Genomic DNA, 56,299 nt, shown 5'->3' on the forward strand with positions numbered 1-56,299 from the left:
TAGCTGATTTAGTTTAATCATCCACTGAGAAATTATAAATCTTTCTTATTCTCTTGTTTTCTGCATGTGATTGATTCATTGGCTGGATTTTTAGTCTTTATTAAATTTGGGACAATTCTTACTGCCCTGAAACTAAAATTCCTTTTTTTTTTTTTCATTTTGGGCAACTCTTAATGTTAAATATTTTCCACTTAATTTCTTGTTCAATAGGTGGCACATTCATTTAGTTTGTCATTTTACTTTCTTTTAGTAGAGGTAAATTTGTTTATTTTTCCAGACATAAACAATTCTGCATTTCATTTGACTACTCTTAAAGTCCTCAAGCACATTTTGTTATTGTACAAATTAACTTTACCAGAATTTAATATTATCATTATTATAAATGTTATCAGTTTAAATTTTAATGTCTCACACACTAGGAGGAGATGACATTTCTAAGATTTTTAAAACTGGATTTAAGACCCAATTAACTTATCTGATGACACATATTTAAAACCACTTAGGATGTTAAACTCATGAAACATATCATTAACATTTCAAACCTTACGCTCCTGTATTCAAAACATCACTGATATTTCTCATCATCATTATCAGATTCTCAGCAGAAGAATACAATGACACCATGACATTTCAAAAACTTGTACATTTAATTCAAGACTTAAAACATCTTATCTAAAACCACTTAAGTCCCTTCATTCACAAACACTTTTTTTTTCCAGGACAGATTTAGTTTCTGTTCTGGTTTTTTTTTTTTTGTTGTTGTTGTTGTTGTTGTTTTGTTTCTTTTTTACAGTCTTTTCTTCTTCACGTAAAGATATTTGGAATGCATTTCTGGTACAACAAATTAACATTATTTATATGTTTTATAATTTCTCATTGTTATTATGACGTGATTTTCGTTTTATCCACAGATAAAAAAAACACATCAACAAAAACTGCAACAAGAATTTTAAAACTGAATTTAAGACCTAGGTTTCATTGAACTGTAGGTACTAAAAACCACTTAAGTCTGTAAAGTTAAAAAAAACATGATTTGAGCATTTTGGGGGATTTTAAGACAGACATTTTAACATGTTACTTATTTTCTGCTTTCTCTTTAAAGCTTTTTAAATCATCTTACTTCAAGCTGCATTTCTGGTACAACAAATTAATTATAATTTATTTATTATAATTTATTTATTACTATCATTATTATTTCTTATTATTGGCAGTACTACAGAACACTAAGAAACTAAATTTAGGACCTAAAACGCTATAGTTGACGGTACTTTTAGACACTTTCAGAGATCATTATTTTAGACATTTTCAGATATTTCCAGGACGTCTACTCTCAGAGCTCCAATGTGAATACTTTTTTTTTTGGTTAACTGAGATGACTGCAGCTCTGCTTCACAGTAGCTCGTCAACTCATCACAACTCAACTGATCCATCAAGTTTAAGCTCTAAAACATAAAGAATCCACTCCAGAACTAACAGACCCAATACAAATAAATAATTCTCATTATGTTAACAAGAAGAAAGTGGTTGTTCTTACCTGTGGGATTGACGGTGAGTTTGATCGGATTTCCAAATGTTAGAGCATCACAGTGTTACAGCCTCATACAAAAACCTCTGAGCTTCCAATCATCCTCAGAACAGCTCAGAAATGTTAAAAATCCACTTCCATCAACACACACTGAGCTGTAAAACACAGAGCAACAAAAACACTGAGTCTGAGCTGTTTTTATCTGTTAAATGTGAGAATATTGAACATTTCAGCAGCACATGCAGCAGCAGAGCAGAGACATGAAGCTCAGTAAAATGAAGAAATGGGACTGTTTTCATGAAGAAAAGAAGCAGCTGAGGACTCACCTGTTACACACACTCTCATTCATTGTGTTTGTGTTGATTCTGGATGTTTCCAGACTTTAAACAGACAGTTTAGAGGAGCCTGGAGGTTTTTGTTCTGCTCTGTGTGGAGTTTCAGTCATCGTGCGACCACCCCACCACGGTGAAAAAACCTCGTACAAAAACCACTCACATTTACAGGAGGAAACAACAGCACTCTGCTGCCACCAGAACTAAAACTACAGCGTTCTGCTCAAGACAAAAATGCTGTTATATCAAGATACTTTGACATTAAGATTTTTTTCTTGTTATGACCACATACCTAATATTCCGTATTTATGCAGTAACTTTTCCCTCGACTTTTCATGTTATGAAGGAACTCGTTATAATCACATACCAACCTATCTCAACCTCATTAGGCTACATACAAGTACTGTTAAAACAAATAAAGTATGTCTTAATAATAATATGAAAATATATTTCATCAAAACAACAAACCCTTCTTGTTGCAACAACATCTTATTTTTTCAGTGACTGTTTATTTCTACGTTCCTGACAGACAAGTCTCAATGACTACGGCCTCTAGAGGGCGCTGTCACCTGGCACTGAACTTATTGTTGATTTGTTTTTCTTGAGAGAAGAGAAGAAGAAGTCTCACATTATATTGAGGTAATTTCATTTGTTAGTATGACACATCAACGGTTTCAAGCTATAACATCATATGGTTTTACCCTGTTAGAAAAAGCAGTCATTAGTTCTGCAGGTACTTATCATAAACCAAAGTATTTTACAAACTGAAACTTAAAGTTCCTACAGATGACAGAGACCAAAAATATATCTCACACATAGTTTTAATAGAAAAAGGAAGATCATAAGTATAAATGAAAACAAAACGAGCACTAATACTATTCTGCACAGTCTTCTGACTTCGGAACATTCAGACTGATTTATGTCCTTGTTTGTTTCAAGCAAAAGAAAGCTTATATCTAAAATGTTGAGGCCACAAATGAGACCACTGTAGATTCCTGTCAATTTTATCACACTTTAACTATTTAAACTATTTTAGATCAATAATGAATAACTACATTTATAAGATACAATATCATGCACAGTATCAGTGCTCAATGGTTCAGGCCCCACACAATCAATCAATCAATCAATGAGTCTGATTGAACCCTGATTTCACTGGTTGACATGTGAGCTGTTTGGTGGTGGATGAGCAGTGTGGAGGAGGTGAAGCTGTGTTGAGCCTGACTGTTAGAAGAACATGGTTCTGATGGTGAGGATGGTGTTGAAGGCCATAGACTTGGTGAACATCACTCTGACTGCATTCATCACCACCAGGTAGAAGTTCAGCTTGGATTTCTCTGCAAGAAAGAGACGACAGCTGTTCACTGACCAATCACTCACTCAGGAACAGTTTGTTAGTGTTGAGCAGGGTGGTCAGGTGTGACTCACCTGGATGAAGATCGGCACACAGATCAACTGTTTGGTGAAAACAGAAAACACATCAGTCAGAAACAAACAGAGAAAAGAGTTTGAGTTGTGCAAAAATGTGCAAAAAAATCTATCTTTAATGTATCAAAAATCTCTCCTTCAGTCTTGGTTTAGTTCAGTAATATGGCTTCTGAGTCCAGAGTTCTGTCTTTTTAGTGGGAGATTTGTGAGTTTACTTCGTGTCACATTTCAAACTGAAACAGACACGTGTGATTTTCATGTGAAATGTGACAGAACGTGTGAGAACAACATTTTCACATGTAATCCTACACGTGCCACATCAAATATGATTGATCCACATGTCACCACATTGCTAACCACGTGAAACAGCGTCTCACATGTGATGATGTCACATTATCGTCACTCTCTTTTGCCTCTAGTGGCTGATCAGTGAACTACAGACTCCAAAACATCCTGTTTTCATAGTTAGCTGACTATAAATATGTTTTCCCTCAAAGAACATATTTAACAGAATAAGTTGAATTGAATGAGTTAAATTGATTGATTATTGCTCTAATGATCTGTTTAATGAGAGACGTGGGTTTCATACTGTTTTCGTTGTTGGCCACTGCACCCTGCAGCTCACAGGAGTAGATGGTGTGGTTACCGAATCCAACGAGGAAGTAGCTGCTCTCATTTACAGACATAACAGCAGTGCTCATGTTCACAGTTACTGTATTGAGTATTGTTGTTTTGGTGTCCACAGTCACTGAATCATTCTTCATTGTTCCATCGGTGTTGAGTGGTGCTGAACTATTACTACTATTATGAGTGACTGAATATTTATCCACATTCAGAACCATTTCGCCTTCCTTTGGATAGAAACCAGCAGCCAGACAGACATCTGGACCGAGCGTGTCTGCTGCCTTCCCCACCCAGCCCTCAGGCTGCTGAGGACTCAGGACAAACAGCTCCGGCTTCTTGGGGGAGGGGTCTGCACAGGAACAAAGAAGATGATACAGCACATCCACAGGTCATTAGAGGAGTGAACCATTAATACAAACTGAGAGTCAGACCTCCTCTCTGACACAGAACATTTGATTTTCTGATTCAGCTTTTCAAACAGAAACATGATGAACTTCTAAAACACGACAGCAGCAGCAGCAACATGTAAAGTACATTTACACAAGCACTTTGAGGTACTTACTTTACTCAAGTATTTTATTTCCATGACATTTTACACTTTTGCTCCTCTATGTTTCAGAGGGAAATATTGGACTTTTGATTACACTACATTTATCTGACATCTGTGGTTACTTTACAAACAAAACACATGAAACACTCATAAAATATCTTCTGTTATTAAACTACCCAACAGTTTTTACAGTACAGCTGAAACTATCAGTCAATTATGAGGAAAGAAACTATTTAGACTTTTTATAAGGAAAAAGTCATTTTTATATGAATGTCAAGAGTTTTATGGTTTCTTTTAATTAATCAAATAATTTAGATTTATTTTCATTTTTACAACTCTTAATAAAATGTTTGAACTGTTGGTCGGACAACACAAACTTTATGAGGGTGGCACTTTGGGCTCTCGATGATTGTGACAGGTGAATTGATTCATTGAGAAAATAATCAGCAGACTAATCCATAATTGGAAGAAAAAAGGTATCAATTGCAAGTATAGCAGCAAAATCCTGATTTTACTTTGATATATGAATAATGATTATTTAATCTGACAGGATCAAGTTTGTCATCCTGATTTTACGTTTCCATAACTTTTCAATGCAGGACTTTTACTTGTAACAGAATATTTCTACAGTGTCGTACTAGTACTGTTACTTCATTTTACTCTCTATGAATACTTCTACTTCTACTATCCATACTTTTCTGTATGAAACAAACATTCGTCTGCGTCTATTGTACAACAGTTTATTATAAGTTTATCATAAGTGGCAGTAAATTCACTGCTGGTTTATTTCTTAGCAGAGAAATGAGAAACCACCTTTTTAAGACCAAATACATGAATAAATCATAAAATCGCTCATCAGAATCAGGTAAATACAGCAAATCATAGAACAATTTCATCTGTTTCCTTTGTTGTCAGTTATTTAATTACTTATTGTTACACTGTTGTGGTATTTATTAAAAGCCTTTAAAACAGTAATTTATTTTGCTTTTAGGTCTCTCCTGTGTGCAAAACTTGTCTTTATGGAGATGATACCATTTTATATTTCTGAAAATAGTTAAATCAGACATCTCCTTTACTCTCATCATTTTTGTTATTTTATTAATTTCTCCACTAGTCATTTATAAAAGTGGTTTTAAATCTTTTTTCTTTTCCAGTAGGTATTAGATGTGTAACATTTATTAGTGATTGTAGTAATAGATCTGTTAGTGAATCGATTTCTCCACAACAAATACTGTGACAATAGTTTAAGACATTTTATTTGACTCTACTAAAAGGCACTTAAGTACTTCAGCATATCAAACAGCATTTCTAGTACAACTTTATCATTAATAACTTCAACATTGATAAATAAAGGATGAATAAATAAAGAAACAATAAATATCAGTCAGTTCTAATTTCCCACCTGAATAACAATGTATCAAGAAGATATTTTTCAGAGAATTTTAGAACTTTACTGTGGGTATTTAAAATCACTTAAATCCTCCAAATCACCATTAGATTAATTAAGAACTTTTCAGGACATTTTTATTTCTCTCATGTTAAGAAAGCACAACATTTGCACAACATCTCATTTATGAGACTTTTAAGAACTGAAACTGATCACTGAGTTCAACTACATTTAAAACTTAAACTACTTCAATCCTTTCATTCGGAAAATACATTTTAGGATTTCCAGACTAATTTCAGGACAGATTCAGTTTATTTTTATGGCTTCAGTAAATTTCTCTACATTTGAAACATTTCACTGTTTTTAGGTTTTCTGTCTTCTCTTTAAGGTCTGTTCACTCTCTGCCTGTCATTTAAAATACTCCAGAGGACAGATTAACTTTCCTTCTGGCTTCACTTTTTATAATTTAAAATATTTCACAGATTCAGGTTTTCAGTTTTCTTTTTAACACTTTTTAAATTTGCTCCTGTGATCAGTATCAGTTTATTTTTGATACAAGGAGTAACGAGCTGCATTTCTGGTATTAGTTACAATCATTATTTTTCATTATGAGCTGCCATACAGCACTAACAAACTAAATGTAAGACCCAGAACGTTACAGTTTCAGGCTGAAAACCTCCTTCAAGTTATTTTCAGACTTTTCCAGGACATTCTGTTGCAGACCTCCTGAGTAAAAATCTGTTTGTTTTCTGAAATCTACATTTTGCCTCTCTGAATGCAGAGGTACAGGATGACTGCAGCTTCACAGTAGCTCGTCACAACTCAACTGATCCATCAAGTTTAAGCTCTAAAACATAAGGAATCTGCTCCAAAACTAAACAGACACAATAAAAATAAATAATTCTCATTATGTTAACAAGAAGAAAGTGGTTGTTCTTACCTTTGCGATTGACGGTGAGTTTGATCGGATCTCCAAATATTAAAACATCACAGTGTTACAGCCTCATACAAAAACCTCTGAGCTGTCAATCATCCTCAGAACAGCTCAGAAATGTTAAAAATCCACTTCCATCAACACACACTGAGCTGTAAAACACAGAGCAACAAACACACTGAGTCTGAGTTGTGTTTTTATCTGTTAAATGTGAGAATATTGAACATTTCAGCAGCACATGCAGCAGCAGAGCAGAGATATGAAGCTCAGTAAAATGAAGAAATGGGACTGTTTTCATGAAGAAAAGAAGCAGCTGAGGACTCACCTGTTACACACACTCTCATTCATTGTGTTTGTGTTGATTCTGGATGTTTCCAGACTTTAAACAGACAGTTTAGAGGAGCCTGGAGGTTTTTGTTCTGCTCTGTGTGGAGTTTCAATCAGTGTGCGTCCACCCAGACACAGTGAAAAAACCTCGTACAAAAACCACTCACATCTGCAGCAGGAAACAACAGCACTCTGCTGCCACCAGAACTAAAACTACAGCGTTCTGCTCAGTTCCTCCTCAAAGTCTGAAGACTTTACAGTTAAAATCTGATCATGTTAAATCACATTACTTTAATGTTAGACATTAACATTTCCATCATCAACAACATGTCACTTTATGTTGTTATGGTCACAGTGTACCATCACTGAAACAGGAAAGTTTCTCACATTTGGTTTTCATGACGTAGCATTAACAAACATGATGCCATACACAGCACTGTGTGAACTCACTTTTTACAGAGCTGGAGGAGAAAACAGTTCATCGCCCCACACACTGCTGTTTACAGTCTATCATGTCTGCAGTGGATGAGTCCATCAAGTTATTCTTTGACCAGATTTAGTGAGGAAATACTTTCAGCCCAGAGTCTCCAGACTACACATGACACCACTGTAACATACAGCTGAGGATGATGGGAACATCACTAACTTTGCAGGTACACCGCAAAGTATTAGACAAATGAAAACTTTGACCGGACAGTAACAATGTTAATGACAGATACTAAAGATTAATCTGACACGCTCACACAATGACACAATGGATTACGCAACTGCACAACCACAACTGAGCAAAGAGACTTTTCTGCAAAGATGGACTGCAGTGATTCTGGACCTGACACTGTGAAAACCTGAATAAAAAGACCTGCAAGTATATGTTAACTCTGCTGCACAGCTGTCTTTAAAAAAAAAAAAAAGTTTAAGTAAAAACTATGTTGACTTTATATACTGTCTCAGCAAAACCTGATATGAAACATCACATTAAAACAGAACCATCTGTGAAGACTGTTCCATCCTGGTTGGACGGTCAGACAACCAGAGAAGTGATGACCAACTGTCAGACGACTGATCTAACCATGTTCACATCAGGGACTGAGCTCTGGAAATAGACAGCCTGTACTTCACTGTGCCACAAACTCACCACAGAAACAGACTCTGCTCAACCCACACTCCATAAAAACTACAGTGTCAAAAAATATGACACCAACAACCTGCGCTCTAAAACACATTAAACTCCATGAAGCACCTCAACTTACCACTCCACTGTGACACCAACACACCAGAGACCAGTTCCACTGATTACACGCTTCTTCCACAAATGTACAACTCCGCCAACAAAGGCTGTGAAGAAAACTCTGGACAGATGCATTACTACTCCAAAATAACCAATGGACGAGTCCTCGTTTGTTACAGCTCAGACTGCAACAGGAGACACATGGTTACACCAAGTAACTAAGTAATTTATTTCCAACAAAACTATCAAAAATAAACACAAGAGAAGGGAAAAGTACAGACTGGAAAACTGACAAAATGCTGAATTTGTGTAACAGTTGTGGGACATTCCTTTACCTGAAAATGATGGGGATATACAACTAAACCCCAAAAGTAAATAGGTTTTTTAGGAAACTTATTTACATTTTTTATTAACATAAAAAGGAAACAATCTTTTAAAACCTAAAAAAATTAGGAAGCTGGTAACCTGAAGAACTTTCAAGAAAAATGTAAATGTGTGCACGTTCAGTTCCAGTTTCCGCACCTAAATCTGAACCGTTTGGATCATTTCCTTCAAATCAGTTCTGAACCTGAAAAGTCGGCTTGTCATCAGTGGCCATGTCCTGTTCTTCAGGTTGGACAGAGACGATGGAGATGATGGAGAAGGGAAACAAAGAGCTGCAGTGATCAATGATCCACGGCTGATACATCACTGATCACACTGGTTCTGATCAGAACTGGAGGAACTGGTTCTCTAGATAGAACCAAGGTTCAAAGAATCCTAAATGGAACCAGTTCAAGAAAAGAGGGATCAGAGGAGAATCTGGACCTGGAAAAAATCTTGTGAAAGAGGAGGATTTGGAAAAGGTCTTGTGAAAACTTTATATTTGGGAGCTACTGTGAACTCCAGGATTTGGGGGCACCCTCCCTTGAGGTCAGGAGCTCAAAAACTGGACTCAGCTGTTCTCTACGAGGAGTTCTCAGACCTGGAAAATGTCTGGGGGGTTTTTGTAAAGGTGTCAGGCTGACTTCAGTCACTGTGGTACCCCACGTATATACACTACGAAAAACACTCATACAAAAACTGTTGAACTGTTTCTCTATGGCAAACACTGAGCAGCAGCTGAACGCGGCTTGAGGTTTTCTCCCATCAACCCCCTGTGGTTTGTTTGAAGGGAGGTGTCGTCATCAGTCTAAAGAAAGAGCGTAGAGTCTGATGAGGGTCACATGACCCAGTGAAGAGGAAACAGGTCTGTAAATAAAGAGCTGACATCAGAGGTTTCACTGCCATGATGTGACGAACAGTCAGGTAAACATCAACCGTTACCTTTGTTGGTGGTGGTGAGCTTCAAGTCAAGTCAAGTCAAATTTTATTTATATAACGCCAATTCACAACAGAAGTTATCTCGAGTGGCTCTATATGTACATATACTGTACATATAGAGCAGGTCTAGACCGTACTCTTTATCTTATAAAATTTACAGAGAGAAACCCAACAGATCCACCATGAGCAGCACTAGGCGACTGTGGCAAGGAAAAGCTTCCTTTTAAGAGGCAGAAACCTCGAGCAGAACCGGACTCAAGGTGGGCGGCCATCTGCCTCGACCAGTTGGGTTTAGCTTCAAACATGAAAATAAACAGCTCCACTGAACATCTCACAGAGTGGAATGTCTTCGCCACATCTGAGTCCATTTAGCTCTTACTCCAAAAAAAACCCAAAGGCAACCAGAAGCAGCCCAGTTCAGATCCACGTGGTGAGCTTCAGACATGAAAACAAACAGGTTTTTTTCTCCTCTCTCCTTGATGCTTCTGGCCAGTGTGGAGACAATGGAGGGAAACAAAGAGCTGCAGTGATCAATGATCCACGGCTGACACATCACTGATCACACTGGTTCTGATCAGAACTGGTTCTCTCCAAGGTTCAAAGAATCCTGAATGGAACCAGTTCAAGAAAAAGGGGGATCAGAGGAGAATTTGGACCTGGAAAAGGTCTTGTGAAAACTTTCAAAGGGAAAACTAATATATGTGGGAGCGACTGTGAACTCCAGGATTTGGGGGCATCCTCCTCTGAGGTCAGGAGCTCAAAAACTGGACTCAGCTGTTCTCTACAAGGAGTTCTCAGACCTGGAAAATGTCTGTGAGGTTTTTGTAAAGGTGTCAGGCTGACTTCAGTCACTGTGGTACGTCGTAAACACGGTGAAAAAGACTCGTACAAAAACTGTTGAACTGTTTCTCTATGGCAAACACTGAGCAGCAGCTGAACGCGGCTTGAGGTTTTCTCCCATCAACCCCCTGTGGTTTGTTTGAAGGGAGGAGTCGTCTTATCTGATGGGATTCAGCATCAGTCTAAAGAAAGAGCGTAGAGTCTGATGAGGGTCACATGACCCGGTGAAGAGGAAACAGGTCTGTAAATAAAGAGCTGACATCAGAGGTTTCACTGCCGTGATGTGACGAACAGTCAGGTAAACATCAACCGTTACCTTTGTTGGTGGTGGTGAGCTTCAAACATGAAAACAAACAGCTCCACTGAACATCTCACATAGTAGAATGTCTTCGCCACATCTGAGTCCATTTAGCTCTTACTCCAAAAAAACCCAAAGGCAACCAGAAGCAGCCCAGCTCAGATCCACGTGGTGAGCTTCAGACATGAAAACAAACAGGTTTTTTTCTCCTCTCTCCTTGATGCTTCTGGGAAACAAAGAGCTGCAGTGATCAATGATCCACGGCTGACACATCACTGATCACACTGGTTCTGATCAGAACTGGAGGAACTGGTTCTCTCCAAGGTTCAAAGAATCCTGAATGGAACCAGTTCAAGAAAAAGGGGGATCAGAGGAGAATTTGGACCTGGAAAAGGTCTTGTGAAAACTTTCAAAGGGAAAACTAATATATGTGGGAGCGACTGTGAACTCCAGGATTTGGGGGCACCCTCCTCTGAGGTCAGGAGCTCAAAAACTGGACTCAGCTGTTCTCTACGAGGAGTTCTCAGACCTGGAAAATGTGTGGTAGGTTTTTGTAAAGGTGTCAGGCTGACTGCAGTCACTGTGGTCCCCCGTATATACGTATATACACTACGAAAAACACTCGTACAAAAACTGTTGAACTGTTTCTCTATGGCAAACACTGAGCAGCAGCTGAACGCGGCTTGAGGTTTTCTCCCATCAACCTTCTGTGGTTTGTTTGAAGGGAGGAGTCGTCTTATCTGATGGGATTCAGCATCAGTCTAAAGAAAGAGCGTAGAGTCTGATGAGGGTCACATGACCCAGTGAAGAGGAAACAGGTCTGTAAATAAAGAGCTGACGTCAGGTTTCACTGCCGTGATGTGACGAACAGTCAGGTAAACATCAACCATATTAATCACAGCCAGATTCTTATTTAATACAAGAGCTGACCTTAGTGTTTAAAATGAGGATTTGAGTTTCTTAAAGGACAGAATCTGAAATTTACTGAAGTTAACAACATCAAGAAACCTGAATAAGTGGTATTACTTTTATTATTTCTGTCGTTATCTGATGTTAATGTTACATCAGGTAAACTGGCAGAATAACAGCAGATCTGGTTTAAAGTTTTGAGAAGGAACGTTTTGAAGACTAAAGTCACTCTTTCAAAGCTTTACTGAGATATCATGTTCACGATGACGAACAGACGGCCTGAAGACATGATGTCGTCAGCGTAGAGGCTCAACCAAAGACTGGGATCCCACTGAGTTTTGCTGCTGTTGGCTCTAAAATATGGTCTAACATCAGTTTTTCACATTGATTGGCTTCATTTTTCTTGGGCTTTCTTTGGCCTTTGACCACCAAAGTCTAATCCATTCACACAAGATAAACAGGACAATTTCCACCAATGCCTCGAGTCACAGCTGTCACCAGTGCAGAGGAAAAAAACATCTTTCCCATCAGTCCACACACAATAACCCAGGATGACAGTGTACATTAATGGATAGAAAGTGAAGGTGTCTGAAGCAGTCAGTGATGTGTGTATTATCAGAGATGTTGTATCTGTTTGTTGTGTGTGGTCTCAGCCTGGACGACGTCTTGTTACCTTTGTTGAAGGATCTGAACACACTCCAGCACAGATCGCACACTGCACTGAGAACAGAGTAAATAAGAGTGGACACGGTGTCAAGGGAGAACATAGTTTAACGTTTATTTAAAGGCTGATTCCACCAGTTCTCAAAGTCTACAGAGACAGAAACACAAAAAGCCTTAAAGTCAAAGCTCAGATCTGAACCAGCGTTTCCCACCAGAGACTCAGACGTGAGCACAGATCTGCCCTCAGAGCTCCACTGAACATCTCACAGAGTGGAATGTCTTCGCCACATCTGAGTCCATTTAGTTCTTACTCCAAAAAAACCCCAAAGGCAACCAGAAGCAGCCCAGCTCAGATCCACGTGGTGAGCTTCAGACATGAAAACAAACAGGTTTTTTCTCCTCTCTCCTTGATGCTTCTGGCCAAATTTGTCCTCACATTCATTAATATTTTATCTTTATTATTTTTCAAATACATTTTGTAAATGCAACATGAAAAGCACAATCACACGGAAAATAGACATGTCTCTATGAAGTCTGCTTTAATAAAACGCCCTCGATGGGAAAATAAAAACAGACTTTTATTTTTTTTTAATCGCTCTGAACTGAACCATGAGTGTCTGTCACACGTTCAGATAGAAAACAGCTGTCTGCTGGTTTAAACCGGACAGGAATTTACTGACAGTGCTGCAGTCTAAACCATCGCATCCCGCTAAAGCCTGAAGTCTGGGGGGGGGGGTGTCAGAGCCTCATGATTGGTCAGCTGTGGCTCGCTGCTCTCTGATTGGCTCTAAAACTACAGAGACTGGCAGCGTGTAAATGCTCCACGAGGTCGAAACCACAGAAATAAAAAACCCAACTCAGTCAGTTTAACTCTCACAGCTCGTTTCCTCCACAGGAACTTTTTCAGGGACCGAGGAACCTTCTCAGGAAAAAAGAACCAGACTTGATGGACCAGGAACTCTCAGGGTTCAGAGCAATGCTGAATGCTACATAATAAAAAAAACTGTAAATAAGACCAGCGCTCACTTCCTGCCTGTCTCCTGTCATTAGCTGATCAATCATTCGTCCATCAGCAGAAACATAATCACCACCTATACTGATAGTTGGTAAACAGTTCTTATTGAAGTGCCAAAGTCTCAATCCTGTTTAACTGTGATGGGCTTTATTTTATGAACCAAACACTAAATCTCTTTAGATTCTGAGCCGTTGGTCGGACAAAGCGAGACGTGAGGATTATTTTATTATTATCATCATGTTCTGACAGTTCATAGATGAAATGATAGAAGGTGTCTGTGGATTAACTGAATAATCCATCTGAAGCTTAATGAGCAACAATGTTGACAACAGATTAAGGGTAAAAACGAACAGGGTCCAGAATCTGACGCGTGTCGTCGTCTGCACCTCAGCTCTTTTATACTTTTGATAAATAGAGAAAATAACCAGGAGATTTCCTGATAATACAATAACCATTAGACAACAACACAAAGACTGTGTGATGTTGTTTGTTACAGGACTAGTTGGTTCATCAGATGAGGGGAAAATGTAAATTTCACTGCACAGAATGAACAGGGTCTTTTAGTTCCTGAGTTTGGTTCCCATGGCTCCGAAGTTCCTGGGACTTTTATTTTGAAAGGGGGGGGGGCTTCAGTTAGAGGAGAAATAAAAGCAGAGCTGCAGAAGCTGCAGACGATACAATCCATAAAACAATCAGCTGTACAGGGTGGAGCTGCAGTCAGATAGTGGTTACTGAAGAAACGAGTGGGAAACATTCAGGCTGAGCCAGCTACCTGTACACACCTGTCTGTCTGTCTGTCTGTCTGTCTGTCTGTCTGTCTGTCTGTGGCCTCGTGCTAACCTTTACAGCAGTCAGTAGTAGTGGGACAGTGAGCAGGCACAGAGGAGCCGACAGAGCTGCTTCAAACTAGTAAAAAGGCAGAACATGAACAAAAAGAAACAGTAAATGCAGGTTAAGTAAGCAAGCAGGGTTACATCTTTAGTTTTTTTTTTCTTCATTAAGTAAAGAAGTAACAGGAAGAAGAGACCGGAGAGGAAGAAAACCCCGAAAATATTCAAGCAGGAAGCTACTAGACATACCTGTGTTCGCCTCAGAGGGCGTGAAGCTAAAACTGCTACGAACGAATCACAAAATACAGGTTTTTTTGTTAATATCTGCGTCTGTTGAAGCTAACGATAATACTATCCCCAAGACTGACGGGGTTTGTGTTCTTAGCCCCCCCTCCCTTCTACTTCTTCCTCTCCTGTGACGTTTACTGGCGTTGCGAAGCTGTCTCATCGTCAGGCCTCATGGCTCTTCCCTCAAAAAGGTCAGACATCGAGCGAGCGTCAGTCCAGGTGAGGTAACACACCTGGCTTCACAGCAGCGTCCAGTCCTGATTCTCACAACGGCTAAGAGACAAGGCCCGTTTAAAGTCCAACTATGGCAATATATATTTATTTATATATTTATATAGCTGTAACCCAAACCATCCTCCTTTCCTTCCTTCATTCAACCAATCAGCTGCTCCTCCTCTTCCTCCTCCACAGTAATGAAAATGAACGGAGAGATCAGAAAGTCCAGTCTGTTTTTTTATCCCCCGGTGTTTCACCTGACCTCCCCCCTGAACCTGACCACCACACCGTCCTCGCTCTCCCACAACACCCCTGCTTCAGTCTGCGGCGACAGAGGCGCTAAAAACGGGCGCTCCGACAGGACCGAGCAGACGTCCAGGAGGTCGCTGCGATTTTCTTTTTTTTTATTTCTTTGTTCTGAAGAAAGAAGTTCTTCCAGATCAGATGAGAGAGGAGTTGTGGAGATGTGGCGTCTGTCCAAAACCGGGGGGGGGCAGTGATTGTGAGGGAGAGGGGGTCGTGTTCTGCAATGTTCAGATTTCCGCGGGTTGAAGGAAACCCGGCGGTGGCGTGGCGCGTGGCACCGTGGTTGAAGAGATCCCGCACCCTCCGATCCAGGAGGGACGTCACTGCTCCTCGACAGCCGAGGGGGGTGGGGGTGGTGTTTCAGCCTCGTCGGGGGGTCGTGTCACCTCCCCAGCCTCCACCGTTTCTCGCCGGTTTAATTTTCCATTTAAGTTGGAGCTCGTCTTCATCAAACTTCTGTTTTTTTTCCTCCCGTTTCTCCTGGTGGTGGTCGTTTTGACGTCCGGACACAAAGCGCCGCTGGCTGCCGTTCAGTGAGGCGGGTTCATGGCGCCGTGACCTCGCTGCTGCTTCTGCTTCTGCTGCAGGAGGAGCTGCTCCAGCGCCGACGGGCCCGGCTGCATCATGGAGCTCGACCAGATCGACTGCAGAGGAGAGCACAGCGTTAGGACCAGGATCCACCAACACCAGGTCAACAGACAACAGAGAGAGAACACACTCACTTATTCTGGATTTAACCTGCATTTCTAACGTCAATACATCAGTCAGTGGAGGAGCATTCACTATTCAACTATTCTGACATCTGATCATCAGCTTCTGTGAGAGTATTTACTCCTTTTCAGTTTCCTATGTGACCATAAACTGATCATTTGTGGGGGTTTGTGCAGATGACGACCAGATGAAATAAAAGTGAATGTAAGCTTCGACAAATAAAGTCTGTTGTTAAGTGACAGCAGCTCGTAAACTGAAGCCTGGTTTTAAAGTCAGCAGGTATGTTTTTAGGACCTTGAGGCTGTCGAGCAGCACAGTGGAGGACGACTCCTCCATCGGAGACTCCTGATTGGTCCAGGAGCCGCCGGTAGGTCCGGTCTGGTGCCAGCTGGTGTCTGAAGCTGCAGAGGAGGCTGCAGCCGGCAGGTAGTCCAGACCAAACCCGCTCACCGCCCCTGAAACAAAAATACAACCTGTCAACATCTGGAAGAAACGCAAAAAAATACAACTTAAAACATCCCTCCAGACCCTCTGGACCCTCTGGACCCTGTCCCACCCTCACCGGTCTTCTCGGCCTTCCAGCGGTCCACCACCCTGCGGTCCCGGCTGTCTGGGGTGCCGATAGGCCCAAAGTTAGAGAAGGGCATGGCTCCATGGTTGTGTGTTGGGGGGGAGGACGGCAGGCTGCTGGGGTTGGAGGAGTGAGGGGATTGGCTGGCCGGGGTGGAGTGGTCTGCCAATCAGAACACAGTTTCCATCAGAGACACGTTACAGTGATGACTGCGATCGTATTTCTAACTCATCTCTACAAAGGTGTGACGTACCTGAGCTGGCAGGGAGGGAGGGGGACCAAGGAGTCCCTTCAAAAAGAGAGTAGAGGGAGGGCTCCTGGTGCACCATGGGAGCGTCGGGCTTGGAGCTGGGCGGCAGGTTCTTGCCATAGGCCTGACTGAAGATGCTGTTCTGGTTGTACTCCTGGACACAGGAAGACAAACAGACGTTACAGCTCCTGTCGATTTCAATTCAGTTCAATTCAGATACAGTCTGCAGGTCTTCATTAGCGATGTCTGTCAATTACAACTGTCTTTGTGTTTTTAATCCAGGACCTGACTGATCCTGCAGCCACAGCCTGCCTGTTTCATGGAATAAATCTCTGCTGCCCTCTGGTGGATAAACAAAGTTACAGTCAACTCCTCTGTGATCTGCAAACAGTTTTTACTCGTCCTACGTAAGAGCAACAATCAATAATGACAATGTTCCAGTTGCCCTGCTCTGACTGCTCTGTGACTTCCAGCAGCAGATCAGTGTCTGTGGTTTTGGACTCAGCTGTCCACATATTTCTGACCATGAGGCCTGTGACTGTGTGTGCTGCAGCAACACATCTGAATCATTCCTCCTCTGAGCTCATTTTTCAGCTGTTTGTTCTGACCTGCATGGGGAAGCCAGAGATGGGCAGGAGAGAAGATGATTGGCTGACGACCTCAGGGCCACTCTCCATCCTGGTCTGATTTGGCAGCTGCAGAGACCAAGGACAGACAGGATGAGGACAAACGGACGGACAGACGGATGGCTGCTGTATGACATCACACACACACTCGTTTGTTTTATTCTGTCCATCACTTTGTTGAGAAACACAGCGGAGGGCAAACACAGGCCTGTGATGTGTTTTTAGATTCACTGAGCTGCACGTTGTGTTGCAGGCTAACTCTGAAACATCAGGGTGAATCATTCACAATAAAAGCTGCTGGGAATCAGATGAAAGCAGATCATGAAGCCAAGAGGTTTGGACAAATGTAAAAAGGTGTGATCACGATGACATGCTGGGAGTACTACAGCAGGTTTAAATCACCTCTCACTGCTTTCATTTTCATGAAAACCTCTCTGCTCTTGGATCATTTTATCTGTTGTGTTCTTGTGTTTTAAAGTTGAAACGTGCAGGTCACATCACTCCATGTTTAGAGACGTTCAGCATGCGATTAAAGCCACAACCTGAAGGAACTGACTGTTCAGAAATCATTTCAACTCACACAGAGCTGAAATAAATCCTGACCGTGTCTCTCAAGACACCGACTTTAACTAACAAATAACTTCTATGTTTTAGGACAAATTATTTCTTGAATTCCTTTTCTAAACATGAGTTTTCTGGTTGGTAACTAAGTCTGCAGATTGTGGCGAGGACTGCTAACATCACACGGTGTTAGCAACTGTATAAAGTGGAGATGGAGAGTGATGAGCAGAGTGTGGCTTTTGACCAGGATAGGACTAGATGCAGGGTGGGGGGTTCAGGTTGGGGGTGGGGTGGGAGTTGGATGTGGAAGACAGGGCTACATACAAATATGTTTGGTCCAGGAGCAGTGCTAAGAGGGCCAGCCAAGGCCTGGAAGAAATCAGGAGGCTTAGTAAAGACGAGCTCCTCCTCCTCCTCAAAATCTGCTAGAGTTTTTAACAGGTCAGGAGGTAGAAGAGGCGAGCTCTTGTTGTCCTAGTGAGAGATGAAGCAAGAAGAAGAAAAACAGGAAGAGGAAGGTGGAGAAAGAGGGGGTAAAACAAAGAAGAAGAAGAGAAAAAGAAAGAAGGCAAGCCGGTAAGACAGAGGTGGAAAGAAGGAAAGCTACAAAGAAGCCTGAAAGCTGGAAACAGATCAACATCACACAGGAGCCTGAAGCAGAGGAAAACCTCATCTGAGTCTCAGACTTCCTCTACACTGTTAGTTTCAGTTCTGTCTGCTCTGAACATCCACTCCTCTTCAGGCCACTGTCTCCACTGCATCGCTGCAGAAATAAAGATCCACCTGCAGACTCACTTCATTAGTTATCCAAACACTCTGCTTTCTTTCTAGGTCCAAAATCTATATTTATATCTATATATACATATATATCTATATATATATGTGAGGTCTTTCTGTAAAACCAGAGCAGTACAGGAACTGGTTTGTAGCTCTGCTTTAAACTTCACTCTTTACAACAGTAAAGTTCATTATAAAATCTACAGGTGTGCGAGGTTATAAGGTACAGTCTGTTCTCCAGAGGACCAACTCTGGAGTATCTGAGCACAGACCTGAGCTGTCTGACTAACAGGACAAACTAAGAGAAGATGCAGGAAAAGCAGCAGAGACAGAAAGCAGCAGGCCCAGACCTCCTCCTCCTCCACAGCCCTCAAAGAGCCACTCACCTCAAACGGGGGCCCCCGGGGCCCGGTGGAGGCGTCCTGCTCCGAGCAGATACCACCCGGCGGGGGCCTCTTCATCCTGTCTGCCATCACAGCCAGACTGTCCCCCATCCTGTAGGACGGCTCCCAGTAGAAGTCCTGCATCTTGACGTCGGGGTACTTGAGCTTCTTGTCCATGTTGGAGAGCTGTGGCTGGGCCGGCGGCTGCAGCTGGTGCTCGTACAGTTTGAGAGGATCCTGAGCCGCCATGAAGAAGGCCTGCTGCTGCTGCTGCTGAGGCTGAGGCTGCTTCATGGACATCTGCATGGGATTCATCTTCTGCAGCGCTGCCTGGGCCTGGTTCCACATCTGAGCCGGCTGGTCCATATACTGCTGAGAGCAGACGCACAACCAGAGACACGTCACTCACAGCACCTCGGATTGATCACTTTACCAAAGGCCTGAACGCCTTTTCACCACCAGAGGGCAGGACTGAAACTAACTAAATAAAGATTCTGATAAAGTGTTAAGACTGAATAAAACCAAGCTTTAGTTAGAGGCTGTAGTTTACCTGTGGAAACAACACACATCCAAACATGTTTCCAGGTGTTTTTGTAAAGATACCTGAACCTCCTACTGTTAAGGTTAAACCTCTTAAAAGTCTTTGTCCTAGTTCAGGTGACAACAACCAACTGCTGATGGTCCAACATTCTGATCTCTGTTATTTCATACACACAGTTTTCTGCTTCTGTTGCCTGAGCACGGAGTGATATGAAGTTCAACACAGAGACGGACTCACACCATCGTTTTGCTAAAGCTCAGTTTTCTCAAACACATTCAAATGGCTGAGAATGTGACCTCAGGCTGCACTACAGTGTGGAGAGGAACTGATGAGAGTCATGTGATCTGACCTGCTGCAGTCCTGGGTGATGAGGTGGGCTCTTCCCCATCCCGACCTGCTGGACCGGTTTGGTGGGAGACTGCTGCTGCTGCTGGCTCATCGCCTGCACCTGCAGCTGGACCGACTGCTGCAAAGCCTGCTGGGAGGGCGTCTGGGCCTGAGGCTGCTGACCCTGCGAGGGGCCCTGGTTCATAGGGCCCGGGCCCTGCCCCGAGGACCCCGGCCCCTGACCCGGCCCCGGCCCCGAGGGTCTCTGCTGACTGTAGGGAATGTGGGACTGCTTCCCAGCCTGGACCTGCGTACCGGCCTGAGTGTGGACGGTCGGCTGGAGGAAAGGTCCGGGGACGGAGACTCCGGTGGAGAAGGTGAAGCCCGGATTCACCTGGAGTCCTGGGAACGCCACCGGGGGAGGGATCACATAGGCTGAGGGCGGGAAACCTGTGGAGGAACCAGTCAGAGCAGAATCTACACTGACTGACTGGATCTACTGACTCCTTCTGTCACATGACCAGATCCTCTTCACAGACCTTTTCAGGAACTAGGGACAATTTAACTGTGTGTGTGTGTGTGTGTGTGTGTGTGTGTGTGTGTGTGTGTATATGTGTATGTGTGTGTGTGTGTGTGTGTGTGTGTGTGTGTATGTGTGTGTGTGTATATGTGTGTGTGTGTGTATGTGTATGTGTGTGTGTGTGTGTGTGTGTGTGTGTATGTGTATGTGTGTGTGTGTGTACCAGGTCTGCTGGGCAGCGGTGGGAAGGCTCCAGGATGATGGATGGGGATGAACTGGGAGGAGCAGGTGGTTTGGGTCTGAGTGACGGGGGTCTTCTTGGCCTCAGACACCGGAGTCTTCCTCAGCTCCGTCTGACCCTTGACCTGAACGAGAGGAGACAAGTTAGACCTCATCATCAGCTGAAACCTCTGTCACTGATGGTGTTTTCCATCTCTACCTGTTTTCCAGCGTCAGTGCTTTTCTCGTGACCGACTTTCTTCATCTCGCTCTTCCTCTTCCCGTCCCTCTTCAGCTCTCCTTTCCCAGCAGCCCCGTTGCCTTTAGTGAAGTCTCTGCGTTCTTTGCCGCCGTCCTTCTGGTGATGGTTTCGCGTTGGCTCGCGGCTCTGCTCTCTGGGTTTGATGTTCTCCTTGAAGGTGACGACGGGTCGGTCGCTGCTATCCGGCCACGAGCTCTGTGTCTTCCCCGCCGACAGCACCGACTTCAGGCCGGAGTTTCCGCCGTCGTTGGGCATCTGTTCCCCGTTGGACGACTCTTGCAGCACCGGCGCCTCCTTCTCCTGCGGCTCCTCGATGGCCTCCTCTGGAATGTCAGTAATGAAGACGAGGAGACCGTCCTCACTCACTCTGCACTGAATCAGCCTGGAGAGAGGAGACACAGATCATCGACCGACCCACTGGAGAGGTCTGATTCCCTTCAGCTTTTTCTCCTAAATTCACACCTTTATCCATCTAATCTGTTCTCATCGTCCTTGAGTCCAAGTGAACGTTTGTGTCAAATTTCCAGAAATTCCCTCAAAGTGTTACTGACAGCTGCACACGACTGTGTCCTGTGCTTGATTTACAAAGGTTAAACACCATCTCCACTGCACCTTTCTCTGTGTTTCGACTGCGTAAAAACCGTCAGACGCAGCGACAGACCAACACTCACCCTGGCTGGTTGTCAGCCACCCATTTGCCCAGACTGATGAGTCTCTGGTGTCGGGTGTGGACCGGCAGGCCGTCTCTGTCCACCAGGATGCCCTGATGACCTTTAGTGAAGTCCAGAGACCTGAAACACCAACAGACGTCAGTACACACACACAGACTGACTGATTCAACATTAACCCACTACTCAGTGATGGAGGAAACCCTGTACCTCAGAGCGGGCCGGAGAGCCAAGAAACCCTGGAGCTCAAACTCCTCTGGCAGGGGCGTGACTGAGGAGAAAACAAACACACCTTCAGCTCAACAGAATCTAATCTGGACGTCAGCTTTTTGTAAAGAGACAAGAAATGACCCAACATGTTCCAGCAACAGTAAAAATGACGTCCACAGCAGGGAGATTTTCAAACTGTCACTGAGTGCAGAAGCTTTTATTCTGAAGGGGTGGATAAACTCCATCCAACCTACGGTGACGCTCAGATCTCTTATTCTCTGCATCATGTCCTAAAATAAACAAGTCATTTGTTCCTGTAATCATCTAAACGCTGACTGTAACCTGAGGAGGATCAGAGCTCATAACGATCAATGACCTAAATAAAGAACCAAACTGATAACTGTGCCTCTGCACACTGATCAGTCCCAGCAGCTGTCCTACCTGACGAACAGGACACGTCATCTTCTTTGGGCTGGAAACTGTTGAGGATGGAGACAAGCCACGGCCAAATACTGACAGAGAGGAAGAGGAAGAGGAGTTAATGCTTCAGTACAGGACAAATCACACATCCTGACAGTCACTACACAGGGAGAGAGTCAAATATTCACACTCACTACTGCCTCTTGTCAACAGCGGCCTCGAGGAAGACGCTGGGTCTCAGTTTGAGCCAGTCCAGAGAGACTTTGATGGCCGGCAGAGGACACTCCCCCATGATCTCCTCCCCCCTGTTCTTGTTGAGCAGAACCCGGCTGCACATGACGCCCAGGAAGGACACTGAGGAGACAGGAAGTCACATCAGAAACCAGGAAGTAACCAAGCTTCATGTCAGTATCAGCAGCACTTGCTTGAACAGATCCATGAGTCGGAGGGTTTGTCAGAGAGCTTTATAAGACCATAGAAAGGTGTGCTGCTGTCTGTCTGGACACAGGCTGCACTGGGTGCATGTGGTTCTTACTGAAGAGTCCGAGCAGCTGGAACCAACTGATCTGCTGCTCGCTGCTGTAGCTCTGCTCGCTGCCGTCAGTCGTCAGGTCTCTGAGGTGGTGGAGCTCAAACAGGTTGATGACTGTGATGTGAACCAGCTGCTGAGAGCTGAAGGCTTTCTGCAGGATCAGCCTCTGCATTCACACACAGAGACAGACAGACAGAGGAGCCGGGTCATCGAACAACCAATCACATACATGAAGAATCAGGCAGAGCTGACGTTGGTCGCCTGGCTTTACCTGAAACTGCTCCTCCAGTTTCTCCCTCAGACCGTCCAATTTGTCCAGACTCTTACTCAGGTAGACATGGCCGTGAAATTTGATGAAAGCCTTGATGAAATCTGACACGCTCCACTTGGTTTTCACCTCGTCACGACTACACAAACACAGAGGGACAGTTTATATCAACCTGCACAGCACCAAACGAGCTGCTGTCCTTGTCTTTGATTTTAAACATTAAAGGAAACTTGCTGTGTTCTCACCTCTCCAGAGCCTTGGACAGAGCCTTCTGCAGGTTGGTGGAGGCTGCTGGGAAGGGGAACTTGACTGCGATGCTGCGGCAGTAGTAGAAGATGGTGGTGAGGTGATCTCCTTTAGAGGAGGCCAGGATGGCCAGCTGGTTGTATGGCTGACCTGCAGCAGACACACAGGAGCATCAGACCACGTCCCTGAGACTAGTGTTTTTGTTTCATGGTTGGAAAAACCAGGACTGAGGCTGGGATCAAAAATAATACCAGGATCTGTTTTCACTGGGTTTAACACTTTTAGGAAGGAAACAAATTCTGTTTTACTGAATGTACATGACAATAAAACAAAAAGGATTCCTGCTCTGAAACATCTGTTCTTTGCACCATGTGAGGAAAACACTGATGTGGCTCATAACAAAACATTATCAGGACACACACAACAGTTATTTGTTCAGGTCAGATTTAACACAGCTTTCAGATATCTCCAACCACCACCTGAGCTTACAAGTCAGCCTTTGACCTGGCTTCAGGACAAAGGTAAAGAAAAATCCATCCATCCATCTTCTTTACTGCTTGTCCTTAAAGGTCACTGACACTGGGTGAGTGGATACACCCAGGACAGATCATCAGTCTATCACAGGACTCTTCAGAGTCACCAGAACCCTGCATGTCCATGGACTGTGGACCTGTGGACCCAGAGAACATCCAGCAACCTGTGTCAGACTCACCATTTGATGGGACCAGCTGAGCTGCATGTCTGTAGTAAGACTCCGCCTGGCTGGTCTGGTTACGGTAACGTGCTGAAACAGAAACACAAACTAAATAAGAACCAGAAAACTGGAGATGTTGGACAGTCAAGATTAAAGGCACATTAGAGGTTCTGTCCTTCTATACAGGACGCGTTAATGACAGTGACGTTTACTGGAAAAACAAGTAAATCTGTCCTCTCTCTAAAGACTTTCTGGTTCCAGCTCCTCCATCATCTTTCTCTCAGTGGAAATTAAATCTCTTTACGTTTTGGACAGAACCAGATATTTGAAGGTGTACATTAATGGATGATTAAAATGATCATCAGGGACGTGAGGGGTTTTCCCACCTATGTCTCCGAGGTGGACGAGGCAGTGCTGGCAGATGTAGGAGCAGGAGCTGGGCTGCGGCGTGACGATGGCGCTGGTGCTGCTCTGTTTATTGCTGATGATGCCGAGCTGAGACGATTTGACGCGACACGGCAGGTCCACGTTGAAGACGGTGCACAGCTCCTGCAGTAACTGAAAGGCACCAGGAAAAGAGCTTATTCACCTGATCCACCACCTGTTTAACACTTAGAACAGTTCCAGCTTCAACTCGCAGTAAAACACCGGACTCTCACCTGTGTGTAGAAGCCACTAGCTGCCTCCAGGAACAGCGACAGGTTGGCCTGGACCTCACTGCGGTTGGGGTTGGCTCGGTTCTTGGCCTGGCTCTGCAGCGTGGTGATCTGGTTCTTGAAAGCGTGATTCCACCTGCAGGGAGACGGAAAAACAACACACCTGATCAGGACTACAGAAAACCTTTGACTGAGACCAGCAGAGTACAGAGACGGGGGTTTCTGGTGGAGTGCTGATGGAGCGGAGCAGCTTACAGGTCTTGCTCCACCTTCTTGTCCAGAGCGTACTCCAGGTCAGTCACCAGCATCTTCTGGTAGAGGTCCTGCAGGGCCTGCCGAGACGTCCACACCTCTGCCGCCCCCAGCTTTGAATCTACAGGACGGAGCAGAACCAGATGTAAAACAGCTGGAGGACGAGAGTGTGTTAGGATCAGCAGGGCTGGGAACTGAACCTAGACACATCTTTGGAGTTGACAGGGATGTGTTGAGTACTGACTGTTCAAGCTCACAGTCCTGATGGTTTATCATTTGACCAGATAAAATAATGACTTACATCAGCAGTTAACAGTTTTAGTGAAAGTTCTTACACAGCCACCTGGGCTTACAGAACATCTCATATCTGAAACAAACTTTGTAGAAAAACAAAATAATGCATCTAGAAAAATAATGTCAGGTACTAAAACTCAGACAGTGTCCACGCTGGTATCTAAACCTTTCTAACAAGTAGCAATGATTAGTTCATGAATCAGTTTAATCAGAAATGATCATTTGCAGGTTTCAGCTGCTCAAAGTGTCGATCTGATGTTTTTCTCTGTGTAAACTCTTTGGGTTTTGGACGATGATCAGTTGGTTTTCTGACATTTCACAAACAAAATAATCAGGACAATAATAAGCAGAATAATAACAACAGAAATAATCATTAGTTGAAGCCCTACAAATAAGTGACGTTAATTTTTCCTTATTTTGGACTTTTCGTTAACAAATAAATGATCATTTAACACCGAGTAATGAGTTCATGTGAAAAACACAAGGCAGCAATGACCAAAGAAGTGGAGGCTGAAGCCAAAGCTAATTCCACCTCCAGCTCTCATAGAATAAAATGTAAGTTATTATCGATGACCAACGATGAGAAAGATGAACTGAAACTCCTCACGTCTGAGGAGATGGAAACAACATCTGATCATAACAACATGGTTTCTCTCCCACTCTGTGACACACACACAACTGCACATATGGAATTTGTTCTTTTAATTGATGTGTGGTCCTGGATCTGATCTGAGTCCAGATTTTTTTGGTCACTGATCATTCAGCATCAAAGTGACCTGAAAAAGTTGCATCTGATGAAACTTTATCGAGCGTTTGTGAAGTCTGAGGAGGGAGTGAAGCTGAAATCAGAGCAGCTGCTGCCACAGTCGTGTCAAACCCGTCTGAGTTTCTGTTTAGACTGGAGATCCATTTAATCAGGATCAGATGTATCAGACAGTTCTCCAGGAAAAAAAAAGCCTCCACATGGAAGTAAAACCCCTCAGAGAGCGCTCAGGCCTGCAGGCTGAACGTAGTCTCCACCACACACTGTGGCAGGTGTCCAGCCTCAGGAGGAGCTGCTGCTGGACGGTAAAAATAGGTCAAATGAGCCAAACTGTTCAGTCTGTGGGAAAACAAATCAATCCACTCATCCAGAGTCACAGCAGGAAGACTGGTGAATATGACGCCTGACTTTTCCCACCAAAACCAACACTAGACTTTTTCAAACTTTCTACACTGTCGAGGGCAGTGATGAATAATTCTATTTCTTATCTTATCTTAATAATCACAATAAAGAACAAGATGACGTCTTCACATCTTTTGTCCAAATTAGTCTGTTTACAGTGAAATAAAACTGAGAAAAGCATCAAAACCTTACAGATAATAAACTAGAAAAAACATTTTGCTTGAAAAATAACCTCAACAATTAAATAGCTGCCAGATATTTTTCTGTCAGTTAGATAAACAACTAATCAGCTGATCACTGCAGCTTTAAATGTTTCACATGAACAGTTAAATGAGACGTCCATGCTGAAATAAACACATTTTATCTGATTAAACAATAGGATTCAATTATTCCCAGTGAAACAGATTCTGACCAGAGTCCTGGACCATGAAACCAGTTCAACTCTCCTGAGGTTACCTGTCTTCACTGTCCTGGATCTCAGAGCTGGTTATCACCTGACTGTTCACTCTGGGTTTACATAATTAAGTTTGAATGAATCATGGGAAGTATGTCTCGGTGTGTGGATTAACAGGATCAGTTATTTCCAGTTATCATCACAGAGTCTCCTCCTCTCAGGAATCAAAGACTTTTTCACCATTAAAAAGCGGCTTCAGTCGTCACTGTGTAGTTATTTACTGTGGTGAGCTCTCAGTCTGTTTGTTAGAAGCTCTGTTTTAAATCCACAGTGACTCATGGAAAGTCTGGAGCAGCAAAATGATTCTGCTGATCTGTAAAAATATCTCCAGCTCTTTATGATTTGTCTCTTTGTCCACGTCTGTAGGAATCCTGCGGGTTAGGAGTAGTCAGCTGTTCAGCATCAGTTACCATGGCGATCTACCTTGATAAGAAGTGAACCACCATCGTAACCCTGAAAACCCAGAGTTAAACCTCAATAACCTCAATCCTGCTTCATAACTCAGGCCTCTGGTCCTGAGCTGCTCAGCCCTGCAGCATCTGTTACCATGTTACCTGTTACCACGATCTACCCCGGTAACCATGGTGATCTAACCAGGTTAGGAATGAACCAACCTTGTGATGCCAGAGAACCTGAGTTAAGCCCAAATGCAGCTGGGTAACCTCCCGAATCTGACACGGCACTGACCCCAGATCTGGACTGTCCAGGACTACGTAAACCAGGCAGAGCCTGAGCGAGTGTTTGTGTAAAAATCAGAGCTGCAACGATCAGTCCATTAATCAAACAGTCCCTCAACAGAAAAATAAACTGGCAGCTACTAGTTTAATGATGGTTTTACTGATCTTTTAGGAATATGTGGCAGATTTCTGCAGCTTCTTGTTTCTCAAATATGAGGATTGGTGAGGATGGTAAACTGAAAAACAATCAGTCTGTACTCAACAGGTTCTGGTGTCTCTGCCCAGCAGGGATGAAAATAAAGAATTTGCCTGCATGTGAATAACAAAGCAGCCCAGCCTGGTCACCTGTGAGCGCAGGTGTACGCCTCTGTGACATGCACATACAGTGAGGAGAGAGGTGATGTTCAGAGGTGATGTTCAGACCTACCTGTCATGTCAGCCTTCAGGGCCTCTGCCTGTCTGCTCGGATGTAAACAGAGAGAGAGGAGGGAGGGGGGTTAGTCAGGACCATCAGAGACACACCACACCTGACTCCACACATACCCACAACATGTTACATACGACACTTCCTCATTACTGACGCTCCTCAGAGCTAACACAGGTACAGAGCTGAGGGACGCCGCCGTGGCTTCATTTAAACATTTCACAGCGGATATCAAATGTCGGCCCGGGGGGGTTGGGGTGGTGGTACCGGGCTCTGACTACCACCTGGACCCAAAATGCGACGAAATACATACAAACAATCCGTCAGCTAGCCACCACCCAGTGCTACTAACGAACACCTGTACATTTACACCACAGAACCCGACAGCTAAACACTCACTGACCGGTTATTAAACATGACAGAGGCCGGTGTTATTTCACCAAAATCACATTTCATATGTAAACGCATTTGCCCGCTAATGCTAACCTGACATACGCAGAAAGACGCTAGCAGGCTAAAGCTAACTAGCAATAACACACCGAGTCTCTCTGTGGCGGGTAAACACAAATTTAACCTTAAATTCACACAAAATGAAAACAACGAAGATTAAATCTACATACAGCTACTCAGACTTGTATCAAACAGTACAAATATCTGACTGAATGTGTGCGAGGAGACGCAGACGGCAGCATCGATTGTTTGTTGATATGTGAAGCTAGCTGCTAGCTGCTAGCTAGCGCCAACATAAAGCTGAGGGGGTGGTCCCCAAACCTGCTAGCTTTAGCGTTAGCAACCGAACCAAACAATTCACCTTCCGGACCGAACCGACCGCCTCTGGGCTCACCTGTACGGCCAGGTGAGCGGACAGGGGGCGCCGCTCGGAGCTTACCGTAGGTACTGGGCGCAGAGGTTCATCCTGCCGGATCGACAGACTCTCAGACAACGACTGGTCCAGAAGCTAACGCTTCTCCCGGCGCCATATTGTTCCTGTCTGACCCACACAGGGAAGGGGGGGGGGTGAGCGGGGGGAGGAGGGGGGCGGAAATAATAGGTGAAATATTAGAAGTGACAGATCACGTCCAAAGTATGACGTATGAAGTAATATTTTTAGATAATTAGTAACGAAGTACATTTACTCAACTACTGTGCTGGAACTAGCTCGTTACTCTGCAGCATCTGTTCTCTGAACTGCGCTGCTTTAACAGCTGTAACTAAGATTTCTGCGTTAAAAATATGAAATATGTGAAATAATATAATCATATGAATCTTTTTTTTCACTGAGCTGAAGCCATCAGAGATTCATCAATAAGTCTATTGATATAATATTTACTGGTTATTATTTCTAATGGATCATTTGTCAAGGAGAAACACCAAAGTTCATGAAGATGAATGATGTTAATGAACTGATTTGTATTCATGTTGAGACTGTGTCACTGAGCTCTCACAGACTGTGACAGCAGTGATCACAGCTCAATGCAGGACTTTTACTGCACTAAGGTATCAGTACTTTACTGAAGGAAAGGGTCTGAATATTTTCTCTCTGAGTCAGACATCCTCTAGAAGCAGATTTCCTTTTATTAGAGTGGTTATTATTTCATAGTTTAACGTTATATTAATAAAACTGATGATGGACAGATGCAGGAAAAAGAGGAAACAATGAAATTGTTGACAGTGGGTCAACAACATGTCTGCCTCACTGTGTCACAGAGGTCAGTAAAAACACCTGACATCTTTTAATGTGGATTTTAAACTAAAACATTAACATAAACAACTAGAACATTTTAGAATCCGTGTCCATCCTGTCTTTAACCTTCTGTCTCTCCATCATGACCTGATCCTTAATGAAGGTGATTCAAGAAGAAAGAGTAAAAGAGAAAAAGTGATGGAGAATCATGTTAAATCATTTTTCCTCTGGCCTCGGTGACGCCCCCCGGTGGCTGTCTGAAACACACCAGGCTCATTGCCTGTCTGTTACTGTGTCAGTCACTTTCTGTCTGCTGTCTTCTACTGTCTTGAATCCTCTGACTGTGTTTCCTCAGACGTCTGGAGGCTGACAGGAGTCAGCTGATCTCTCACCTGACTCACTGACTGTCAGGTATTTCCATGTCTTTGTCTGAAGACCGTCACTGTGCCCGAGTCCTCGCTGACACCTGGGAACAGGTGAACATCACACTCCTCTGACTTCCTGTTTCAGTCCATCTGTGATCTACCTGGACTCTGCACAGCAGGACAGAGCTCATGGTCTGACAGACAGGAAGCAGCAGTAACGTCTGTCACACACATGAACTGAACTAATTAAACACACATCAGTGTCACAGTGGTTCAAAGTCTCCAGTCACATTCACACAGGAGTCATTTCATTCAGAGATCAGAAGATGATCCTGTTCAGCTGCAGGTGTCACTGTCAGTGGAGGGAAGTAATAGACTACAGTTACTGCAGTTACTGTGTGTTTATTAAGGATAAACACATTTATGATATAAATACTGAGTGATGGGATTCTAATTACAGGGATATTTGATCACACAGAGCAGTGAGTGTTTGTGTTACTGATCATCAGCTCTTCTCTGTGATTCACTCCTATTTATTCTCCTGTGTGATGAAGGTCCTGAACCACAGTCAGACCTGATGGGACCAGGACCAGGACCTGAGTGATCCTGAGTGTGAGTGTCTCTTTAACTCTGACGCTGCCTCCTGCCTCCTCCTGCCTCCTGCCTCCTCCTGCCGCAGACTCTCCAGCCTCGCCTCTCTCTCTCTGTCTCTGCAGCGGCCGCCTCCTGCTACAAACAACCGACGACCCCGGGAACACAGGACCGGCACCGGACCGGACCGGGACCCAGAGAAACACAGAGAGGAAACCATGACAGAAACCACCAAAACCCACGTCATCCTTCTGTCCTGCGGCAGCTTCAACCCCATCACCAAGGGACACATCCATATGTTCGGTGAGCATCTGCGCTGTTTGGGTGGGGGCAGGGCTGGGTGTTTGTGGAGGATGGAGAAACCTCCAATATTCACAGTAACGGTCTCGATCTGAATCCGCCGTTAAAATGGTGAAAATATGAATGAGCTTTGGTCTGTGGCGCGTCGTCGCTGTCCAGCAGGGTGGTGCTGAAATGGGCGACGTCTCTAGAAGAAGATCAAAACAATAGAGTCAGAAACACAACAGAACCACGATAAGAACAACATGTAACCCGGGTCAGAACGGCTGAAGCCGCTAGAACGGAATGGAAGCCGGGAATGTTCCGTGTCGGCCCGGTGCAGGCCTCGGGCAGCGTGTGGCGCAGCCCAGAAATGACGGATCCTCCGGGATCCTGGAGGTTCAGGCACACACACGCTGCAAAACAAACCGAGCAGCAGCAGCTCGGTGCTCACAGCTGCGACTCCGCCAGGTAGTGCCTTGCTCAGCGGCGTTTTCCTGCGTCATTACAGAGGAGCTGAGGCCTGATGAGACAGGCTTCACAGAGGAAGCTGTTCTCTCTCATCACTGACGATTAAACAGCATCAGTAACAGACTGACACATGTTGAGGTCGTTTTAATAGACCAGAAGATCCTTTAAAACGGATCAGATAAACCAGCTCTAAGGATTCAGTGAGTTCAAACTGATCTCAAACTAACCCAATAAAAACTGTAGTTATTCTAAACCTTTGTTCAGCTGTTCATTAACTCATTAACTCCTGTTGTAACTAAGAGAGGGACAGCGTCTACCTTCAGACAGAATGAATACAGATAAAGACATGTTCACTCTAACAGCAACAGAAGCATCTGTCCTGAGCTGATCAATAACTGATAACATGTGAGAATATCTACAGTGAATACAGCTGAAAATCAAATCACCTGTTCGTTACAAACACACACAGGATGTGGACTCACTCACTGTTTTATATCATGTTAAACAAACAGGTTCATCATGAGTCACTGTGGAGGATTTCTAGAAATAAAACCACAGAACTCAAGGATCAGATCATTTCATGAACCGACTCTCAGAGGAGGAAGAAGTAATCAGATACTTTACTGAAATAAAGTACCACACAGTAACACAGACACTAACAGATGGAGGCAGTGGGATTCCAGCAGCTCCTGGTAAATCCCTCTTTTTGTCAGTGGAGTCTGGTAGAGATCTATGTTGATGTTTCTCTAATAAAATCCTGTCCTCATGTTGTCAGAAGAACAACAAGAGCTGTTCACTGCTCTGATCAATACTGCACTGACTGTAAAGACTGTGTCCCTGTCAGTCATTTACACCCAGAACATGGAGCGTGAGTCCCAGGCTGGAGACGTCTCCAACATGTGCTCATCCTGTACTCAGAGAGTGGGTTCACAGAGCAGAACGTAACCATACGACCCTGCGCTGAGCCGGCACTCAGAGTGGTGACGGAGTGACACCTGACACAGCTCAACATGTCAGTGTTGACAAAACACTGCAGTCTGCAGGAAGACGCTGCCTCTGTCTTTGTGAAGTTCACTTCCTCTGAGTCACATCAGTGACCGCCCAGTGAGCGCTGTGTCGTCCAATCAGGTGCAGGTCGAGTTAATGCTGGTGTATGAGTGAAGGAGCGAGCTGTCAATCATCTGTTGTCCCGCCTTCTGGAAACGTGTCCGACTGACTCATCCTGAGCTTTCAGTCGTTTCCTGGGATTCATCCCAAACTAAGTGAAACATGTTTGAATCCCATGATTCTGTCAGAGGCAGGTGTTCCTGGTATTTTGTCCAGCCCTGGAACATGAGCTGTTCACAGCACCTTCCTCTGTGATGTCTGTGTCTGAGCTGCAGCTCAGCAGCCACAGTCATGACCTACTTTCACCACCAGCTCCTCTGGCTCTGCATCTTTACATCTTTACATCTCTGCATCTCTGTGTCTTTGCATCTCTCTCTCTGCTGTTGAACGCAGCCTGTCCTCTCCATCAACTCTTCCTCCTGAGGTGAAGAAGATCAACGATGGTACATATAAAACATAGATACACAGCCAACGACAGTAAACACCTCACAGCTGAGCAGTAAAGACTCAGTGAGTAACTGATGTGGTGCAGTATAATGAGTAGTTTTACTGTGATACTGAGTAAATGTTACTGAGAGTACTTCATAGACCTGTGAGCTCTTCACAGGTTTGACTTCCTGTCTCACCTGTAGAAACTCTCTGCACCTGCTCAGACAGCAGCTGTGTGTGTTCTTCAGGTCAGAGGTCAGTGTCAGACTGTGTCTGCAGGTCAGTTATTTCTACACCAACACTGAATTTAAACTCCGTCTGCAGCTGGTTGTTGTGTGATGTGATGATGTGACTGTGTCACTGTGTGATTCAGAGAATCATCAGCTGAGGTCAGTGTAACAGCAGTGACAGGAACAGGAAGCAGTCACATGTCTCTACAATATGAACTGGAACTGAAACATCCTTCACTTCAGTAAAGTATCTGATTACTTCTTCCTCCACTGACAGTCCCACAGTAACACACACTCACAGATGGAGCAGTGGTATTCCAGCAGCTCCTGTGTTCTGCTCAGTAAAATCCCTGTTTTTGTCAATGGAGTCTGGTGGTGAGTTCTTGCTCAGTGCTGCACTGATTCCAAAGATGAATGTCAGTCATCATCATTACACCACAAACCATGGGAATATAAACCAAGGTTCCTCTGATATCTGGAGTTAGTCTGAGTTCGTCTTTAAACAGACGAATGTGAGTAACTGAGGTTTTGAAGGATCCACTGATCCTCACACAGACAGCTGATCACTGTCAGCACATTATGGATTAAATGTGTCACTGTCTGAACTGTGTTCAGTCGTATTAACACACACACACACACACACACACACACACTGAGCTGAACTCTCACAGCCTCAGTAACAACACTCAGTTGTTCTGCTTCAGATTCCTAAAAATCACAGCAACACGCTGAAACTCAGCCAACAAGTCAAACAAAAACTCTCCATCAGTCGCCGTCCTGCTCAAAGAGCGGGGAACCGTCTCCGTCGCCATGGTGACCAACCGCTCAGTAGTTTGAAAAACAGTTCAGCGGGGACTGAGACGAAGCCTGGACCAGAGATCACTGCTGTTCACCACTCATTCACCTTCAGCCTGAGTCTGACTTCACACTGAGCTCATATGACCTGGTCTGATTAAACATGATGAGTGAGTGTGGTGGTTCAGTGTAACAGAGAGTGGAGCCTCCAGGTAACAACAGGTACGACCTCCCTCTGACTGACTGAGAGTCAGCAGCTGATCAGACCCAGAGATCAACAACAACAAGAATCAACATGTGGTTATAAACTCACAGCAGCTGTGATGAGTTTCCTCACTGACCGAGACATTAGATCTTTGTAGTCAGGACTCAACTGTGATCTTTGATCAACACTTCTGTTGTTTTGCATTTGTTTCACACTGTTTCCTCTGTGTGTGTGTGTGTGTGTGTGTGTGTGTGTTTGCAGAAAAAGCCAGAGAGTATCTGCATAAAACAGGGCGTTTCATTGTGATCGGAGGGATCATCTCACCGGTGCACGACTCCTATGGGAAACCTGTGAGTAAGCAGTTCAGATGAGTTGAAGTGTCAGGGTGTAGCCGGCCTCAGGCAGCTGCAGCTCAGAGAACAGACGCTCTGTGTTGGATACTGTAGGCTGGTAACATGGCGCTGTGTGCAGCTGCAGCTCTCTGCTGTGTCTCTGCTGCTGTTGTTTTCCACTCGGCTTCCTGCTGGAATTAATGAAGGTCTTGTCCTAGTTTCTGCTCTGCCTCTACAGAAACACACCACATGAATAATAGATGCTACAGAAACACACTTTCAGCCACATCAGGAATCTTTGCTGCTCATTTCTAACGTGGCTTTTTCTCCACCTGCAGCTGATGGTGTATTAACACATGACTCATCCACCCGTCAGTCACACACCACACACTCCATCATCTGTCTGACTGGGGGAGCGGAGCAGCTCTGACCTCTAGTTGTAGTAAATTATTGTTATGAACATTCAGGACGATGTGTGTGGTTTCCTGCTGTTCCACCACCTGACAGATGGGGGCAGTAACGTGCACTGACAGAGGCAGTGGAGCTGGAGACTTTAACAAACAGGTCGAAACACTGATTTCAGACATTTTTAAGATGAACTTTGAGACTGTTTCATGAGGGAGGAAACACACTGATCATGTTTGTCACAAACTGTAAACACCATTAACATCAGTGAAGAAGAAGAAATCTATAAAACATGACACCAACAGACTGATGATCGTCACCTGCTCATGAGGACATTTGATCATTAACATAATCACCGCTTCCACATTGTCCATGTAAGGACTTCCTGTTCTGTCTTTGATTCCCAAACAGTCGTTTCAGAGGAAACAGAACAAACAGAAACACGTCAGTGATGAGTCACAGGCAGAAAAACAGAGCGACTGGTTCAGACAACAGGAAGTCAGAGGATGAAAACATCCCTGATATGAGAGGAGGTCAGTGAGAGGAGGATGATCCTGGACACAGACTCTGAGGGAGAGAGTTGAACTGACTGATGAGATGTAGAAGCTGCTGTGATGAACGTTTGTATTAAACACATTCACTCAGTGGAGCTTCTGTCCAGGACCAAAGAGAAAACTGGTGAATGAACTGAACAACACGTCTGTTCTGACTCAGTCTGTGGATCATTGAGATTTTTCTTCCTTTCTGTTCATTAGCCTGAGGTTCAAACCCGTGACACTAACACTGACAATGACTCTGAATCATGGCTAGTTGTTTCCCCCATTTCCAGTCTTTGTGCTAAGCTAAGCTAAGACATGTCCCTCCTTACAGAGTCTCACAGGTATCATGCACCATCTGAGGTCAAAGGTCACAGCTACACACCAGGCAGGTTAACTCCTGTTGAAGAAGCATGAACACATTCAGATAAACTGAGTGCTGTGTGTGTGTGTGTGTGTGTGTGTGTGTGTGTGTGTGTGTGTGTGTGTGTGCGCGCGCGCGCAGGGTCTGGTGTCCAGCAGACATCGTCTCACCATGTGTCAGCTGGCTGTGCAGTCCTCTGACTGGATCAGGTGAGACCACTTCAGTCTTTACCTCTGTACTGAGAACTGACCTCAGTTTGAAACCAAGTTTTCCTGACAGGCTTTTATTGTGAAATATCTGCAGGAAGTTGTAGTTCCACTGCTTCATAGTGATCGTAAAGACAGCAGAGTAGACTCTGTGTTGAATGCTCTTTAATCCTGAGCCCCCTGCTGTGTGTTGTTGTGGATGTTTCAGGGTGGACCCCTGGGAGTGTTACCAGGACACCTGGCAGACGACCTGCAGCGTGCTGGAGCATCACCGCGACCTGATGAAGGTGTGAACTGTCTGTTCCCATTAAACTAAACTGAAGAAATCCTCGGCAGCTTCCAGAATCAGAGCTCATGATGTTTTTCTTCTCAGAGAGTCACCGGCTGTATCCTGTCCAACGTCAACACGCCGTCCACGACTCCTGTGATTGGTCAACCTCAGAACCAGACTCCGCCCATCTACCAGAGCCACAACAACATGAATCACAAGCCCACGGCCAGTGAGTCACACTCTGCTACACCCATCACCATCACCAACACCATCACCAACACCAACACCAACACCATCATCATCACCATCACCATCACCATCACCAACAACAACACCATCACCAACACCATCACCATCACCATCACCATCATCATCACCATCACCATCATCATCACCATCACCAACACCAACACCATCACCAACACCATCATCATCACCATCACCAACACCATCACCATCACCATCATCATCACCAACACCATCATCATCACCATCACCATCACCAACACCAACACCATCACCATCACCAACACCATCACCATCACCATCACCATCATCATCACCATCACCAACAACAACACCAACACCATCACCATCACCATCACCATCACCAACACCATCACCAACAACAACACCAACACCATCACCATCACCATCACCATCACCATCACCAACACCATCACCAACACCAACACCAACACCAACACCATCACCAACACCATCATCATCACCATCACCAACACCAACACCAACAACAACACCATCACCATCACCATCACCATCATCATCACCATCACCAACAACAACACCAACACCATCACCATCACCATCACCATCATCATCACCATCACCAACACCAACACCAACAACAACACCATCACCATCACCAACACCAACACCAACAACAACACCATCACCAACACCAACACCATCATCATCACCATCACCAACACCAACACCAACAACAACACCATCACCATCACCATCACCATCATCATCACCATCACCAACACCAACACCAACAACAACACCATCACCATCACCATCACCATCACCAACAACAACACCATCACCATCACCATCACCATCACCATCATCATCACCATCACCAACACCAACACCATCACCATCACCATCACCATCACCAACACCATCATCATCACCATCATCATCACCATCATCATCACCATCATCATCACCATCACCAACACCAACACCATCACCATCACCATCACCATCACCAACACCATCATCATCACCATCACCATCACCATCACCATCACCAACACCATCACCATCACCAACACCATCATCCATGGGTGTTAATGACTGTGATCTAACATCTCCTCTTCCTCTCTCTTCAGTCAAGCTGTGGGGGAAGATCAGTGAGAGTCTGGGGAAGATCTGCTGCGTCCGCCCGCACGTCGACCGCTTCACCTTTGTCGGTCAGTAAACACGACACCAACACAAACAGGAACTGTACTGGTTTGTCATTTTCCTGCCACCCGGTTTCACAACCCTCGTGCAAATACACTAACACAGCTGCAGAGCATATCATTTCATTGCTCCCTCGTTGCATTTACTTTGTGTTTTTCATGACAGCTTTAATTTAAAGTTGTGTCAGCACTCTGCTTCCTGGAATTAGAATAAAAAGTCAAACTCAGAGAGCAGCATTCGGAGGCTTGACTGATAATTATCTTTTTAAAACTGATTAAGTGACTATAATGAAATGTTGTAAAGTATGTAATTATTCTGACACAGTCCACACCCTGGACATTTATCATGTACACTGAACATACGAATCTCTTTCTGTCAGATGAAAACGCCAACCTGGGGACTGCGATGAGATACGAGGAGATCGGTGAGTGTCCTCCTCAGATTCTGGTCCTGAGCAGACTCAGTGTCGTGTCCTCTGGTTTCCTTCCTGCTGTGTCTGAACTTCCTCTGGTCTGTTTGTTATCCAGTAAACGTGTGGTTTACTGAGGACGTGTCTCTTTCCTCCTGCCTGTTTGTCGTCTGTAGAGTTACGCATCTTGCTCCTGTGTGGCAGTGATCTCCTGGAGTCCTTCTGCATCCCTGGTCTGTGGAAGGACAGTGATGTAAGCACACTGTAGCTCCGCCCCCACCCAACCTGTAGCCCCGCCCCTCAGCTCTTGACCCGTCATGATCTGCTCGTTAAGTCTGGCATCATGACCGATGAAAATACCTTTTCCAGGTCCATTTTCGCAAGATGCTGCAGTGCTGTGTCCCGCATTGTCTGAACAGATCTGAGTCCTAAAAACAGTTCAGAGTCATTCTACTGCTCTGACTGTGACGAGGAGGAGATGACTACAGCTGATAAGATACAGTTTTTAAACCAATGAAGAAAAAAAGTTTTACCCCAGCAGGTGCTAACATTAGCCAGCTAACCTAGCTAACATTAGCACCCACTGGTTAAAAGCAGGTGCCCCTGATATAAGCTCTGGGTTTTAAGGTGAATAAAGCTGGTCTTAGCTATCTTCACTGTTTGAGCAGCACAGAAAAGGACTGACAACTGAAACATGAAGATGTGGTTCAGAGCAAGAAACAGCTGTAAAACCCAGAGCTGATATCAGAGGGACCTGCTTTTAACCAGTGGGTGCTAATGTTAGCTAGTTAGCTGGCGTCAAACTTTTTTCTTCATTGGTTTAAAAACTGTATCTTATCAGCTGCAGTCATCTCCTCTTGTCTTCCTCGTCACAGTGAAAGCAGAATGACTCTGAACTGACTCAGATCTGTCCAGATGAAAGACAGAAGTTGGACCTGGAAACAGTGTTTTCGTTGGTCCTGACTTCATGACTTAATGACTGACGAGTCAGTTTGATGTTGGTGATGTCCAAGTTTGAAACGGACATTTGAGTTAATTAGTTGGTAAATTAGTCAGTTGGTTCTGGTTAGTTTGGTCTCAGAGTTAGAGTCATAAAATCTGGTGTGACTGCATCTGTGGTTTCAGATGGAGGTGATCGTTGGGGATTTCGGGATTGTGGTGGTTCCTCGTGACGGAGCAGACACAGAGAGAATCATGAATCACTCCTCCATCCTCCGCAAATACAAGGTGAGATTCACACCTGAGGTCACTTTAACCCTGAGAATGAGAGAAACGTCCTGATCCATGTCTGATCTCCTCCTTCAGGACAACATCATCGTGGTGAAAGATGCGACGAACCACCCGATGGCCATCGTCAGCTCCACCAAGAGCAGGTGGGGGTTTAACATTACAGTTAATATTTGTACAGACAGACTCACTTTGTGTTGTTCCCACTTTAAACCTCTAACACAGTCAGCATTTTTACATTTGAGAGTCAAACTGAAGGAGGAAGATGTTTCAGATGGATGTCAGTTTGATATCTAACGTATTGAACACGTCCTGAACAGGACTGCTTCAGGTTGTGTTTAGCAGGTTCAGGTTGTAGGTTAGCAGAGAACACTGACTGAGCTTAGCTCCAGTAAAACGTTTATCAAAGTTAAACTCTTGACAGAAACCAAAGTAGAGACAGAACAACAATCAATACTCTGAAAACTCAGGACCAGACTGTAGATACCCACAGGACTAATTAACTAATGAGACACAGGTGACACAGAGAAAAGGCGGGAAAAACACAAAGACAGGAAGTGAAACCACAGACACACAAGGAAAGTAATTTCAGAATAAAACTAAAAATTAAATGTACCCCCCCCCCCCCCAGACTGGCCCTGCAGCACGGTGACGGTCACGTCGTGGACTACCTGAGTCAGCCCGTCATCGACTACATCCTGCAGAGTCAGCTGTACATCAACGCCTCAGGATAGAGACGACGACCTGACCTGCATGAAAACAGGGGGAGTGAGGAGGGAGGGGGTGGGGGGGTCGGGGGACAATCTACCTACAAACATCATCATCTATACAAACACCGCCCACCCTCCCCCCCTCTCTCAAACTTAAACCTCCTTGTCTGTCTTCTGTGTCAAACATATACTCTTCTTTGAGCTGTCGCATTAACAGGAGCAGTAGTGTCCCTCCTTCTGTCTGTGTCATGTGACTTTACCATCAGGGAGGGGCGGGGGGAGCCGGGGCAGGGGATTCTGGGATGAGATGGGGGTGTTGGACGAGTGGAGGAGTGGAGGTGATCCCCAAGGGCTGCAGAGGTGTCATCATTGATGTATTTTTCCACTGTTTGTTTCTGACTTTATTAAAGTTCGGGGGGGGTGCATGACACTCAGCTGAGCATGCTCAGTGTGACGATGGCCGACGGCTGTGACAGGACAAAACTCCCTGTCTGTGTCGGAGCCAATGGGCTTCATGCAAGAGCAGCTCAAATGTATGGAGCACGTACACGTAAGACAGCAGAACTTTACCGATTTCAAGTTTCACAAAATGGACATTTGGTCCAGGACAAGGCATCAGATCTGTTTCCTGAATTAGACGTTAAAGTTCACAACAGCTCAGCCTCTGATCACTGAAGTTTTATTTACTGTATGTCTCTGTAACGGCTGACTACTAACACAAGTGGTGAACAACAATTGGTAATCTCTCTTTAATTCCAGCTTCACAGAGCCTTACTGAGTTTATTTCCAGACAGACCCAGTCAGAGACCTCCCTCAGGAGGAGGAGGAGACCAAACACAGAGATAAAACAGAGGCAACACTGAGATTCATCAGGTGGAGACAAACTCCACATCAATCATAGTGTTGATGTGTAGCTGCTGGACGTGGAAACAAACACGTTTAAGCTGAAAACAAGTGGATAAAATCTGTTTTTGCAGCTTTAAAATATTTGTAAAAATCAGCTTTGCTGAGAAACACTGAATGTAAACTCCACAGGGTATCTTTAACCTTTAAGACAAATGTTCTTGCATGAGGCCCGTTGTTTTCTGCTCCTCTGGTGAAACGTCTGAGATCTAACGTACAGATCGTGTCAGCTTTGGATTTAAAAGAAAATAATTACTGCCGTGCTGCTGTCTGAGAATCATACTCTAAAACCTTCACCTATACACGTGTCAAAAACAGTCTGATTCAACAGTCTGAACCAGAGCTGCTAAACCAGAGCACAGCATATATTAAACTACAGGTAACCATAGCAACAGTACAGCTGCTTCAGGCTCTGCTGGTGGTTAACTGAGCGGTGAAACGAACCTGCCCACAGGTGAAACTGGCTGCAAACACACTGTAAAACATTTAAACATGGACATGGCAGAATATCTGAGAATCATCTGACACTGATGATGATGATGATGATGATGATGATGATGATGGAGACTTTTCTAAAACCAATCCTCAGCAGCAGTGTTGTTGTTGTGGAGTGTATAAGGTCGTTTTTTCCTCTTCGTTCGCTCCTGTTCGCTCCTCTTAGACTGCATGCTTAGACAGTTTGGTTCTGGCATGAATGTTCATCACTTGGTAGAGTATGATCTGTTGTGACCGTGTTTGCAAAAAACAAAAAAAAAGAAAACAGAAAAAAGAAAAAGAAAAGAAAAAACACAAAAAGTAAATATATTATAAATATGAATATAATATACAGTGGGGATCATCGTCGCCCACCTCTGTCCATTTTCTATTCACTCTGTAAATGTACAGATCTGAAGATCAACGCCTCGTCCATGTGAAATGTACAATGATTTCTACATTTAGCCATGTGTGTGTGTGTGTGAGAGTGTGTGTGTGTGTGTTGATTTTAGGTTCCTGTCCTGTTTGAGTTGTACCATGTAGCTGAAAATGAATCCTGTTTTCTGTATTAATCTGCCTTTTGTTGCTCTGACTTCTTTTGATTGTAAACTGTGATGCACTCTTAAAAATGATGTGTCATTTTTAATGTGTGTGTGTGTGTGTGTGTGTGTGTGTGTGTGTGTTGGGCGTTGTTCTGGACCTTCATCAGGATTCTTCCATCACATTTACATTTTCATGAGTGTGTGTGTGTGTGTGTGGTTTGGGGTCTCTTAGCACAGTCTTGTGTTCATGTGTTTATAATTAAGGATCAGGTAATCTAATCTAAAGTTACTTCTATAACTGAAATAACTGAGCGCGTGTTTAGTCCAGTGTCAGGATCAGATTATATGATAACATATTGTGATATATTGTTTGATATTTAGGTTAAATATATATTTCTCTGAGAGGTGTAATCACAATTTTGGCAGAGAATGCATCATTTTGTCAGATTGAACTAGTTTCTTGTTCAAACTGTGAGAAGTTAGATCACAGTTGAATCTCAGAATGAAGAACAGGAAGGCGACCGTACAAAGAATATTAAATAGATGGTTTTGTGTCTTGTCACATGTTGAAATTATAAGGTATTTTTTTTATATTAGGTGAGAGTGACTTTAAATGTGCTGGAATGTGCAGGTCAGGGGTCTAAAATTATGACATATAACTCTGAGATAATATTTTGCCATCTGTAGCTGTTAGAATTTTTTTTTTTGTCCACTCCAAATTTAAATTTTTTGGCGCGACATAGCTTCCATACAACTTAAAATATGTTCCATATAGAAATAAAGACAAAGTTAGATTTGATCAGATACACTAATATTATCAAAGTGATGAACAACAAGACAGACATGTGTTGTAAATCAGGAGAAAGTGCAGCAGCTTTTATGTGAAAAAAGAAAAGATACATATAAATATTTTTGCTGGTCAGACACATGAAAGACTCAACAACAAATAAAAACACTGAATTCAGAAACTGAAACTGTATGTACAGTTATAAATAGACATTCACACATCACATCATCATCAGAAATATATCAACACAAAAAATAAAGTTATCCAGTATCCATCCACTCATCAGGTTAGTTAGTTGCTATTCTTTTATTAAAGAAAAAAAAGGTATTGTAGTTGTTAAGTGCAATGATACAAAAATTATGTTTTCATGTTTTAGATTTTTTAAAAAATCATTTGCAGTCAAAGTTTCTGTAGTTTTAGTTTTTCTTTTCAAAAAACCTTTCCTCCAACATAAAACTGCTTTAAGGTAATCTGGTTCTGTGGTACCAAACAGAAATAGAAAAACAAAGTAAAACCCAGTCACATCGTGTCTCTTCAGGTTTAACTTTTTCAGAGCCAATGAAGGATGAAGAGAAAGTTCTTCTGCTTCTCAGCCTCAAAATATGTTTAAACCTTAAAAACTCACCAGAAAGCGACAGGTTTGAACATTTAGAAAACAGAAAAATGAAATGGGATTTTGTTCCTTTTGATAACTTTCTTATATTGAATTCTTTACATTAGTTCATCCTGTTTTTCATGTGTAGCAGGTGTTTCAGAAAGATGCTCATATGGTCATTGTTCAAGTGGTAGATTTTTACTGCGGATCTGGACTCAGGTCCTCAGGCCTCCTCAATGGGGGGGCTGTTGTAGCAGCCCCTGGGGATGGTCTTCAGGATGTCCTCCAGGTTAGCGATGTCTCCCAGGAGGGTGTCAATGTCCACGTTGATGTCGGACAGCCGTAGAATCATGGCGACTTCCTGCTGCTCCATGTCCCTGAGCCGGGGCTTCAGACGACCCTCCACTTCTCTCTGAGCACCGGCCAGAGAGTCCTCCAGCTGCTTCACCGCATTCTCATCCACAGCAACACCAGGCTGGTCTGAGGACAAGAAGAAGTAAGAGATAAGGAAGAAGCTGAGTAACCCAGTTCTGCAGGTATTTCTACTGAAGTGGGTCAGAAAATGAAAACTAGGAGCTAAAAGCTAAACGCTAACAGGCTGCATGGAGCTGTGGAGTCATGTTAGACTGTTAGCTGGCTTCTCTTTTCTGTTCCCTGTGATCCAGCCATACTCACTCATGTTAGCCAGCATACTGTTGATGTCACGTAGTGTTTTTCCCACAGCGTCTCTGGTGTGTCTGGCGTTGTTGAAAGCTGCAGCGGCTCCAGCAGCAGCCTGCACAGGAAACATTCACATGATTTACTTTGTGCCCAGCAGTGTGAGTCTTACACCTGACAGGTTGGTCTCTGTGTGGACAGTTTACCTGCTCAGCATCGACCTCCAGCCTCCTGGCGCTGTCCAGCTCAAACTCCAGGTCTCCAGTTAAATCGTCAGCCTTCGTCCTCAGATCCTGAGCCTCCTTGTTCAATTTGGTGGCTTCATTAACCAGACCGCTGTAAGACGGCAGCGCTCCAAATGATCCCTGAAGAAAAAAAGACAAAACACCAAGTCAGCATAATGGAGCTAAGGCTAACAGTTTCCCCCTGCTTCCAGTTATTTATGCTAAGCTAGGCTAAACATGTGCCAATTTCCTACGAGTGTACACAACTGGTTTTTACCTCCAGACCGTTGACCAGGCCCTCCAGCTCATTGATGGTTCCAAGAGCGTTGTTGTAATTATCGGACATGTCTTCCAAGATGGACAGCATCTTAGCATTGCTGCCGACAGCCTGCTGGATGGTGGTGTTGATGCCAGGAAGACGCTTGATGGCACTGTCAGCATCAGCTCTGCTGATGTCGATCTGCTGGTCGAACCCTGATGAGGAGGAAGAGTCACGTTAAGTCCTGCTCTGTGTTTAAAGGAGAATGTTTCTTTAAGCAGTCAGTGTGTCTGTTTACCTCTCAGGGTGTTCAGGGCGTCGTCCAGGTCCTTGGTGTTGCTGTTGATGAGTTTCAGAGCGCCCTCAGTGTCGGCCTTGGCAACGTTGACTCTGTCCAGCAGCTTGTTGAACTCCTGCAGACACAGACATATAACATGAGGGGTCAATGAAGCGAATGCAAGGAGTAAAATGTTTCACTGTACGAAAATAGCAAGTAGCATTCATCATGTTTTAAGCTCTGACCTTCTGGGCAGCCTTGCCCTTGGCCAGCAGGTCCTCAGTGACGGCCTTGTCTGCCTGCACACCACGCTGCAGCACCTCGAAGCCTAAGATGTTATCTTCCGCCAACCCATTCAGACCATCCAACCTCGTAACCATTGCGTCCATCTCCCCCTGAGCATCATGGGAAAACACAAGAGGTTAAACACAGAGACTTATTTATTTAGGAAGTTTTCTAGGAACAGTTTTCTGAAACAGGTTTTGACGTCTAACAGCGGCTGTTACCTTCAGGGACGTTGGGAGGTTTCGCTCCATGGTGGCGATGTTTTTCAACATGCCTTCCGACATTTTGCTCTCATCTCTGGCCTCACCACTCAGGCGGATCGCCTGGTTCTCCAAACCCTTCACCCGGGCTGAAGTCTGATCGTACCTGTACGCACACATGGACGTGATTCATTTAACAATGCGTAGAGGGAGACTGTACCAAGACTCCTGAATCATTAACCATATTACAGGGTTATATTAGGGGTCACTTATATGACCTCAATTGTTGCAGCAGAAACGTTTAGACAAACAAAGGCTACTCACATAGTTTTCAGATCTCCGATCACCTCTTTGACTTTGTTCTCTTTGTTCATGAGAGCTCGGACCAAAGCCAGACTCTTCTCCGAGTCACTCAGAGCTTTGTTGGCTGTTCGCTCTACGGCAGTGGCATCTGTCTGATGTCTGGAAGACAGACAGAGAGGAATTATTAAGTGTCAACATGTACCTTTTAATAACACATCAGCGACACTATGAAAACAGTGTAATAGACTTACGTATCAGCAAGGCTGGTAGCTGTCTGCACCAACGAAGACAGGAAGTTTGAACCCAGTGGTGCATCTCCAAGAGGAAGCTCCTGACAGGAGGGAAAAGAGAAAACAGCTTTTAGCAACAAGATCATTTTCTGAATCCTCCTCTTCACCATCACAGTTACAGTTATAATAAAGTAAATTAAAAGTAATCAGATGCTAAGGCCAGATCGTGTCATCAGTCTGTCTCATTCTTACAGCTGATCTGAGTTTGGTCTTGGCCTCCTCCAGTTTGCGTTTCATCTCCGCCATCAGAGTCTGGACATCTTCCACCTCCATCTTGTACGTTTTTTGTCGCTGCTTGATGTCGTCGGCTGTGTCTGCGATGTTTTGGATGTCCTGTTCCTCGGCCAGCTGACTCCTGCTGATGGACGACAGACGACCTTGCAGGCTCTTCTCCAAATCTATTGGACACAGGAGGTGTGACATCATCAGCACTTGACACCTTCTTACCAGGTGTGGAAACTTTCTCCTCAACTTCTCCAACAGTTTGCCTGCAGTTCCTCTAACCACCACTAGATGCTGCTGTTACACACCCAGTGTCGTCTTACCTCTGAGCTGCTCAGTGTTGTCGTGCAGGTCCTTCACCAGCTGCTCGGTGGCCCTCAGAGTGGCCTCCATCTGAGCGCTGGTGGTTGGTGTCAAACCTTTGTCCATGTCTGCAAACAGAGTCTCCAGCTTCTTCAGCTGTGTGGTGTAATCCCCCATCTGAAACATAAGGAACACATTCAAACAGGTGCACGTCTTCAGGAGGAGATAAAATGTCAGATATTGTGTTCTGCTGCTCCCAACACGCCAAAAAAAGAGTCTTCACAGCTGTACCTTTGCCTTGATGGGGCTGAAACAGGCGGGGCAGTTGGATCGTTGACACCTCAGACCCTCGAAGCCTGGTTTGCACTGACAGCGACCAGAATCATCGCACTGTCTGGACTCAGAGCCCTGAAGGTCACAGTCGCAGGCTGGTCCACAAAACAAGAGAGGGAACAGCTGTTAGCAACATTTACACTGATAAAACCAAATCAGTTCCACATTAGGTACGAGTCCACTTAGATTACAGTCTATGAAATTTCATTATTTTCTTTGTTGTGTCTGTTGAGTTTCATCTCCTCACCTGTTCTCACTTCCCCATTCAGCCCAGGAGTTACCTGATGTCTCCTCACCTGCACCTCATTCTATAATCTACCTGGACTGTTTATATAAGAGCCTTTTCCTCCTGTTTGTTTGTTCTGTTTCCTTCAGTTACCTCCTGCCTCTGCTTTTGATCCTTATCTGTCACTCATCTGTTTATTACTAACCAAAGATACTTCAGATCCAGAGTGAAATGTGTTTCTTACGTTTGCAGGCGTCGGTGAGTCGTCTGTGATAGAAACCTCTCAGACAATCCTCACAATTCTGTCCTTTTGTGTTGTTCAGACATTTCAGACATTTGCCGCTGATGCGATCGCAGCTTCCCACCACGCTGACGTCAATGTGGCCGTTGCACTGACAGGGTCTGCAGGGGCGTCGCAGTCCAGCAGCTCCTGCAGGGTCGCCATAAAACCCCTCCTGACAAACGTCACAGCGAGGACCTGAAGAGATACAGACACAATCTCATCATGTTGTTGACACTTTTATGATGTGAGTCAATGATCAGTGGGATTCATCCTGATAAAGGTCAATTGTCATCAACCTCAGTCTCTGACTTACCGGTGGTTCCGGTTGGACAGTTGTCACACCGAGGCTCCAGTGAGCCAGCAGCCACAGAGCAGGACACTCCCTCTGGACAGGGACACTTCTTACAGGTCTGGGGCTGCCAAGGGTCTCGGTAAAACCCCTCAGAGCAGCTTCGGTCTCCGGGCGTCTCATCAGCAGAGTAGCAGTCTCCGGTCTGAGGGTCACAGCTACCTCCTCTGCAGCTGCAGGGCTCGCAGGGGCTGAAGGCTCCGTCCGCAGGGTTCCTGCGTTTGAAACCTGCTGCACATTGCTCGCAGAACTCGCCCTCGTATCCTGAAGGGCAGCTGCAGGTCTGAACCCAGCGGGCCGGGACGCCATCCCCACGCTGCGCTGACACCAGCTGCACATTATCAAGGTAACCACGTCCTGAAAAGACACAACAGCTCAACTACTGCTGACCACAAAGCACCAGCACCATCCTACAAATGTCCAGCAGAAGGATCACTGGTGCAGAGATCTCTCTGAAGTCTACACAAATTGACAACAGTATACCAGCAGAAAAATTCACCTTTGTCACCGAATGTTGCCCGGATCTTGATGGCGGTGAGATTCTGGAGGAGCGTCTGGAAGTGGAGGGAGGAGAGCTGAGGACTCCACCTGCTGCCAGGCTGCTCGTCCAGTCTGTATCAGACACAAAACAGGGTTTACTACACTGACTGAGGAGATAAGATGCTGCTCATCAGAATATCTGTCGTTATTTTTGTGTCAAATTTCAGCTGGAAATGTTTCTGCACCTCAAACCTCTGATGGTGCAGATGTGAAAAGGTACCACAAGGAACATAATAAATCATAAATCACAGCACATTGGAGCACCGGGCAGAACGTGAGACAGACTGACACAAAAATAAAAACATCTAAACCCAGATTACGATGGATTATGTCTCTGCAGACAGGTTGATTCTGACCTGAAGCTGTATTTGATTTTCTGTCCACAGGGGACGATGGACAGCAGGTCGCCCAGAGAGGCCGATACTCTGAGGCCGGCGCCTTCCAAGATCACATCATTGGCGGACGGGTGTCGGACACCTCGATCCAGACGTAGGGAGAAGGAAAAGTTCTGACCATAACTCAGCAACTGGTTCCCCAGGTAAGGAGCTGCAGGAGGGAAAGGAGAGGAAACACCTGGTCAGGTAGAGGAAAGGTGGGGAGGAAACAAGGAAAGGAGGAGGAAATGGCAATGGAGAAGAGAAGCCAGGTAAGAAGAAGAGGATGGAGGATAGAGAGGAGACAAGGAGAGGGAGAGAAGAGGCGGGGCTTATTCTCACCTGGGGCATACAGATAAATGGGCAGGCTGTTTTTGGAGATCACCTCCAGGTCCTGGTGTGTCGGTGACCATCTGAAGTGAACATCATCAGGAGTGACGCCGTGACTTGTCGCCACCTTCCAACCCTCCGGACCTGAAATACAACACAACACTCACTACTGCTGCTCTCTGGTGCTTTTATTTTGAAACGTATCCACCACTGGAGGAGTCATTGGTCTTTTATTGTGAAATGCAGAGGTGAATGGTTACCGGTGGTGAAGGTGGAGGTGATGTTGTGGACGGAGTAACCGGACTGTGGAGAACACGTGCTGCTGTGGCCGTAACAGAAACATGGCAGACTCAGACTCCCAGAATCCTCTCTGGGCTGACGACTGAAAAACACCACGCGCAACAAGGAGTTAGAGTCGAAACTTATTAAAACACAGAAGAAGAGGTTGAACAATTCTCTGAAGAAATAAAGTATTTTTGTAAAAGTTAAATTTGAAGAACTGAATGGAGCATCAATTACTGTGGTGTTTAGGTAAATGTTCTCACCTCTGTGTGCAGCCGTTCGGTCCGATCGGTCCGTCTGCACATCGGTCACATTTCTCTCCTGTTACACCTTCTTTACAGCTGCAGCGCCCCCTGCTGTCACATGTCGCACTGACAGAACCTGCACGAGAAGAAACAACGTGAGAAATCCAACATCTGTGATAAAACCCAGCAGTCTCTGGCGCGTGTTAAGGACAAGTGTAGGTGTGTGTGTGTGTGTGTGTGGTTGTTTCTCACCTGTGGGGTTGCAGCCGCAGGGCGTGCAGCTCAGTCCCGCCCCCTGCAGGTAGTAGCCGTCCTTGCAGCGCTCACAGTGGCGGCCCTCGGTGTTTCCCTGACAGTCGACGCAGTGTAGACCCCAGGCGTCCCGGAGGCAGTACCGAGACCTCCCATTACAGTCACACCGTACTGTCGCTGCAGGAGGAGACAGGAAGTCAGTTTATTTATTTACTGCTCAGTCCTGCAGAAACTCCTCTCTCCTCTAGAGGTCGGTGTTTCTCCGTATTTTAGAATCTGTCATCATCACTGTACTGTTTTGATTTGGTCTTAGTTATTGCATCTTTATATTTTCTGCTCTTACAACACATACTCTGAATGATATCAGCTGTTACTCAGACATTAGAGTCTAAACAAACTGTAGAACCAGGTCACAAACTGACCACATGGCTAAGTCTAAATCCTGCAGCTGTTTGTTGTTTCCAGGTGTAGACTTTATCCTGACGGTGGAGTGAGAGGAAAGGTTGATGAGTAAAGCGTCTGACTGACTGTTTTCATGTTCCTGTAAAGTCCTCTGAGCTTTACCGTGACCACCCGCAGCATTAGAGGTGTTTACACAGTGTGAGGCTTCTCTCATGTTCTGTGGTTTGTTCAGAAACCCTGCACCTCCCAACCTGAAGCCCTGTAGACAAATCACTCCCTCCACAGAAAGCCCCGCCCGTCTGACAGATCATCACTGACAAACACCCAGAGATCTGATAAGACTGTTTGCAGCTGTGAGACACTCACTGAATGAGAGCTTCATTTTAAACTTTGAACAGGCTGCTGCTTGTTTCTGCTCTGAACAAAGACGTCTCATTAGTGGTGAAGTTACATCATGTCAGGTGGAGATCGACGAGGGGAAAATTAATCATAAATCAGCCTCAGCTCTGCAGAGCCGAGAAACAAAACATCAACATTTCTAATATTTCATGTTTGACTTTGAACCTCAGTGCAGCCGAGTTAATTTCCTCTCAGCAGGATGAAGTACTCAGATATTTCATTTCAGTAAAAGTACCAAAGTACTTTCATCCAACTACACTTAAAGTACTGAAAGTGAAATAAGATTAGTGGAGTAGTTATTGATACATTCATGTTTAGCCTAGCTTAGCACAAAGACTGGAAGCGGAGGGAAACTGTTAGCCTAGCTCTGTTGAAACAACAGTGTCCAGCTGCTTCAGGAAAGAACTTGGTGTCATTGGGTAAAGTGTCTCTCATGTGGCCTTGTATGTATTGACTGATTGATTGATTGATTGATTGATTGACCTCTGCCCTGAGCAGTAAAATGCTGAACTCATGACTTCTAATGGATCTGGATCCTCTGACAGACGGTGACCGTGGTTTGTTGGTCTGTCTGGGTTCAGGTTGACCTGGGATCACTCAGCCTCTGATTCACGCTCAGTCACTGTGGTTCAGAGTCAGTCAGAGAGTGGTACACGGTGACTCACTCTGTGATAGCAGTTAATGCTCACCTGAGCGCCGGTGGCACAGGTGAACTCATGTGTTATGGTTTTTAGAAGACAGTTTCCAACATGTGTCTGATTCCTCCCTGAACACACACCTGACGATCAGAACAACAGAGCTGAGGAGGAAACGCGCCATCGTTCAGAGACCTGGACTCAGTCTCCAGAACCTGGACCAGTTCTACTCTGTCAGAAACCTGTGTGTGAAGCTGGTTTTTAATACGACAGATACAGTCGGACAGTTCAGGCCACTGGTTCTCAACATAGGGGTCGGGCCCCTCCAAAGGGCCACTAGAGAAACCTGAGAGGTCATCGAAGAAGAAACGAAAAGTTCTGATTCTTTTCTCTGATCTTTGGTTTTTAGTGAAATGTTGGATTTGAGTTTCTCTGAAGTCTAACATGTGAACCATGATGATCAGAGGTTGGAGACCTGGTTTGATCTTAAACAATATTCATCATGTTTTTATGTCAAATCTTAATCTACAGACAGAGTACATCTGTCAGATAAACTTTTACATAAGTACAGAACTGGAGTAAACGAACTTAACATCATGTTTTATCACTTTTGTCAGTGAATAACGTTTTGGCAAATAAATATAAAACATATTTATTCATGTAATTTTCTATGCAGCATAAAAAACATATTATTCATATATTTTTAGTTTTACAACATATGACTGATGAGATAATGGTCGTATTTACATCAGAGAGCCCTGACAGTACAAGCAGGTAAACGTGTAACACCTGGATTAAACTGAATCACAGAAAATTAACATTAAACGTGACATTTTCTTCAGTGTCTGTGTGTCAGTTCTCTGTCAGTGTGTCGGCCTGAATTCCTCTGAACAAATCATTAAAACTAAACAGGCAGTAACTTCTCTCCCTGAGGGGGAGGCAGCTCCCATCTGACGGCTCAGGTCCAGGTCTCACCCACGGCCAGGGAGAGGCTGCTGGAGCCTCACCCATGGGCGTCGCCCTTTCTCCTCTCGGAGGCTCATTTCAGCCACGAGGAAAAAGACAGAATAAAAAGTGTTTTTGAAAAAATGTTTTCTCTATTTCATGGAGGTTTTTCTCGTCTTAAATTAAACCCACTTCCTGATGCTCTGCTCTTTAAACGTTCTACACTATAAATACGCTCCTGTAATTCCTACAAATTAAATATTAATATTAAATATTTCAGACACTAAGTTAATTCAAAATATATAATAAGGACTTTTGATTTGCTATTGTATCATTTTAACTTTAAATCTTAGTTTGTCATAATTCTGCTTTTAAGTTTGACTTTGTTTATCAAAAAGTATTTCATATACACACATTTTCTGACAGCTTTGAGCTTCCATACTCACACAGTTTAAGACACTGAGCCTTTTTTTATTACGTGTAATCGAAGATTAACTGAATAAAGTAGCGTTTTTGTCCTCTGCATAACAACTTGAAACAAAAATTACTTCATTTTTTATTCTTTCTCTCTTTCCAGCCTCCAGTTTTTAATCAACAGTAAACAACATATACAGATTAATATTAGTACATTAAGGATGAAATCTCAACTTAATGCACCTTCTTATTGAAGTCATAAGGTTTTTGGAAAAGATAAAAAAAAACTTCCCAACTCTTAAATGTTCATTTAGTTTTTCTACAGACATTAAAGTGTGTGAGGAGTCTGAGGTGTCAGCAGATCCTGTTTAAAGATGCTGAGCTGAAGTCTGAGCTCCTTCAGCCTCCACAGAAAAACACAGAGAGAATCAAAGTAAAGAAGAAGAAGATCAAACACTCACAGTAATGTGTGTATGTGGCCTGGACGGCACAAACCGCAGCCAAAACCGCGCAGAGTGAAATCCAGCTGCTGCTGCTCCTCATGTCGTGTGTGTGAATCCTCAAAAATCAGATCAGTGTCAAATCTCCTCTGAGCTGGAAATGACAAAAAAACTCATCCAGCTCCTCGAGCTGTCGGCTTTTAACTCCTCTCCTGCTGCAGGTCGGGACACGCTGCACATACTGGCACACACTTACTCACATGTGATTCATAAACACACACTCAGAAACACACACTCAGTCAGAGGATATGACGGCTGCCGTGTGTCAGACACTGTGTGTGTGTGTGTGTGTGTGTGTGTGTGTGTGTGTGTGTGTGTGTGTGTGTGTGTGTGTTGGGCGTTGTTCTGGACCTTCATCAGGATTCTTCCATCACATTTACATTTTCATGACACAAAGACATTTCACAAGACACAAAATTAAAAATCAGATTTCAGTGAATACACGCTCTGTTCCACAAATGGAAAATATTATAATTCAGCATCAGATTCAAACGTCCGGGTCCAGACTCAATGGTCCCAATAAAACATGAAACATCATCAGGCAGTGCTGCTGTTATCAGTCTTTATCTGCAGCTATAAAACAAACTGAAGCTCTTTATTAGCTGAGAGTTAAACTGAAGTAAAGGAAATGTTGTAATGTGATCCAATGACAGTCATTCACATCAAAGTCCGTCCACTAAAGTTCTTGTTTTTGTCTCTGACAGACTCAGATTGTTCTTCTCAGTGTCTGACAACATGATGACAGGATTCCTACAGAGACAGAGCTTTTTATTAAAGAGGAAGATCCTTTAGTTTAACCAGAAACATCTCTATATATCTCTACCAGACTCCATTGACAAAAACAGGGATTTAACAGGAGCTGCTGGAATACCACTGCCTCCATCTGTTAGTGTGTCTGTGTTACTGTGTGACTTTCAGTGGTGGAAGAAGTAATCAGATACTTTACTGAAGTAAAAGTCCCACACAGTAACACAGACACACTGACAGATGGAGGCAGTGGTATTCCAGCAGCTCCTGGTTAAATCCCTGTTTTTATCAATGGAGTCTGGTAGAGATATATAGAGATGTTTCTGGGCTTTAAGTTCACAGTAGCCTTTTTACTTATTTATTATTGACAAAACTTAAAATAGAGAACAAAACCAAACTCCTGTAACTTTACATATGTTGAAGTGTTATTTATTTTATTTGTCAGTGTGTGTGTGTGTGTGTGTGTGTGTGTGTGTGTGTGTTTAGTCATTTGTCTCTGACAGTAAATCACAGCCTGCAGCTCTGAGGTTTCTCTCTTCTCTCCTGCTGTGGATTGTTTCCATTTGTAAACTGTATCCTGAGGCTGCAGGTGAGACACACCCTGAACCTCAGACACACACTCACACACACGCACACACACATTATGATCCATCACACACACCCTGCCAATACCTGCTTACACACTCAAACACTTTCCCCACCGCACCGATCTGCACAAATACATCGCCGCAGGCTTCAACACACACTCACACACACTCACACACACTCACAGAGCCACGCCTGGCCTGTTCCTGTTGCCGTGTCAACACCACACCCTGAACACACACACGTTAACAACACCTGGCTGGATTTCTCAACTCTGAGTTCACTCTTCAGCTACACTAACTGTGTGTCTGTGGAATGTAACTAAGTACTGCAGTAACTGTAGTCGAGTACTCGACTTTACGACCACGTCTCTGTTTTTAACCTTTAACAGCTCCTCCTTTATTTCCACCTGAACACGTTCAGGACTCTGACGTTCCTCTGTCTCCAGCTGCCATGTTGTATTTTAGGAGAAAGTGGTTTGTTTTGCTCCAAGAAGACAAAGAATTATCACTTTAAAAGCTGATTTCATTTGTGTGATGTTTTTATATCTGCAGGGATAACTAACAACAATCTAATATACAGAAAGACACGTCTAATTAATGGAAACTGAATTCAGCTGTGAGACGCTCTGCTGCTGGTCGACGAACGAGGAACAGCAATTAGATTATCAGGAGTTTAGTTTCAGAGTGAAGAGAGCAGAGTCAATTCAGACTGTTCAGACTGTGGAGGTGGAGGTGGAGGTGGAGGTGTAGAGGTGGAGGTGGAGGTGTAGAGGTGGAGGTGTAGAGGTGGAGGTGGAGGTGTAGAGGTGGAGGTGTAGAGGTAGAGGTGTAGAGGTAGAGGTGGAGGTGGAGGTGTTCAGACTGTGGAGGTGGAGGTGTAGAGGTGGAGGTGTAGAGGTAGAGGTGTAGAGGTGTAGAGGTGGAGGTGTAGAGGTGGAGGTGGAGGTGTAGAGGTGGAGGTGGAGGTGGAGGTGTTCAGACTGTAGAGGTGGAGGTGTAGAGGTGGAGGTGGAGGTGGAGGTGTTCAGACTGTGGAGGTGGAGGTGTAGAGGTGGAGGTGTAGAGGTGGAGGTGTAGGAGGTGGAGGTGGAGGTGGAGGTGGAGGTGTTCAGACTGTAGAGGTGGAGGTGTAGAGGTAGAGGTGTAGAGGTGTAGAGGTGGAGGTGGAGGTGTTCAGACTGTGGAGGTGGAGGTGTAGAGGTGGAGGTGTAGAGGTGGAGGTGGAGGTGGAGGTGTAGAGGTGGAGGTGGAGGTGTAGAGGTGGAGGTGGAGGTGGAGGTGGAGGTGTTCAGACTGTAGAGGTGGAGGTGTAGAGGTAGAGGTGTAGAGGTGTAGAGGTGGAGGTGTAGAGGTGGAGGTGGAGGTGTAGAGGTGGAGGTGTAGAGGTGTAGAGGTGGAGGTGTAGAGGTAGAGGTGGAGGTGGAGGTGTTCAGACTGTGGAGGTGGAGGTGTAGAGGTGGAGGTGTAGCGGTAGAGGTGTAGAGGTGGAGGTGTAGAGGTGTAGAGGTGGAGGTGTAGAGGTGGAGGTGTTCAGACTGTGGAGGTGGAGGTGTAGAGGTGTAGAGGTAGAGGTGTAGAGGTGGAGGTGTTCAGACTGTGGAGGTGGAGGTGTAGAGGTGTAGAGGTGGAGGTGTTCAGACTGTGGAGGTGGAGGTGTAGAGGTGGAGGTGTAGAGGTGGAGGTGGAGGTGTTCAGACTGTAGAGGTGAAGGTGGAGGTGTAGAGGTGGAGGTGTAGAGGTGGAGGTGTTCAGACTGTGGAGGTGTAGAGGTGTAGAGGTGGAGGTGTTCAGACTGTGGAGGTGGAGGTGTAGAGGTGGAGGTGGAGGTGTTCAGACTGTGGAGGTGGAGGTGGAGGTGTAGAGGTAGAGGTAGAGGTGGAGGTGTAGAGGTGGAGGTGGAGGTGTTCAGACTGTGGAGGTGGAGGTGTAGAGGTGGAGGTGGAGGTGGAGGTGTTCAGACTGTGGAGGTGTAGAGGTGTAGAGGTGGAGGTGGAGGTGGAGGTGGAGGTGTTCAGACTGTAGAGGTAGAGGTAGAGGTGGAGGTGGAGGTGGAGGTGTTCAGACTGTAGAGGTAGAGGTAGAGGTGGAGGTGGAGGTGGAGGTGTTCAGACTGTAGAGGTGGAGGTGTAGAGGTGGAGGTGTTCAGACTGTAGAGGTGGAGGTGTGGAGGTGGAGGTGTAGAGGTAGAGGTGGAGGTGTTCAGACTGTAGAGGTAGAGGTAGAGGTGGAGGTGGAGGTGGAGGTGTTCAGACTGTAGAGGTGGAGGTGTAGAGGTGGAGGTGTTCAGACTGTAGAGGTGGAGGTGTGGAGGTGGAGGTGTAGAGGTAGAGGTGGAGGTGTAGAGGTGGAGGTGTTCAGACTGTGGAGGTGGA

At 44.6% G+C, this 56,299-nt stretch overlaps 3 protein-coding genes across 6 annotated transcripts; 1 reads left to right on the top strand and 2 right to left on the bottom strand.

Annotated features, from left to right (window-relative positions):
• Window positions 1-12,437: 12,437 nt before the first annotated feature.
• smg7 (SMG7 nonsense mediated mRNA decay factor) lies at window positions 12,438-28,722 on the bottom strand. 4 transcript variants are annotated; one of them, XM_018678986.2, is made up of 23 exons: window positions 28,600-28,722; window positions 27,714-27,745; window positions 24,700-24,817; window positions 24,448-24,580; window positions 24,175-24,346; window positions 23,807-23,878; window positions 23,094-23,244; window positions 22,852-22,987; window positions 22,584-22,746; window positions 22,243-22,402; window positions 22,070-22,140; window positions 21,629-21,689; window positions 21,422-21,541; window positions 20,709-21,132; window positions 20,493-20,634; window positions 19,772-20,199; window positions 18,885-19,250; window positions 18,046-18,195; window positions 17,143-17,229; window positions 16,538-16,688; window positions 16,276-16,446; window positions 16,008-16,168; window positions 12,438-15,646 (listed from the first exon to the last, which is right to left on the bottom strand). In XM_018678986.2, exons 1-23 carry the CDS (start codon window positions 28,623-28,625, stop codon window positions 15,533-15,535), a joined length of 3,609 nt encoding a protein of 1,202 aa, XP_018534502.1. In that variant the 5' UTR covers window positions 28,626-28,722; the 3' UTR covers window positions 12,438-15,532. The 4 variants fall into 4 exon arrangements, with proteins under 4 accessions (XP_018534502.1, XP_018534501.1, XP_018534503.1 ...); XM_018678985.2 differs by having other exon boundaries at window positions 18,885-19,253; XM_018678987.2 differs by lacking the exon at window positions 28,600-28,722 and adding an exon at window positions 28,331-28,497 and having other exon boundaries at window positions 18,885-19,253.
• A 1,682-nt stretch (window positions 28,723-30,404) lies between these two features.
• On the top strand, window positions 30,405-41,769 carry nmnat2 (nicotinamide nucleotide adenylyltransferase 2). Its single transcript, XM_018678984.2, has 11 exons — window positions 30,405-30,653; window positions 34,128-34,216; window positions 35,645-35,712; window positions 35,918-35,996; window positions 36,083-36,209; window positions 37,345-37,425; window positions 37,797-37,841; window positions 38,003-38,079; window positions 38,952-39,053; window positions 39,132-39,199; window positions 39,685-41,769. The coding sequence occupies exons 1-11, from the start codon at window positions 30,569-30,571 to the stop codon at window positions 39,785-39,787; spliced, it is 924 nt and encodes a 307-aa protein (XP_018534500.1). The 5' UTR covers window positions 30,405-30,568; the 3' UTR covers window positions 39,788-41,769.
• Window positions 41,770-42,530: 761 nt separating this feature from the next.
• lamc2 (laminin, gamma 2) lies at window positions 42,531-52,774 on the bottom strand. Its single transcript, XM_018678983.2, has 21 exons — window positions 52,555-52,774; window positions 49,299-49,475; window positions 49,065-49,182; window positions 48,780-48,901; window positions 48,532-48,663; window positions 48,172-48,361; window positions 47,775-47,887; window positions 47,240-47,632; window positions 46,888-47,121; window positions 46,376-46,512; window positions 46,105-46,261; window positions 45,752-45,957; window positions 45,521-45,600; window positions 45,291-45,428; window positions 44,988-45,132; window positions 44,727-44,876; window positions 44,503-44,617; window positions 44,223-44,419; window positions 43,928-44,086; window positions 43,740-43,839; window positions 42,531-43,544 (listed from the first exon to the last, which is right to left on the bottom strand). Exons 1-21 carry the CDS (start codon window positions 52,634-52,636, stop codon window positions 43,288-43,290), a joined length of 3,402 nt encoding a protein of 1,133 aa, XP_018534499.1. The 5' UTR covers window positions 52,637-52,774; the 3' UTR covers window positions 42,531-43,287.
• Window positions 52,775-56,299: the final 3,525 nt, after the last annotated feature.

This window comes from Lates calcarifer, linkage group LG4, assembly GCF_001640805.2.
Source record: "Lates calcarifer isolate ASB-BC8 linkage group LG4, TLL_Latcal_v3, whole genome shotgun sequence".
In the NCBI taxonomy this organism is placed as follows: Eukaryota; Metazoa; Chordata; class Actinopteri; family Centropomidae; genus Lates; species Lates calcarifer.

Bases quoted from the DNA above. Each gene is read 5' to 3' on its own strand.
- smg7 (XM_018678985.2), bottom strand. From the start codon at position 28,625: ATGAACCTCTGCGCCCAGTACCTACG. The intron at 22,141-22,242 runs GTGAGTGTGAAT...CCTCTCTGTCAG, and splicing joins GCTGTTGACAAGAGGCAGTA to TATTTGGCCGTGGCTTGTCT. The intron at 21,133-21,421 runs GTGAGTGTTGGT...TCCTCTCTCCAG, and splicing joins GTGGCTGACAACCAGCCAGG to GCTGATTCAGTGCAGAGTGA.
- nmnat2 (XM_018678984.2), top strand. From the start codon at position 30,569: ATGACAGAAACCACCAAAACCCACGTCATCCTTCTGTCCTGCGGCAGC. The intron at 34,217-35,644 runs GTGAGTAAGCAG...GCGCGCGCGCAG, and splicing joins ACGACTCCTATGGGAAACCT to GGTCTGGTGTCCAGCAGACA. The intron at 38,080-38,951 runs GTAAGCACACTG...CTGTGGTTTCAG, and splicing joins GTCTGTGGAAGGACAGTGAT to ATGGAGGTGATCGTTGGGGA.
- lamc2 (XM_018678983.2), bottom strand. From the start codon at position 52,636: ATGAGGAGCAGCAGCAGCTGGATTTCACTCTGCGCGGTTTTGGCTGCG. The intron at 45,429-45,520 runs GTAAGTCTATTA...TCTGTCTTCCAG, and splicing joins GCTACCAGCCTTGCTGATAC to ACATCAGACAGATGCCACTG. The intron at 44,618-44,726 runs GTCAGAGCTTAA...CTGTGTCTGCAG, and splicing joins AGGGCAAGGCTGCCCAGAAG to GAGTTCAACAAGCTGCTGGA.